The sequence below is a fragment of the Rutidosis leptorrhynchoides genome, chromosome 4 (assembly GCF_046630445.1).
Source record: "Rutidosis leptorrhynchoides isolate AG116_Rl617_1_P2 chromosome 4, CSIRO_AGI_Rlap_v1, whole genome shotgun sequence".
NCBI classification, from domain to species: domain Eukaryota; kingdom Viridiplantae; phylum Streptophyta; class Magnoliopsida; order Asterales; family Asteraceae; genus Rutidosis; species Rutidosis leptorrhynchoides.
In genome coordinates, this window is record NC_092336.1 from 226,458,033 (window position 1) to 226,530,121 (window position 72,089).

The following is a 72,089-nucleotide window of genomic DNA, read 5'->3' on the forward strand; positions in this document are numbered from 1 at the left end:
GGATGATGATAATAATAATTATTATAAAGTATATAACACTAATATTATTTATAGCAATAATACTAATTATACTAATATTATTAATATTAACATTAATACTATTAATAATAATAATATACCTAACATTGACTTTGAAAATGATAATAAATAAAATAGTTTTATTATTAATGGTACTAATAATGTTATTAGTTAACTTTACTGATAATATTAGCAATGATAATATAATCATTTATGTTTATCTACTTTCATATATATATATATATATATATATATATATATATATATATATATATATATATATATATATATATATATATATATATATATATATATATATATATATATATATATATATATATTCATATGTGTATATATTTACATATTTATTTACACACAAATTGTTCGTGAATCGTCGAAAATAGTCAAAGGTTAAATGAATCTTTGTAAACAATTTAAAATTTTTGAAACTCAACATTACAGACGTTGCTTATTGTGTCGAAATCAAATAAGAGTTAAGTTTAAATTTGGTTGGAAATCTCTGGGTCGTCATAGTACCTACCCGTTAAAGAAATTTCATCCCGAAATTTGAGTGAGGTGGTCATGACTAACAATAAAAATGTTTTCATGACGAATATGAGTTGATAAATAGAGTTTTATCATCATTGAGTAATATGGATAAAACAATTCGATTATTCAAAGAGTACGAATGAAGTTATCACAAAAGAGTGAAATGAATAAATGTAGATTAGTCTTGTCTGGTGACGTAGTCACGGTTGAATTTAGAAAATAAGATGCGTCTTAACTTTTGACGTTGTCTTGGTTGAATTCCGAAATTCAAGGGATTTAAAGAAAATCTTCGAAATCTATAAGATTTGATTCTTCGACGAGTAAGAAAATTAAGATCTCTATAATTAAATACGGTGATCTGCCTCGATTACTCTGTCTGATATTCCATTATAAATTAAACTCTTCTGTTCCCTTATTCTCACCATTCCTATACTTTCTCTCTTAGTTCATACATCCAAAAGATTGTGAAAATGCTTAATCCTGTTCTAATCCTTGATATTTTCCTAATTATCATTTCTGTCATCCTTCTTTTCAATCTTCCATCAGAAAAGTCTGTTTACTTTTACTATTACCTTGGGGTGATACTATTCTTAATTCTACCGCGTCTTTATATTGCTATTCGTATTAATATCCACGGTTTGTAATCTCCGTGTTGTTATTGGGCTTTATATTTTCTCTTATATTTTGAAGCTCTTTTGCCTTTTTATTCTTTTCCCGACCTCTAGTAAAGCGAGTAATGGTCCAGAATTCGTAAGTATGGAGTTTCGAATGAACTTGATGTTCTAAACGAGAAAGAACGTAATAGCACGATTTGATTTGTCAAATTACCAGAATCACTGAGAATAGAACTATCAAGAATATATTTTCTTGATATGTTCAGAAGTTAATCAGAATGAAAGAGTTATGTAACATGACACATGATGACGTTATAATCTGTGAATCATCATATTCCATTTAGAAACTCAGCATGACTTACTGTAATATAATCATATTGATCAAGTGTCATTATATTATACTAACTCATGCATCAGTTCCCAACATTACTTCAATAACATTCATATTTTAAGCTCGAAAGTTTACAGAATATAGAAACTAACAGTTTCTATATGATGTAACACTGATAGCACGAAGAGATTAATGATTTCAGATAAGAATAGTTATGAAAATATCTTCAGAAATATGGAGGATATTTATAATGAAAGATACGATGATTTCTTGGAATTTCTAATATCGAAGGATGGTGAAGAAAATTTGTCCTCAAGAGTTTGGAGTCAGAAGCAAGGTATTCGCTAAAGATTTCATCAGAAACAGAATTATCAGGATTCTTAATGTACAAGTTTAGTCCTTGTGATTTGTTCAGAGACTCCTTCGTAGTTTGCTCAATTAGTTTTTCAGTTTCAAACTTTTTCTGAGCTTTGCCAACATACAATTCTTTAACATCAACTTTTGGCTGTTGATGTCATTTACAGTTTTTATTGCTTCATTCAACTTTTCAAAATTCAGAGCATTAATTCGCAGACTGGGTGCTTTTCAAAATTTAAGAATGGAATATCATAGTTCTAAGAGATAAATGTTATATGGATACATATAACTGTTGATGTGGAAATATTGCGAGACTCACAATACAGATTTACTGATTCTCGGTAATTGGTATGGCAATTCTTGTTACAAGATGCGGATGAGTACATGATAGGGTTTTAATGAACAAATATAATGGTTCTTCGGAAAGTCAGAGATCAGTGAAGTTGCTGGTAAGTTTACTGTTAATGTGGTGGAATATAAATGGTTCCCTGGTAACGATGCAAGAGCAAACACATATATCAAGGTTATAATAAGGCTAATCTGAAAGAATGTCGAAGTTGATTTGTTGAAGATGTGACAAAATTGGCTAATTTGGAAAGGAATTGTAAAGTTATTTTGGGTAATAATAACACTAAAGGAATTAACACAGCTACGTGTTAAACGTTTACTCAGTTTTCGAGAGTTTTTCAGGTGCATAACTATATGCATCAATCTTTCTTTCTGTAGATGAAGTGTGGTTGGTTCATCCTCTCGATTGAGGTGTTTTCAAGAATCATGAAAGGTTTGAACGCAGATTGTAATCGTCGAGATACAAATGAGGTTTAAGATGAAATCAAGTGGCAATCTTGAAGAAATGTTTAGTTTCATATGTTATAATCAATATTTTAATTCACTTTAATTATCCAGTATTAATAGTCCACAGTTGATAGTCCACAGTAACAGTCCAATAATTCATATATAGTTTAATATATAATATTCAAATTAATTAATTCGTATCGTGACCCATGTACATGTCTCAGACTCGATCACAACTCAAAGTATATATATTATTGTAGAATCAACCTCAACCCTGTATAGCTAACTCCAGCATTACTGCATATAGAGTGTCTATGGTTATTCCAAATAATATATATATATATATATATATATATATATATATATATATATATATATATATATATATATATATATATATATATATATATATGCGTCGATATGATATGTCAAAACCTTGTATACGTGTCCCGATATTTAAAGGGCGTAAAATAAATAACAGAAATTAAATGACGATAAATAAAATTGGGATAAATAAACTGCGATAAATAAAATGTAATCAGTTAGCTAGGAACAATTAGCTAGGAACAGTTAGCGTGGATTCTTAACAAAATTTCTCATAGTTAATTTGTTTGTTTCTAGCAAATTTTATTTTGTCCAATATTTTCTTCATTATGCCACTTGTCGGATTCTGATAGGTCAAAATCCAAATATGAAATTGAATGAAAATGTTATTCTGTGGTGAACGGATTCGTGCACTGGTGGATGTAAGTAGGATAGTAAATAACTGTTGAATCAGAATTGAAAGAATGTACAGTGTAACTTATTAATGTGAAATCTAAATATTTCTCGGGTATTACCTACCCGTTAAAATATTTTCACCATTAATCGTTTGTACAAAAGAATTTTTAATTACAATCTTTATGAAAATATACATACCTATATATATTTTCTTCAGATGTAATCATGAATTTAATGAGTTAATATAATATTAATCTCATTTGATTTACCGTTAGAACTAGAATACATAATCTCTAAAACATTAGAGATTACATAATCGCCATGAAGAACGAAGATAATTGATGTAGAACGATACGTAGAACGATACGTAGAATGATGATTATACTCGAGGTACAAAATGAGTTGTTGAGGTATGGATTGTTGATGGTACTGGTGCTGTTACTGATGGTACTGTTGGTGTCGGTGATGTTGCTGAAGCTGGTAAATTTTGCACCATGTTTTCCAAATTGATTACTAGAGCGCGAAGTTCGTTGACTTCTTTCATTACTCCAGGATGATTGTCAGTCGGAACAAGCGGATGAATAAGGTTTAGAATTGTGGATAGAATATAAATATGACGAGATACTCTGGATATGAGAGAGAAAATGTTGTCTCGAACAGGTTCACCGGTAAGCGCTTCAGGTTCATCGTCGAGAGGTGAACTCGGTTGGTGGAAGGGATCGCCTTCTTCGCGTCTCCATTGATTAAGTCGACTACGAACCCATCAGATGAATTGGGGATGGATGATTGGTTGATTCATTTAAAGGTGATGGTGGGTTTGTGTGGTGAAGATAGTGGCTCGATGGTTAGACATAAACGGATGAGATTGCAGCTAGCATATACGATGGTGAATGTGGGAATGACATAGTACATAGTTAATCACAATTGTTTGTGTTTGTTGTATTTTCTTTGAGTTTTGTTTTCATTCATCATTTACAGGAATGGTTAGCTGTATAAAAAGATGGAAATCGAATAATATAAGCAGTAGTATGATTTCATTAGTTTTGTTTGGTATAGACAAATTGAACTTTGATTTGTTTGATAGTTTGATTTCTCGACACCATATATTCCCTCAGTATACAATATATATTAGAAAATATAAAGGAGGGAAAATGATAGTTAACAGAATTTGGAGTGGTTCAATGATGGAATCCTTGGTTGTACGAATTTAGAGACACAAACAATATTTAATCCAGCCTGAAAACGATTGTAACCAACTACATACTTTTTCTGTATTTATTTATGCTTTTAATTGTATTTATAGTTTCTTTCATATATTTATAATCTGTATATATCTGTATTCAGTATCTAGATATGTATTTAATTATATATATATATATATATATATATATATATATATATATATATATATATATATATATATATATATATATATATATATATATATATATATATATATATATATATATATATATATATATATATAATTGTTTATATATATTTGTATTTATATCCCTAATTGCATATCTCTTATTGTTATTCAATTATATGTATGGATTATAATTTAATCTTACAAATGTAATATAATAAATATACTCTTTATTATAATAGTAATACAAATATAATTAATAATAATATTACGGATGATGATAATAATAATTATTATAAAGTATATAACACTAATATTATTTATAGCAATAATACTAATTATACTAATATTATTAATATTAACATTAATACTATTAATAATAATAATATACCTAACATTGACTTTGATAATGATAATAAATAAAATAGTTTTATTATTAATGGTACTAATAATGTTATTAGTTAACTTTACTAATAATATTAGCAATGATAATATAATCATTTATGTTTATCTACTTTCATATATATATATATATATATATATATATATATATATATATATATATATATATATATATATATATATATATATATATATATATATATATATATATATGTATATATATATATATATATATATATATATATATGTATATATATATATATATATATATATATATATATATATATTTTCATATGTGTATATATTTACATATTTATTTACACACAAATTGTTCGTGAATCGTCGGAAATAATCAAAGGTTAAATGAATCTTTGTAAACAGTTTAAAATTTTTGAAACTCAACATTACAGACGTTGCTTATTGTGTCGAAATCAAATAAGAGTTAAGTTTAAATTTGGTCGGAAATCTTCGGGTCATCACAATGAGTAATGAAGTTACTGGTAAGTTTACTGTTAATGTGGTGGAACATAAACGGTTCCCCGATAACGATGACGAAAGGGCAAACGTATATATCAAAGTGATAATAAGACTTATTTGAATAAAAGGTCAAAGCTGATTTGCTGGAGCTGTGACAAAATTGGCTACTTTGGAAAGGTATTGTAAAGTTATTTTCGGTAATAACACGCCAATGGATCATAGATTCGTGTTAAACTTCTACTTGGGTTCCAGAAGTTTTTCCCATGTGTATGACTGTGGATAACATGTGGTTGGATCATCATCTCGATTGTTTCTTAATTGAGAGGTTTTAAGAATCATGAAGGGTTTGAACGCAGATTGTAATCGTCAAGATACCAATGAGGTTTAAGATGAGATCAAGTGGCAAACTTGAAGAAATGTTTAGTTTCATATGTTATAATCACTATTTTAATTCATTTTAATTCTCCAATGTTAGTAGTGCACAGGTAGTAGTTCAATAATTCATATATAGTTTAATATTAATATATAATATTCGAATTAATTAATACGTATCGTGACCCATTGTATACATGTCTCAGACTCGATCACAACTCAAAGTATATATATTATTTTAGAATCAACCTCAACCCTGTATAGCTAACTCGAGCATTACTGCATATAGAGTGTCTATGGTTATTCCAAATAATATATATAGATGACGTCGATATGATATGTCAAAACATTGTATACGTGTCCCGATATTTAAAATGCGTAAATAACAGTATTTAAATGACGATAAAAAAAGTGTGTAAAATAAATAACAGAAATTAAATGACGATAAATAAAATTGCGAGAATTAAAATTGCGATAAATAAAATGTAATAAGGAATTAACAGTTAGCTAGGAACAGTTAGCTAGGATTTTGTTAGCGTGGATTCTTAACAAAATTTCTCATAGTTAATTTGTTTGTTTCTAACAAATTTTATTTTTGTCCAATGTTTTCTTCATTATGCCACTTGTTGGATTCTGATAAGTCAAAATCCAAATATGAAATTGAATGAAAATGGTTATTCTGTGGTGAACGGATTCGTATATCTGTGGATGTAAGTAGGATAGTAAATGACCGTTGAATCAGATTCGAAGAATGTACAGTGTAACTTATTAATGTGAAATCTAAATATTCCTCGGGTATTACCTACCCGTTAAAATATTTTCACCATTAACAGTTTGTACAAAAGAATTTTTAATTACAACCTTTATGAAAACATATATACATATATATTTTCTTCAGATGTAATCATGAATTTAATGAGTTAATATGATATTAATCTCATTTGCTTTTTGGTTTGAGCTAGAATAAATAATCTCTAAGACTTTAGAGATTACATAATCGCCGCCTAATAGTTCTCCCATGAAGTTATGAATTAATACTTCATCGTTGATTTTTATTAGTACTCCTTGGTATCTATGGTGCGTACGACGTTGATGTTCGTGGGTCTGATTGTGAAGTTGAGGTTTGCGGTGCGGATGTTGTTGTTGATGGTACTGGTGCTGATGCTGGTGGTACTGTTGCTGCTGGTGATGCTGCTGGTGCTTATAACCTTTGCACCATATTCTCCAAAGCCACTACTCGAGCGCGAAGCTCATTGAGTTCTTCTACTACACCGAGATGATTGGCGGTTCGGACGATCGGATGAATAAGATCTAGAATTTGAGGTAGGATATAATCATGATGAGCTACTCTGGAAATGAGAGAGAAAATTGTATTACGAACAGGTTCACCGGCAAGGGCTTCAGGTTCTTCGTCAAGAGGAAAATGTGGTGGATGGAAGGGATCGCCTTCTTCTTGCCTCCAATGATTAAGTAGACTATGAACTCATCCTCAATTCATACAGAATAGATGATGGCTAATTGGTTGATCCATTCCGGTCACACTGTTTTCGGAGCTCGAGTGGAAATCCATATCGGAATAGCTGTCGAAATCCTCGGAACTCGAACTGGTTGAGGGATCCATCTCGTACGATCAGATGAAAGATTTTCGATATGAAATAGATTATAGGATATAGCTTAGTACCCTGCAATACATGATTTACATATGCATATATAATACTAAAATCCCATGAGTTACGGAGGAATCTACGGAAGCTGTCAGAAAAAGTCTACAGTAACAGATACGCTAAGATATGAATTTTGTCTATACACTATCGATGCACTAAATGCAGTAAGATGTGTCTAGACTTAAGATGATAAGCAGGTAATTTTCGACAAGAAATGATAAGAATTTTTTTTTTGATATGCAGACATGGTTGAAGTCGAGACTCACTAATGCATCCTAACAACTATCAGTTAGACACACTAATGCAAGACCTGGTTTGCTAAGACCACCGCTCTGATACCAACTTTAATGACCTGTTCATATCGATTATAAACGATTCATATCAATTGATTTCATTGCGAGGTATTTGACCTCTAAATGTTACATTTTACAAACATTGCATTCGTTTTTAAAAGACAAACTTTCATCACCTCGAAAATTGACAGCATGCATACCATTTCATAACATATCCAACTATAATTGACTTAATACTAATCTTGATGAACTCAACGACTCGAATGCAACGTCTTTTGAAATATGTCATGAATGACTCCAAGTAATATCTCTAAATGAGCAAATGCACAGCGGAAGATTTCTCTCATACCTGAGAATAAACATGCTTCCAAGTGTCAACCAAAAGGTTGGTGAGTTCATAGGTTTATCATAAGCAATAAAATTCATCATTTTAATAGACCACAAGATTTAAATACAGTACACCTATCTCGTGTACAAAACCATTTTTCATAATGCTTAGCAGAGTAGGTTCGTATCATTTTCTCCCCCGTAGGTTGCCTCGTGATTTTTAATAACCGTACACATATCTCGTGCACAAAACTAATACACATAACCTGTATATAAAAATCATTCTCTCGATACATAACATTCATTTCAATTTTATTGCTCAACATGGTAACCGACCTTAACATATAATGCGCATCAATAATATCCCCAAAACAGAACATCTCATCTGTATAATATGTAAACTTCGAAGTACCAAACACCACGCCCACTAGCTCTTCCGTCTAGTGAACATTCTGGGTGGGGGTGTTAAACCCGGTAGCTACCTTTAGGATTCGCGTGAATTAGGGCCATACCCGTTTCTAATTCTTAGGTTACCAATCAATAATAATTAGGGGAAAAATATTCACAACAATTAGTGGCAATTATCACGTCCAACTAATTCAATAATAATCCACAGAACTTCTGTCTGCATAATAATTCATTCGAGGAATGTTTTACTTGTGTCTATCTCGTCAAACATTTATAAAAGCATTTCATGTATTCTCAGTTCAAAATATATTTCAGAAGAATTTAAATAAGCAGTGATAAAAACAGCGCATGTATTCTCAGTCCCAAAAATATAAAGAGTAAAAGGGAGCAAATGAACTCACAATACGATATTTTGTAGTAAAAATATGCATACGATGGAACTGAACAATGCAGGTTGGCCTCGGATTCACGAACCTATATCATTAATATATATTAACACATACAATTGTAATCAAACAAATTTATATATATATTTATTAGTGATATCATTTTATATTAATAACTTGTATGTTTCATAAATGTATTCATTTTATGTACTTTAAATAAATAAAAATATAGTTATATTATATGTATTAAGTATAATTTTATATAACTAATAGTTACTTGATAAAATAATATTAATGTTAATAATAATAATAATAATAATAATAATAATAATAATAATAATAATAATAATAATAATGATAATAAAAATAATAATTAAATTTAATAAAGATATTGATAGTAATATTAATATTAATAATAATAATAATAAAATGTATTATAATAATAATAATAATAATAATAATAATAATAATAATAATAATAATAATAATAATAATACTTTTACTAAATATGATCATTTTAACACTAATGATAACAACAATAATATCAATAATATTAATAATAACAATAATAATAATAATTGTAATAATAATAATATTAATAAAAGTACTACCTTTAGAAAACAAGCTTCCTAAAAAAAATGCCATAGCTCAAGCTCGAACCCGCGACCTCTCGCTTAACCTCAACACTCCCTAACCACTGCTCTACCATTTCGTTTCTGATTTATTTCGCATATAAATTTGATTTAACCCAGTAATAGAAACGACGGATTTCAAACTCATGGCCCAATGTTTCCTCACAAGCCCAATCCATTAAATCAGATAAGCCCAGTCGATTAATCAGAAAAAGGAAAGAAGAAAAAAATAAAACGTCGGTGGTTATGATTAAAAACAGAAAAAGTTCACATACAAGCATCCTCCTTTTTCTTTCCATCATCATACGATGCCACCATAATCAACACCATACATAATCATTATCAATCTATTCTCATTACCATCTTCATGCTTATATTATCTTGATCACAATCATCATTCCATAACAGTACCACTGTTCGTCTTCTCCATAATTTCGTTTTAATTGCAGATGGTGGGTATCGAGCAAAAACAAAATCAGCAGTAGCAGGAGAAGGTTTAATGGGGATGGTTTGTGAGGGTTTTCGATAGTAATTAGTATAGTAGAAGTTGTAATTGTAGGTACAGCAACATAGCAACAACTTGATGATCTTGTTCGTTGGGCTGAAACAGATTACCAGATAGCAGTGGTAGCGATAATGTGACTGCATAAACAGCGAAATAAAATAGAAATTAATGGGTGTTCTTGGGTGGTTTTTGGCCAAATCAGAAGCCGAAGTAATTAGTAGCGGGTTGAGATGGTGTTGGGTGGTTTAGAGTGGCGAATCATGGCGGTTTGTGTGTGGTGCTCGGATAGGAAACAATTATCTTGTAGCTGTCCTCTTCGATGTGTTGGTTGTTGAAGAAGAATAGAAAAAAAATTAAAGTAGCAGCTCAACAGTAACTTGCAGCTGTAGCAACGGTGATTTATAGTGGGGATGGCAGTTTAATAGAGATGGAGTAGCCTTTTACATTGATTCACGGTGGTGGTTGTTTTGAGTTCTTGACCGTAGACAAAACAGAAACAGTGAGTGAGGGAGAAGATGAGAGAGAGAGAGAGAGAGATGATTATAGGGGGTCTGTGGTGTTGGTTTGGTTATGAATCGAAAAAGATGCAGAAGATCAACAACAAATTATATGGTTTGTTGCAGGAAGATTTCGAGAAGATAGTAGTTGATGATGATTGTGATCAATTATGATTTTATGTGGGTTTTGGATTTAATCGTGTAGTAGTGATGGTAATCATGGTGTTCGATTGATGGTGGTTGTGGGGTGCCGGAGGTGAAGGTGGCGATGGATGGTGTTGCTTGATCGATGAAACAAGAAGAAGAGGATGAAACTCCTCTTTCATTTTGCATATGTAACTCTTATATATATAATATACATGTATAAGTGTTAGTAGATAGAAAAGAAACCAGAAAACAAAAGTAATTGAATTAATCATTCAAATAGTTAGCAGCCTAACTCTTGTTTGATTGTACCGACACTTTTTCTCGGAATGCTAAATCGTGGTCCATTGCTAAACAGTTAATATATAAAAGTGTTCCTAAAAATCTCACATTTTTAAATTAAGTCCATTTATATATTTTGGTCATTAACTGTTTGAAACCTGATCAAAAAGGTTCGTTAATTATTTATTTTCTGTTCCAAATAATATGTACGGAGTACTAAAATTTAAACTAAAAGGTAAAAAAATATTTTTGTCAAACCTATAATCTTCGTAATCGATTTACAGTTCAACGTTTATATTGCATCTTCATAAACTCATATTAGATCTATATGAACACTAGCGAAACGCCAATCGAGTATTACAATCGTTTACTATTTAAGCTCAAAATCATTTATTTTCAATATACAATATGTATATATATAAATACATTTTATTAACAGGTTTTATTACATAAATAAATATATTAATATATATATTTAAATAAATAAATATAATTTTATATATTTACAAGTAATATTTATATACATAATTATATATATATATATATATATATATACATACATATATATATATATATATATATATATATATATATATATATATATATATACATTTTATTAACATGTTTTATTACATAAATAAATATATTAATATATATATTTAAATAAATAAATATAATTTTATATATTTACAAGTAATATTTATATACATAATTATATATATACATATATATATATATATATATATATATATATATATATATATATATATATATATATATATATATATATATATATATATATATATATATATATGTATATATAATTATATATATATAATACATAATTATATATATATATATATATATATATATATATATATATATATATATATATATAATTATGTATATATCTATATATTTATAATAATATCTTTCACTACATCGCATATTATTTTACATATTTATTTTCCAACAAATAAATCATATATTATTTTTATTTACACAAATGAATTAAATCACATAAGTTTCTCTTTCATATATATATATATATATATATATATATATATATATATATATATATATATATATATATATATATATAATATATATGTATTTATTTACAGATAGTGGTTCGTGAATCGTCGAGAATAATCGAAGGTCAATTGAATATATGAAATAGTTCAAAATTTTCGAGTCTCAACATTACAACTTTGCTTATCTTGTCGAAATTATATAAAGAGTAAGTTTAAATTTGGTCGAAAATTTCCGGGTCGTCACAGAGATGTTCATCTCCTGAGATTTCTCGGTCAACGGGTCAAACTTAGTCAAAGCCACGATTTCTCGGATTTTCTTGCTAATTTGTAAGATTTTCTTATAAAATTCTTAATTTCTAAGATTTTCTCGCTCACTTCTCAGAAATTTTTGTGAAATCTCATAAAAATGTATATAAATATAAATATATTTATGTTTTTATGTATATTTTTATTAAAAAAACTATAAAGTCAACGTAAGTCAACGTCCGAGATCTCCCCGAGATTATTCCGAGATGCCGAGATCTCCCTAAAAAAGTTCAAACGAGATCTCCCCGAGATCCGAATTCTACAACCTTGGTTACGCTTCAATAAAATGAATTCGTTAGTAATCTACCCTATGATAGATCGAAGGTCCTGTGCCGCTTAAACTCAAATCTATCTTACCTTTAATCCGTCGTTGTCTAGTCTAGCCAGCGCATAACAAAATGTTAGACTTTTAATCCGTTGTTGTCCCGCCAACCCAACCCATAACAAGAATATTTCATATCTGTATTTTTCTATTGTTTTTTAATTTGGTTATTTTTTAGATTTTGATTGTTATGTGCATATATGAATTTATGTTGTATACATATCAATATATGCACTGTATGTTGTATGTGTTGTAATGTCAGAGTGTTGAAGAAGATGAATGGTGATAAAAAGAGAAAAATTGATTATTTTACTCTCACGTGCTTGGCATATGAGGGACTTAACGTGCATTTGACAGAGTGACTGTCCTTGCAATATATGCAAACCACATGGACCGACCTTGTGCAAAAAAGTTTAGGAAATGACTGTATTTTGGTACAAATTAAAGGGACTGTCCTTGTAATTTTGTCTTTTAATAATGTTTGTGCGACACATGGTTTATTTATTAAAGGATAGATGCAAATATAAGTACAGAAAAATAAAAATGGAAAATTTGCCAATTCCGATTTCCCCCCTCAAAAAAACCCTCCTGAACACAAAATCATCCATCCTTGAACAATTTCTTGTATACCATAATCATAATGTTCAAAAAGATCATTTCTTTCCCCTCAAAATCAAAATTAAAATCAAGAAGAGTTGTACCCACCTCATATTCCACTAACTATCAAGAACCACTTTCTTTATCATCATCAAAAAAATCAAAACTTGAAATCAACCCATTTCCGTTCAAGTGTTCTAATCAAACTTCTACATCTGGGCATCATCTAAAATCGAAAATAAATAGTGGGTTTGATTTAAATTTGAATGGGTTTGTGAGATTAGGGATTAAAAAATTTAGTAGTGAAGCAGGAGCAGCTCGTGAGTGTATTAATTATGATGTGGTTATTGTCGGCGGTGGGCCAGCAGGGTTATCGGCGGCGATAAGGTTGAAGCAACTGTGCCGTGAAAAAGATTTTGATTTATCAGTTTGTGTTGTTGAGAAAGGGGCTGAAGTAGGTATGTTTTGACTTTTGATTTATGTTATTAAAATAGTAAGTTGGTCAGTGATATTGTGCCGAATTTATGATTATTATGTTTTGTACATTTATTTATAATTATATTATTTGGTTTAACTTTTAATTGAGATAAATTTTTATTACTATTTGTGTGTTATTTTTGTGCTTTTAAAATGCTACATATGTTATTGATGTTGAAAAAAATATATAATTGTTGTCTTTTATGATCAAAAGAAGCTTTGTATGCTGAACCATAGGATGCAAATTAGCTCTGTTGCCACATTTTGACTTTTGAGGTTTAAGTCTATATAAAGGTGTAAAGGTCGCTGTCGGGGATTAGATTAATCGGGACTTTATAGGGATAAAGCAGCCAAGTTGGAGAATTTTGACTGTATTTGACTTGCTTTGACCGATTTTGACCCCATAAATTCGACTTTGAATTAATAAACCAACTTTGACCGTTTAAGTTGAAATGTTAACAACTTTGACCTAATATATTGGCCAACTCGGAGAGTAGTCTGACTACTTCAGAATCCCGACTAGTCGGTGGACTTTTACAACCATGGTCTGTTTAACGTTTGTTACTAAGAATTTATAGACTGATATCAACTTTCTCTCATTTCGATTTATTTAATGCTTGAAGTGTATATCCACATGGTTTTAATTTGAAACCTTCAGATATTTCAAACTTCTAAATTTTTTACAGGTGCACATATATTATCGGGAAATGTATTTGAGCCCCGTGCATTGAATGAACTTATTCCAAACTGGAGAGAGGAGGAGGTAGATTCAATTTCTTCTACTTGGTTTGTGTTCAAGTTAAAATGACGAAGCTACCCCTTATGATTGCTACAAAATTTAAATTGTTGTCTATTGATGATATGCTGTTAAATGACTATCTTCATACTGATTTACTTATATAATAATAATAAAAAAAAACGTTTGTGCAGGCGCCAATCAGTGTTGGGGTTACTTCTGATAAGTTCATGTTACTTACTAAAAAACATGCAATCCCACTACCAAATCCTTTCGATAATAGAGGAAACTATGTTATAAGGTAATTGAATACTCTTTTCCAACTCACTGCGGTATATTACCCATTATGACCTAGCTTATTTTTTGCGAAAGTTGTGATGAACCATACATTCTGTGTATTTAGTAGATATTAAGCTGAACACGTATTTCAAACTTGTGGTAACAGATTCTATCATGTTTTACTACTTTACTTTTTTCAGTTTAAACAGTTGTTACGTTCTACGATGGGCCACGTTGTTTATTAGTTTGACATAAAATGTTCGTGTGTTGGTTATATTCAATATAGTCAGTGTACATTAGGTAATTTCATGCATGCTTATACTTACATGCGTATAACACATCACACCGGTTTAGTTTGTCATCTTTCTATCAAGGTTGCAAATCTCGCTACTCGAGGAGTACTTGGTCAGGACTTTTTAGGTACTACTCGGAAACTTGGGGAGAACTGATGGAGTACTTGGATTCTGGCCAAGTTTGACTTTGACCGATTTTGACCGAGTTTTAACCAATTTTGACTTATATTCCCAGTAATCCCGAGCTTTGGCTGAATTTTGGCCGATTTTTCCGAGTAATCCGAAGTTTTCTCCGAGTTTTGACTGAGTCTGACCAAGTTTAACGAAGTACTCGCCTAGTAATTCTGAGCGCTGCAACACTGCTTTCTATACGTCATTATCATCCTGTCTTTCTAAATCAAATGGATGTTGCTGATATGTCTATTTTTTATTAGTTTAAGTCAGTTAGTACGTTGGTTGGGACAAAAGGCTGAAGAATTAGGGGTTGAAATATACCCGGGCTTTGCAGCTAAAGAGGTACCTTGTCTTACCAAGACATTACTTTTCAATGGGCGGTTTGTTCTCGGTTTAATCTTTAAAAGTTGCAAAACCTAAAAGGAAACATAACAGGCCAAATTTTACGATAATTGTTGTCATCACATTAGACATGTTTCTTCAATAAATGATTTGGGCAAAAAGTGTTTTGGCTAACCACACTTAACTGTCATTTGGACGCCCGTGTTGCTATAATGAGCTAGGTAATTCATATTTGAGCAGATTTTGTTCGATGAAAATGAAAATGTTATCGGCATTGCAACTAATGACATGGGAATTGGCAAGGATGGTTCTAAGAAAGATAATTATCAGCCTGGCGTGGAATTAAAAGGTACCATCCATCCATATTTTCTTCTCTCATTATTAATCTTATTTTATTAATTATGATTATTAATATTAATTATTAATTACGGAACAATGTGAAACATACGCTACACTTCTTTTCAGGTCGTATAAATATTTTTGCTGAAGGGTGTCGAGGTTCATTATCAGAGGTTACCTAAAATTGCCTGATGCTATCATATGCTAATTTACTTTGTTATTCTGTAATATTTAATTTAATATAATGTTATGCTTTTATGTACAGAAAATAATAAAAAAATTCGATCTCAGAAAGAAAGGGCAGGGACAACACCAAACTTACGCATTAGGAATAAAAGAGGCGAGTCAACTTAATTTAGAACTATATACCTGTTTTAGCTTTATATCTATATCATATTCCTTTCAGAATGAATCAAGAACAACCTTTTTATATTATAAATATTTTTTTATTTACATACTGTTTCTATTATCTAGGTATGGGAAATCGATGCTAGCAAACATAAACCCGGTGCTGTGGTTCATACTTTCGGTTGGCCATTAGATCACAAAACTTACGGCGGATCCTTTTTATACCATATGCAAGATAGACAAGTAAGCAACTTCAACTTTTTATTATTTTTTTTGTACTTACTCGTTTCCAAGATTTCTGTAGTGTTTTTATTTGGCATAAATGTATGCAGGTTTCGATTGGATTGGTGTGTGCATTGAATTACCACAACCCCTTCTTTAGTCCTTATGAAGAATTTCAGGTAACTCTGAAAACTGCAATTGATTCTTTTACTATTATGTTTTAGTTCTTCAGGTTACTTAACCTTATTATAATTACATAAATCGTATTAGATTGAAATGTAACATTTTTTTTCTGCAGAAACTCAAAAGTCATCCCACCATCAGGCCTCTTCTAGAGAATGGAACGGTTCTTCAATACGGTGCCCGTACTTTAAACGAAGGCGGTTTTCAGGTGCATGTGAATTTAACCTTGTATTGTTGTGAAGTTTACTCTAATTAGGATTGAGTGCATTTATATTTAAAGCTAAAGGACCATTCGGGAATAAAAAAAGTTGTATATTTTATAATGCTAGTTAATTTTTCAGTCTATTCCATATCCAGTGTTCCCTGGGGGAGCAATTGTTGGCTGTTCGGCTGGGTTCTTAAATGTTCCGAAAATAAAGGGTTCGCATACCGCAATGAAGTCAGGTAATACAAAATTTATATCATGCTTGGATTCGAGTTGTCACTCCTGAAACATTTTTTACAACCAGAGATGTCAATTAACTTTTTGATGTGGGTTAAATCAAATTTAATACTAATAGTTAAAAGTAAACAGGTCAAATTTATCTGCCAAAATGCTTAAACATCTATTTATATATTGCATACATCCTGAAAACTGTTTTATCTAAAGATTATAATTAGATTATCACTGTTGCAATTGCATATAAAAATGATTAAAGTAGGACGAAAAGTTTTTTCTAGTGAACCTAACCCAGCTTGATTCACCCGTATACTAACAAATAACATTTGACCTATTGTGAACTGAACGTGTTATATCGCTTCTTAACCTACCTTTCTTTCTAGCCACCTCCATATGCTACATAAACACACAGGGTAAATTTTGAATTGTTGATTTATCCATCCATTTATAATTAATAATAATAATTATATAATATATTCTGTTATAGGAATGTTAGCTGCAGAATCTGCTTTTGGAGTCCTTCACGAGGGCTCAAGTATGAAAACCTACTGGGAGAACTTAAAAACTTCATGGATATGGGAAGAGCTTCGACGTGCACGCAACTATCGTCCAGTTAATTGCTGTTTCTTTTATTATTATTATTTTCTTTCTATAGTTTGTTCTTAAATAAATATAGAATTTATCTAAACATAGCCCCTAAAGGCTATGCTTAAGCTTTTAAGACATGCTTTATTATGTTATAAATTATAAATAACCACTACAATAACTTCCTAAGAACCAATACACTAACTATAATGTACCACCACTTATGCTCAAATTATTTTCTTAAGGGCTATGTATTAAAAAACTCATAAATATATGGTTATGAAAACATATACGTAACTTCCTAAATCACTTTAGCTGAAATTTTATCTGTAGTACGATTTTTTGATTCACATTTTTAAATTTTAGTAAATTCAAAAATCGGGAAAAGTGTCGGTGGTTCAACCCAATCTGACTTGCGCTCAAAATTACTTGTTTTTCAGGCATTTGAGTACGGGCTTTTTCCTGGAATGGCTATAAGTGGTGTTGAACAGTAAGATCTCGTTCCCTTTTTGTTACGTATAAACGTCACTCGTATATTTTCCTTTCCTTTTCTTTTTTTTTTCTAACTCGTCTATTTTCACTTTGGTAGCTATCTGCTAAAAGGAAGAGCTCCATTTACATTGAAGCATGGTAAACCAGACCATGAATCAACACATGTAAGGAGTGTTTTCCCTTCATTCTATACTTTTATTCTAGTTAAATATAAAAAAATATAGTGCCAAAAGCTTAACAAAGCTCTACTATAACTCATTATATCTGATAGTTACAAAACTACTTTGCTCATGTACACAGGAAGCGAGTAAATGTTCACCGATTGAATACCCAAAACCAGATGGGATTGTTAGTTTTGATGTGCCGACGTCCTTGTACAGGTAATAGATGTATTTGCATACATGATTGATTATCTGTCATGTTATATGGGAAGTTATTGCATCGTAAAAATAAGTTAAACTAGTTTTGTATAAGACTGAAATAAGCTTAATGTTTAATCAGAACGTGATGTGTTTTCTTAAGTACCATTTCTTAAATATGTCCTTTTGTTGCTTATCTCATTTTTTTTTTCTTTCTATAAATAAGATGATTTTACAGTGAAAATAGGGAAAATTGCATAAAATAATAATGAACAATCCTCTTGTTTGCCTCTTCCAGATATCAACTACCAAAATTATCAGTAACAAATACCAACTATCAGTTTCTTCATAATCAGTAATATTTTACCTAGAAATTAAGAAAAAATGTGACATGTCAGGCTAAATGTTACTTAAAATATGAAAAAATTGTGAGGTAGTTTCGACTAGTGATAATTTTGTAGATGATTTCTATAACCGATAATCATACCATCATTATTTTCTATTTTGTGCAGTTTACCCTAAAAACAGTTTTGCCAAAACTTTATTTTGTTCGATAATAATGATTACAATTTTCAATTACATTAGCACATAAGTTTGTTAAAACCAAACATAATTTCTAACAGATATTACTTTCGTAGATCCTTTAGCATTTTAATATATCTTCAATTCAAATATCATATTTATCTTTCTTGTCTAAATTTGTCTTGTGTGGTTGTTGAATAGGAGCAATACAAATCATGATCATGACCAACCAGCTCACCTTCGCTTGCGGGACCCTAAGATTCCAGAACTCGTAAATTTACCAAAATACGGTGGTCCAGAATCACGATATTGTCCAGCACGTGTATACGAGTAAGTTACTGCTCGATTTCACTTTTTCACTTTGAATTTCTTTAACATTTTTATTTATTTATTCAGGTACGTTGCGGATGACAATGGTCAATTGAAGCTGCAGATTAATGCCCAAAATTGCTTGCATTGCAAGGTGATCTGTTTTTCTATTTACACCAACAAAAAGAATATTGTGGTATGAGTTGGGTTATATATTTAATATTTGAAAATCGTTTGAAGTTGATTGTTGATTTTCTTACGAGGTGCAGGCTTGTGATATTAAAGATCCGAAGCAGAACATCGAATGGACAGTTCCAGAAGGAGGAGGTGGTCCCGGCTACTCAGTAATGTGAACCAGTTGTGGTCAATATTAGGAGTATGACAAGTGGGAATTCGTGTACAGCTTACTTCGAATAAACTTCGATTGCCAAATAACTAATAAAATCATAAAAAAATGTTACAGATGATTTCCATGTTTGTTCCTAGTTGAGTACTTGCACATGGATAAGTTCAAGTTTGTATTATGTACCACTCTTAAATATATCAAAAGTCCAATCCGATATTTTTCGGTTGTCATAGAAATTCCAAGGATTTAGGGTTTGCAAGTTTGTTCAAATGATAGAAGAAAAGAGAGAAAGCTGATAAAGGAATGAAAAAGAAAATGTCGATTTTACCCTCACGTGATTTAAACATGATAAGATTAATGAGTTAGATAGATGACTATCAGTACGAAGGACTATATATAAGCAAGATTTGCATACCACAATAGGGTGTTCAATATTTGGTTTCAAACCGTTTAAACCGAAAATCAAATCGAAACCAAACCGGAAATAAACTGAATTCTGATTTCAAATCTGAATTCGGTTTTCGGTTTTACTTGTTTGAATTCATTTAAATCGAATTCAAAACCGAATTTGACCAAAAATATATTTAATTATTAATTTATCTAGCCTAGAAATCTATTTAAAACCAAAAAAATTGGAAAACAAAGTCAATTTTATGTTTATTTTGATTAAATTATGATTTTATCAGTTTTTCGGTTAAAAATCGAAACTGGACCGAATTCAAAGTCGGTTCTTGGTTCGGTTTCGGTTTTGGAATTGAATTTAATTTTCAGTTTGTTTTTCGTTTGATTCTAAAATTTTCAAAATCGAGGAAACCGAAAACTGGACCGATGAACACCCCTAGTCGACAAAGACTATGATAGCAAGTAAAAATATCCTAGGGACTAAATCAGAAGTATTGAACAAAATACAGGGACTATTTTAGTAAATTTGTCTAAGAGAAAAAGAAGTTGCAATCTGTTGAAAGTCTGTTAGATGTATTAACAGGCATACTGCAAAAAATTTCACCCAAAAGTTAAATGAGTACTCTTTTTTGGGAGGTAGTACAAAAACAATCCTATTAACTAATCTAACACAATATTAACACCATTAGAAATTAGAAAATAACCCTTAAAAGATGTACCAATTTTTTAACACTTAAAAATGTACCAAATTTTTAACCAAATTTTTGTTGCTGTTGCTGCTGAAATTGTTGTCGTTGATGCTGTTGCTGCTGATTAAATTGTGGTTGTTGAAATAGATGCTGATGCTGGTTCCGGGATTGAATCTGGAGTTGCTGAAACTGTTGAGCCGTTAACATTGTTTGCGTAGCTGCTGCTTGGTTGTTAGGGTGAAACCATTGGTTTAGTCCAAAAGGTGGAGGATAATTCATCACTGGTCCACCATTTGTGAGATTCTGACCTGTAACTACTTTCAGATGTTGTATCTCCTTCTTCAGCCCATCATTTAAAGCTAAGTACAAACAACAACAACAAAGTATACATACATAAGAATGTATATATAATTACTATCATTGTTGTAAAAAACCTGATTGCTCCCGGATTACTCTTTTTTTTTTTTTTTAGAGCAGTCCGTTCTGATTTTACAAAATTCGTTTAATTAATCAGTCAACGTCGATTGATGGGTCAAAAGCGAATTTGGTAATCAAATGTCAGTCAAATTCAAAATTACTCAATATTTTAACATAAATTTAAACTAGAACTTTAGAGTTTTTGAACAAAATAAACAAATTTAGACACTTATTTTAAAGTTTATGTTTATAGTTTTCTTCTATATTTACACATAATTTTAGAAATTTAATATTTAAATGTATAAAGTACAATCTAGTAAATCCCCGATTAATCCCCGACTTGCCGATTACTCTTTCCAAAGTTCCGACCGATTGATTCTCCAATAGCCAATTTTGCAACCTTGCCTAAAATATAGTCAACAACTTACCATCTTGTAAGTTAACCTGTTGCTCCATGCCATGTATACGCAGTTTCAGTTCGTTGTTTTCAGCTGACAAACCATGCGTCTGTCTCTGAAAACGATACAATCAAACGTAAAAAAAAACCTGGAATAACTGAATTAACTAATCGAAAAAAATTAATAATAACAAACTTAGAATACACAAACCTGCAAAAGGTTTAACTGAGCAGACATTGATGTTCCATCTGTTTGCAGCGCATGGACTTTTTTTTCAAGCTCAGCGATGTATCTTATTTTCCGTTCCTTTGATCTTGCAGCCGACTGCCTATTCGCCCATATCCTAATCATATCATAATAATAATAATAAAAAACTTTTAGATCATTCATATACAAACTATCAGCTTTAACTTAAAAAAAAAAGTTTAGTATCATTTTTCGACCTTTTTGCACGCTTTGGATCAACGATAGCAAGTTCAGCAAGCTTTGTAGCAGACAATGACTTTTTATAGTCAGTTAAAGACGCGTCTTCCTGCTTAAATGTATTCTCGCCCATAGACATTGTATGCTGATGTTTAACATGGTGTTCAGGTAACGATGTTGCAGACGTTTTAGATGAATCTTCAACTTGTGGGCCCGGTTTTGCAGATGAAGATTTCAAATTTTCCATGTCAACATACATAGAAAACAAATCTTCTTCAGTTTCTTCAGGACCATCACCCACAATACCAAGATCACTTTCATAATCAAAGCTAATATCATCAGGTAATGTAAATATTTCCGAATGGGCTCGTCTGTGGCCCGTATACTTAGGTGGGGTATCAGGCATTCTGCTTATATCATCATGACTGCACTGACCCGTTTCAGTCGCGGTTCCAAACCCCTTTTCGGGTGACATAATCGAGTCGGATTTCATACTTTCTTTACTGCCAAAAGGTGGCAAGGTATTCATTCCACAAGGGTTATGGGATTGATTATTTTCCATATACAGCAAAATCTTGAAAAGTTCAAACCCTAAAGAAATAAAAAAAAAATCCTAAAAATTTAACATATATACATAATATTATTATTATTATCATTAAAGTTACAAATTATATTGTACAGAATTCACAATTACATAAATTATTTAATTAATTTATTCAATTAGTATAATTATTATAATTATAATAATTCTTATATGGTAATAACAAATTTAAAAACTGAGACCCAGTATGAGATTGAGAGATTAAAGAACATTAATATGATTCAAATAACAAAGCATGTATATTTCAAGAAACCCTACAATAAGATTGAAAAATGAGTGTAATGCATGATGCTTATTTGTATTTGTTATGCATGGATTGATTTCTGTTAACAGCGAATTTCATAATTCATAATCCTTAAATCATAATTCATAATTCAAAATCATCATAAATGAAATACCAAAGGTGCCGAAAATAAATACAACTTACTTTCGTTATAGAGATATAGGAGATATCAGAGGGAGCTTATGAATTTGAGATTTTCATTACGTACATGTAATAAAAATTATTATTACTCCGTACAAAATTTCTTTCATATTTATTTATATTTATAATATTATATTTAAATATATTATATTATTTACTTTAATTTTAGATTTTGTATTGATTTTGATTTGATTTTAATTTTTGATTATGCTATATTCTACTCCGTATGATTTAGCATAAATGGCAGGCTGTAAGAATAAGGGAAGAAATATTGTAAAACTTTAATTTTGAGCTATTTTATGTGAATATAGCCATTTCCATATGTAACAAATTACTAATTATTTTATTTATATTTATATTCGAATTTGCTCTTCGAATTATATTTTCAATATTACAATTTTTGTTATTTTTGTTGTTATTTGACGTATACCAAGGAGTGCTCGCGGGGTTTTGGCATTTATCAAGCATATATTTCGCAAAGGGAAAATATAACTCTTCGATTTTTAAATCGTGAATAAACCAGGTCGATATGAAGATATCGATGAAGTCGTTAAATGTTACGTTCATCATTGACAACGTTTGTCGTTCAATAAAACAAAAAAGGTTTAGAGGTTTCCGCAGCAAAGGGACTATGTGGTGCAATATATTTTTAAACATTATATATGCAGTTAAATAAATATAAACTTATTAGTGTTTGTATATATTTAAAATAAAACATCAAATAATATAAATTTATAATATGTATATTTTTATTTATGTTAATTTATTGTATCATAAAATAGAAAGCAAACGGATAAACTGTTAAAGTTTATTTACTCAGGCTATTCAAAAGTATTTTCACTCAGATATATATAAAGGTGAGCATGGGCGTTTATGTCCTAAAATCGCCCCCATAATCAACACTGTAGTTAATTAACATTTTTAATCATTCGGTTCGATTAATAGCGGTTTGGTTAATTCGATTAATTCGGTTAATGATTAAATATAAAATAGTTAATTTGGTAAACCATTTTTGCAGGCATAAAAATTCATAGTTTTGTGCCTAATATTACCATTATAGGTTAAACTAGATTTAAGAGCTCGTGCGTTGCACGAGGACTCTTCAACAAACAAACTTAAATAGTAAAATGTTATATTAATTAGCGATATGATAAAATATATTATCACAAGATTTATGAGCCTGTGCGTTGCTGAGTATCTCTATGATACATAACAATAAAAAAAACCTTTCATTATTGATATATAATGTGTTGAAAGTACTAAAGTTAAACTTAAACTAAATAAGTAGAAAACATACTTATTCACCAACATTTAGTAGTACACAAATATCATAGAGAAATCAAAAGTAGAAAAAAAATAAAAAAATGTTCACAAAGTTGGTATAATAAAAGACATAACTTGAGTACTTGCTAATGCTAAAAGTCATATACATTTTCTGAAATATATAAGTAGTGGGTCAAAATTGCCACCTTTAATTTTCATATTTACATCAAAGATAAAGTTGAAACTATAAGCTTAAATTAGATCCATTTTCAAATTTTATCTCAAGATAGAGCACAATACTTCAAGTTCGGATAGTTTACTTGTCTTAAATTTAATGTAATTGTCCCATTTGAAAGATCTAACCAAAAGACTTTTAAGGCACGGCTCCAAGTATAAGTTCTTCAAAATCTATGGATCTTATATGATACATGCTGCCATATTCAGAAAATATTGGTTTAGACATGCTTCTAATCATACCACATATTGTATAATATGACAATGGCAACGAAAATAGGGGAAACGTCACAAAGGTCTACAGCTGTTATATGTAGTAGTATAATATGACAAACACTCAGTTATAAAAAAGTTCATGTATCTTGAATATATAGATTTAAGGTAGATACGTTTGCTTAGTTATATAAATTTAAGGTAGATTTGTTTGCCCGACCCATCCAATGTGCCACCACCATATTCGGGTGCAAGACGATGTTGTGGTACTTCATCAAAGCATATCATAGCTTGCCACCAATAGTACCATTAGAATAGCGAGCGCTACTGTTATGATTATTCAATAGTGACGCCAACTTTGAGGGTACAAGCTAAGCACGCATATCAGGTAATTTTGTATATTTGACCCGTTTGAGGTAAAATGTAACACAAATCAATTCACTCATAAGGAGTTGTAATTGACACTTATATAAAAACGAAGAAACTGTAGTGAAATAATGTGAAGCTTAGATTTTGTAGTTTTCACTAACCTTGATCCCCACTTGGGTTTTAGCCAACCAAATTAGGAATTCACACACGAACAGCCACCCCTTCATGACAAAATTAATATACATAAATAGAATCTCTTTAAGACCAGCCAAATCTGCTACCGGAAACCCCTAATGGACAACGAAATTCGTTGAGTTGAATTAAACTTCAAATACCATAGGTCTTATACCAGATGAATATATGATTTTCTAAAAAACATCTACTTAATGCAAGCAAACACAGTGATGTAAATTTAAAAAGCAAGGTTGAAACATGAAAAAGGAAGATGTTTGTTCACCTAGAACACCAATATACTTGGCCTGAAGCCATAAGATCCTTTATCACGTAAAAGTTGTTGCATATCAAATGACTCCAAAGGAACATGAAGCAGCGAGCAACTTCTTAAAAAATTTTAACACCAACATCTAGCAATTTCTGGAAAAACCCTCCATTAGGACATTTTCAAGTAAACAAATGTTATGCATAACCAAATAACAATTCATAACGTTTACATTTCGGTTCAAGAAATCATTAACAATATATTTATCTATTGGTAAAAAGTGGTAATTTCAAACTGATGCCAATCTAATAACCAGATCCATTAACTACGTTTATGAAATCTTTGAATGTTTAAACAGAGGGTGTGTTTGGATGTAGGTTTAATGTCTAAATTGTTCAATATTTTTATAAATAATAAATAATTGAACTTAAATGATTACAAATATTACCCAAACGGGTCATGTCAACATAGGTGAGTTAACATGGATTATGACAACAATTTTAGAAACTGAATATAGCACATTAAAACTGAATATAAAATGTGTAAAACTAAAGTACCGTATGGAGTGCATACTTTTCCTTAAACATATCAACGAAACTCGAGTCACTTATAGCATCTTTAACCGTGTACACGGGATATCCTCCGTCATGATTATGTTGCTGAATATCAAATCATCAAGTTAATGCAAAATTAAAGGAGACATTTAAAAGATACAGTAGAATGCTCTGTCGGATCGAAACCACAGGTCGAGACCAAAGAAGTATAAACGTTTGAGAAACACGCCAAATAAACTACTAAAGAAGTATTATGCAAGCAAATTAGTATAAATGAGATTAATAATCTAACATATACAACAAATACTCTTTATCAAAGGAAGTATAATGTATGCTTATATGAACAAAAGAAGTATAAATGTATAATGTCTGCTTATATCTTCTACGATTGAAAAAAAAGAAGTATATGATGAATGCAGTATAAATGTTTAATGTATAATGTCTGCTTATATCTTTTTATATCTTCTACGATTGTACAAAAGAAGTATAATGTATGTTAAAATCTTCTACGATTAAAATTTTCTAGTATAAATGTATAATGTCTACTTATATGTACAAAAGAAGTAAACATACATTAAGCAAACTGAAACAAAATAAGTAAAAACCAAATACACATGATCAAATTAACTTACTGAATGAGATCAATAATCTAACAAATACTCTTTATGAAACTATAAATGTGTATAAAGATTGATAAACTTACAAATTGCGCAATTGAACAAAATAACATGAGAAAATAACAAATACTAAGCATATAAACCTTAAATCAAGCAGAGAACATTACCTTTCGAGAACTGTAAATTACATGGAGAAACCACAACCGATCGCAGCAAGCAAAATTTGAGCGATCACTGAAAAAATGGCGCAATTAAACAAAAAAATATCAAGAAAATAACAGAGAGAAATCGTATAAACCCTAAATCGTACAAAGAACAATACCGTTCGAGATGATAGGCTATTGAGGCGAGTGTAGACATGCGATTGAAAATGAAATTTTAATTTGGTAGGAGCGATTGAATAACAACGAATGGTAAAAGATATCAAAAATTCCCAATTTCTATGATGCTGATGAAAGGGTTAATAAACCCTAATTTGTCATGTCAAATAAGGACAAACTAAATCGAAGCTGAATTTAAGCCCTAATAACTGCTTTGATCGATGAATAGGGAACATGTACTTCCCTATTTGGAATTGGAGATGTATTGATGTAGAACAACTCATTCAGTTTATTTGGTTCGATTTAGCGATTTGATGGTTGGGAATTGCACGACTATGTGAAGAGGTTTTTTTGTTAAACCTAATTTAGAACAGGAGGAAGAATAGTAGGACATGTGTCAATTTTCAGTATTTTGTAATTTTAATCTACTTTTAATCACAAAATTAGGAGGCTTAAGTAAGAATTAGAAGAATTACCGATTTATGTATGTAGATGATATAACACGTCAATAGAAAATTAGGTCAATTGAATAAATCCCGTGATGTCGTAGTATGACACAATCTCTACCGGTGTGCTCAAAGTGGATGTGAACAACAATAGAGTTTTATTAATTACCAAAATATCAAAAACTCTTATGATGGTTTAGAATAAATACACTAGAATTAATAATATATTTGTAGTCATGATTTCTTCGAGCGTTTTTTCGCCAAAATAATACAGTAACATTCATCACAAAATATCTTTTTTAAATGTTCATATTTTCATGCAATCTTGATGTTTGAAAAAAAAAATCAAAAAAGTTACTTCTCCCTAAAAAAGTGTTTTCCTCTTGATGATGACTATAAGTAACTTTTTTTCATTTTTTTTTCAAAAATCAAGATCACATGAAAATATAAACATTTAAAAAAGACACTTTGTGATGATATATATATATATATATATATATATATATATATATATATATATATATATATATATATATATATATATATATATATATATATATATATATATAGGATCAATGTGAAAATAACCAACTAGGGGGAAGCGGGGGGAAGAATTTTTTTTTTCGTTTTTTTCGAATTGTTTTTCAGGCATCAAGATCACACGAAAATATGAACATTTAAAAAAGACACTTCATGATGAATGTTATTATTTAGGCGGAAAAACGATCGACAAAAATAACATTAAAGATAATATTGATCGTGAAGAATGTTAATCTTCGAACGTTTTTTTTTCCATATTTTGTGAAGTACTTTTTGTCAAAATTTAGCCCAATTTAGAGTTTAGGGTTTAGTATTTTGGGTTTAGTCCCTAAACCCTAAACCCTAAACTCTAAACCGTTCGTGTTAAAATCTCAATCTAAATCATAAATCTAAACCCTAAACCCTAAATTTCTAAACCCTAATATCTAAACCATAATTTTCAAACCCTCAAAATACGCTCGAAAAACACGCTTATTGTTATATATTATTTCTTCGAGCGTTTTCCCGCTAAAATAAAAACATTTATCACAAAGTGTCTTTTTTAAATGTTCATATTTTTCATCCAATCTATAATGTTAGTGAACAAAGTTTTTTCAAAAAAAAAAAAAAATTGCTTCCTCCCGCTTCTCCCCAATTGGTTACTTCTCCATTGATCCTACCACTATACATCATACAACAACTATATATTGAATTATATAACTTTTAATCTAAACATTTCTTATTAATTTATATTTATTTCTGGGTTAAAAATGTGCAGGGACTAAAGTTGATATTTTTTGATACTTGAAGTTTGGTGGCGAAAGTTGAAAAAATGATTCTTGTGTGCATAAGGCAACTTTTAACTTCAGGGACCTGGATGCAACTAACTTATATTATATAATTATTTTTCTTTTTCTTTTTTATTTAATCCATTACATCCGTATCCGTGATTTTCTCTCTCATTCGTTTGTTCTAGAGTTTTGATCTTCATTGTAAGTTACTGTGAGTAATTTAACAAGTTCAAATCTATTGAACTTGTTTGTGAGGCTTTACTGTGTGACTCAACTGCTCTGGTTCATAATTTTTTGATTGTGAATCTTTGTTTAGTGCAATCTTGGCTTCGCATGATTGGAAGATTTAATCTGTGTATAAGGTGTACATAAACTCGTCGAATTCGCTGCTATTTATAGGACTTGGCCATGTACAGTGATCCATGCGATCGCATGGATTTAAAGCCTCCAGGCCATGCGATCTCATGGCCGCCTTCCACTGGTCACCATGCATTAAAAACGTGGGCTGCTCGTATTTTTTAATATATATATATATATATATATATATATATATATATATATATATATATATATATATATATATATATATATTATATTCTTGTGCATCGTTGACTTATAATTTTAGGTCCGTTGACTTACGCGTTGATGCTCGGTTTACGTCTCGGTTCCGGATTTTCGAACGTCCTTTCGTACGCTTTGAAATCTTGTACTTTGCGTTTCGCGACTTGTACTTTTGTAATCTTTAGACGTTTCTCATCAATAATTTGAACCACTTGGATTGTACTTTGTACTTTTTAGCGTTTTGGTCGTTTGCGTCTTCAAATCGTCGAATCTGTCTTTTGTCTTCACCTTTTATTATTTAAACGAATATCACTTGGAAATAGAACAATTGTAGCTAAAAGCTTGTCATTTTTGAAGGATAATGCTATGAAATATGTGTTCGTTTTTAGCATTATCATGTACATTCCTATTAGGAGTCAAATTTTAACTACTGATCCTGTTCCAAATGTCAAAACTACTTTTTCAATTATATCTATGGATGAATCACATAGGTTACACTCATCTAATAATGTTGTAAAGAACCAATCTTATGCTTTTGTGAGTAAAACCAGTAATAATAACACTAACAACTGGAATAAAAAGAAGTACAAGAATCATCCCCTTAAGTGCACAAACTGTAACGTGTTAGGTCACAGTGTTGATACATGTTATGAAATCATAGGATATCCTTCAGTCTATATTAAAAAAACCATTTAATCAAGGATCACCTAGATTTGAGAATATAATTGTATGTCTAACAAAACCAATAATGATAAACAAGATTCATCGGTACAACTAACAAGTGATCAAATTATGAAGTTGTTAAGCTTGGTCAATGACAAGTCTGGTTCAAGTCACTTGGATACAAATTCTTTAGGTAACTTTCAAAATAATAATGTGTTTTTAATCAAAACTTTGATAAGTTTTATTCATAAAACTGTTTTCAAAACATAAATTCTGTTTCAAAGGGTTGGATCATTGATTCAAGGGTAAATCAACATATGGTTTATTCATCACATAATTTGTGTGATCTTATAAATGTCTCTTATTTAAATCTTACTGTAAATCATCTAAATGGTACTAATGCTAAAATACTGCAAATGGGCAATTTAAAATTGTCTAATGATATCAAACTGTTTGAAATTCTAGTTATACTTCAATACCGTGTTAGGTTATTGTCTGTTATCAAGCTAATAAGAGATAGTAATCTGATTGTGAGTTTTGATGTTAAAAAATGTTACATACAGGATTTAGTTCAAATTAGGTTGATGGGGACTGTAGTGAGTAATAGCGATCTATATATTTATTCAAAATATATTGTGCATATCTTTTGTAACTAACTATTGTACCTATTTTTAGATTAGATCTGATATCCTTCAATCAAGGATATTTGTTAGCAAATATAGCGTACAGAATTGTATTTATATCGATCGATTACATTGAATAAAATCATCGAGAATTATATTCTTTCACGGTATCAGGCTTTTCTCTCTAAACCTAATATCTTTTCTTCTTCAAATCATCGATCCTACCTTCTGCAATGTCCGATTCATCAAAATTCCATCCAGCTCTTGCTGTGACTAACATAAAAAACCTTATTCCCATCACTCTAGAGATGGATACAGCCCAATACTCGTCATGGGTTGAGTTGTTTAAAATCCATTGCACTGCTTTTGATCTCCTGGTGTGATGACCCGGGAATTTCTGACCAAATTTAAACTTAAACTTTATATGATTTCGATACGATAAGCAAAGCCTGTCAAACCGAGTCTTAAAATTTTTGAACTGTACTCATGTTATCATTAACCTCTGACTATTTTTGACGATTTACGAACAATTATTTGTAAATAAATATGTACAGGTGTATACATATATAAATGTAAATAAATATAATAATTGGAAATAATAAAATTTAATCATTTGGATTAAGAATTGTTATTATTAAGCATTGACAGTAAGAATTATTATTTGTTATTATTATTATTATTATTGTTCTTATACAAAATCGTATAATTAATAGGATGTAATGTTAATACCCAATATAATAAATTTAATTATGAGTTAAACTATAATTATTATAATAATAGTATTAATATTACTTTCAATATAACATAATTATTAATATTATTATGAAAACGGAATACAAGTAATTTGTTATATCTTGTATATCATTAGTAATATTAGATATCATTATTAAGAATTATCAGTACTATTATAATTTAATATTATTATTAAGAATCTAATACCTTTTATTAACATTTTTGCTATTTTTATCATCATCATTATTAAGACTTATTGTATAAAAATTGATACATATGAGTTGTTACATATTACATAATTAATAATATATAAACATATTGAAATTTACTTACAAGATAAAGTATAATTGTTATTACTATTTTCATTATTAACGTAAATACCAGTAATATTAAAATTATTAATTTAATACATAGATATGAGATCGGATATGTGTGATTTGTTATATCAGCACCTTTATTATTGTATCATTATTAATAATAACAATAACATTATTATTGGTATTAATATTATTATCATTAGGATTGGTAATATAAAAATTATTAAAGTTACTATAATTATGATTACTATTAAAAACTTACATATTTTTATCAAAAGTATAATTTCTATCATTATTATTTTGTTACCATTACTATTATTTTTATGGATATCATTATTATTATAAATACTACTTATTAATGTTACTTATAAAATTTATGAATTCATTGACTAAAAACTAGGTAATTTTATCTAAAGATTTTTATTATTAAAATTAACATATTATTATGTTTAATGTATTTATAAATTATTAATATCAAATAGGAATTATAAAGATAAATATATATACGCGTATGTTAATATCAAAAGCAGTTGTTATCTGTTTATATCTTACTATTCTGCTCGTGATATCAATATCAAACCTCAACCCTACAAGTAACCGATTCATTAGTGTATTGAGTGAATGATTTGTTTAAAAAAAAAAAAAAAAACTCTCATCTATTTTAATAGATAGGACGAGACAGAAGTAGAAGCAAAAACAGGTTATTATATTTTTCTTTTTCTTCTTTTCTATACGCGGTTCTTTTTTTTTAATGATCCAATTTTGTTAAATTTCCAAAATTGTGTAAATGTGGTCTTGATAGGAATCATCCACTCAATCTGTCTGTATATTTTCAAGTCTCAATTTGCGACAACGGATTCAAATTCATGAAGTCAAGGTTTTTGAAACAAAAGTCAAAGTTTGTGTTCATAGTGAAATTCGTAAATAATTTGATGTTTTGAATTAAATTGAACATACAGAGTGTTTCTATGATAGATTTACAATCTTTTTCGTCTTACAAACTTTAGCTAAAACGACCTTGAATTTAATGTTGATTTTATGATTTTTTTTTTATACCCAGCGTCGAACAACAGAGGGTTGTTCCTTTGTTTTTTTTTTTGATTTCTTTCTAAAAAAAAAACGATTTGTCACAGTATAGGTGTATATGGATTAGATAGTAAATCCTAAACTGGAAGTGTAAATTCGTGGTTGTGGTTTTATTTTGATTTGGATTCATGTATAGAGAAGAAGAAGAAGCTGAGCACAATATAAACCGGGTTTAAATTAAACAGATTCTGGATAATAACAGATGAAACGAATCAGATGGGTGGTCATGGGTGTAAAGGGGTTTGCGAGAGGTCGTGGGTTCGAGTCCCGTCGTGAACTTTCTTTTTAGTGGAAGATTTAAAAGGGTATATCTTTTTATTTCCATTTCTATTATCATTATCATAATTATTATTATTATTATTATTATTAATATTATTATTATTATCATTATTATCATTAGTAGTAAAATTGTCATATTCATAGTTATTATTATTAGTATGACTACCAATAGAAATTTTTATATAAAAATACATTATAAGAATATTAATATCACATATCACTATGATTTTATTATTAACAAGATAGTAACTAAGCTATATATAATATATATCAATTAATAGATACATATATATTTTATCATATATAAACCCTAATATAAATTATTATTATTAATATGTTATAATGAAAGATAAACACTAGTTAAATAATATATATAAATTAAATATATCTATATCTATATAACAAATAATTTAACAAGTATATTATTAAAAAAATAATAAATATATCTATTCGATTACGATTATGTGTGTTAATATATATACAAATGATATAGGTTCGTGAATCCGAGGTCAACCCTGCATTGTTAAATGTCGTCATATGTATTTTTACTACAAAATACATTAGGTGAGTTTCATTTGCCTTTTTACTCTTTATATTTTTGGGCTGAGAATACATGCGTAATTTTTATAAATGTTTTACGGAATAGACACAAGTAATCGAAACTACATTCTATGGTTGGATTATCGAATCGAATATCACCCTTTATAGTCTGGTAATCTAAGAATTAGGGAACAGACACCCTAATTGACGCGAACTCTAAAGATAGATCTATCGGACCCAACAAGCCCCATCCAAAGTACCGGATGCTTTAGTACTTCGAAATTTATATCATGTCCGAAGGAGGATCCCGGAATGATGGGGATATTCTTGTATGCATATTGTGAATGTCGATTACCAGGTGTTCAATCCATATGAATGATATTTTTGTCTCTATGCATGGGACGTATGTTTACGAGAAATGGAAATATGAAATTTTGTGGTCTATTAAATTTATGAAATGATCATTTATGTTAAACTAATGAAATCACTAACTTTTTGGTTGACACTTGAAAGCATGTTTATTCTCAGGTATGAAAGAAGTCTTCCGCTGTGCAATTGCTCATTTTAAAGATATTACTTGGAGTCGTTCATGATATATTTTAAAAGACGTTGCATTCGAGTCGTTGAGTTCATCAAGATTATTATTAAGTCAATTATAGTTAAATATATTATAAAATGGTATGCACGCTGTCAACTTTCGATGTAATGAAAGATTGTCTTTTCAAAAACGAATGCAATGTTTGTAAAATGTATCATATAGAGGTCAAGTACCTCGCGATGTAATCAACTGTTGTGAATCGTTTATAATCGATATGGACTTTGTCTGGATGAATTAGGACGGGTCTTCACAGTTGGTATCAGAGCGGTGGTCGTAGCGAACCAGGTCTTGCATTAGTGTGTCTAACTAGTAGTCGTTAGGATGCATTAGTGAGTCTGGACTTCGACCTGGTCTGCATGTCAAAAATTTTTGCTTATCATTTTTTTTTTGTCGGAAATCATCTGCTTATCATCCTTAGGAAATTACCTGATCATTATTCTTAGTCTAGACACGTTTTATTGTATTGACTGCATGAATAGTGTATAGACAAAATTCATATCTTAGCGTATCTGACAATTCATATCTTAGCGTATCTGTTACTGTAGACCTTGCCTGATATCTCTCGTAAATTTCTCTGTAATTTAAGGGATCCTGGTATTATATATATCTATGCATACTATGCATTGAGAATACATCCAACTATCAATTGTTGTCACTAAACTTTTCATACCAAAAATATTTTATGTGATCGCGTAAGATGGCCTCTACGAATCGACCATGTTCCTCTGACTCCGAAGACAGCGTGATAGGAGCACACCAACCAATCAACTACCGTGATTACTGGAGAAAATGGGGGTGGGTTCGTGACATACTCACCCTATAGAGAAGGGAAGAAGGTACTCCATATCATGAACCGAATCTACCACCTAACCTTGGAGTACTTGACCTGCTCACCGGCGAACCTGTTCGCAACACCGTTTATACCCTTTTTGCCAGAATTTTTCGTCTTGAGACTACCATTAACGGAACTAGAGAAGATATCCGATCTCTACCTCCCACTGATAACCAACCAGGGTTAGTAGAAGAAGTTAAAGAACTCCGAGCTCGAGTGTTAACTTTAGAGAGCACGATACACAATTTGCAAGCACCAGCAGTATCACCAACACCAGTAACATCACCAGACTCAGCACCAACGGCACCAGTACCACCAACAACCCAAGTTTCAACATCACACACCTCAACATCTCATTCCGTACCTCAAGTATAATCATCGTTCTCCGTATCTTTCTACATCAATTATCTTCGTCCTTCATGGCAATTAAGTAATCTCTAATGTTTTAGAGATTATGTATTCTAGTTCTAACGATAAATCAAATGAGATTAATATCATATTAACTCATTAAATCCATGATTATATCTGAAGAAAATATATATGTATATATATTTTTATAAAGATTGTAATTAAAAATTCTTTTGTACAAACTGTTAATGGTGAAAATATTTTAACGGGTAGGTAATACCCGAGGAATATTTAGAACTCACATTAATAAGTTATACTGTACATTCTTCGAACCTGAATCAACAGTCATTTACCATCCTACCTACATCAACAGATATACGAATCTGTTCACCATGGAATAATCATTTTCATTCAATTTCATATTGGATTTTGACCTATCAGAATCCAACAAGTGGCATAATGAAGAAAAACATTAGACAAAATAAAATTTGTTAGAAACAGACGAATTAACTATGAGAAGAACTTTGTTAAGAATCCACGCTAATTGTTCCTAGCTAACTGGTTACATTTTATTTATCGCAATTTATTTATCGCAATTTTAATTCTCGCAATTTATTTATCGTCATTTAATTTCTGTATTTATTTTACGCACTTTAAATGTCGGGACACGTATACAAGGTTTTGACATATCATATCGACGCATCTATATATATCATTTGGAATCACCATAGACACTCTATATGCAGTAATGATCGAGTTCTCTATATAGGGTTAAGGTTAATTCTACAATAATATATATAGTTTGAGTTGTGATCGAGTCTGAGACGTATACGGGTCACGACACGTATTAATTAATTCGAATATTATATATTAAACTATATATGAATTATTGGACTATCAACTGTGGACTATCGACTGTGGACTAATAACATTGGACAATTAAAATGAATTAAAATATTGATTATAACATATGAAACTAAACAATTCTTCAAGTTGCCACTTGATTTCGTCTTAAACATCATTTTTATCTTCACGATTACATTCTGTGTTAAAACCTTTCATGATTCTTGAAAACACCTCAGTCGAGAGGATGAACCAACCGCACTTCATTTACGGGAGAAAAGATTGATGCATATAGTTACGCACCTGAAAACACTCAGAACCTGAGTAAACGTTTAACACGTAGCTGTGCTAATTCCTTTAGCGTTATTATTACCGAAAATAACTTTGCATCTGCTGTTCGAGATAGCCAGTTTTGTCACAGCTTCAGCAAGACAACTTCAACTTTTCATACGAAACAACCTTATTATAACATTGATATATACGCGTGCTCTTTTATTGTTACCAGGGAACCTTTCATATTCCACCATATTACCATCAGCGTTTAATCATCTAGAAACACAATTTTCCTGAAACCACCTCGGATTAATAACCGATGATTCAGATATCATAGCATTAAATGCAGAGGAAACGGAAAAATGGTAGATGGTCTAAACGACCAAAAGTTTGATGATAAAGAAAGGAGTGTTAGGAACGCTCGATAGAAAATTGGGTATTGAAAAACAGATTGAGCTACCCATGAAGGAGACCAAAGACAAATACAAGGACCAAACCCTATATTCAAATAATTCAGGTAATTCTGGATCCGTTGAAATCTTTAGAGAATATCTTGCTCTGAAGTCATGTTAAAATCTTGCGGAAAATCTTTCTCCATCAACCATCGAACTTAGAAATTCCAAAATATCATCATCAATATCTTCGATATTTCTGAGGATATTTTCATAAATATTCTCGTCCGAAATTATATACCTCCTTGTGCTTCCTGTGTATCATTATATTGGAAACATTCAATAGAAAATTTAGTACCGAAAAGCAGATTATGCAAAACTAGGAAGAAAGCCGTGGACAAATCACAAAGAATAAGTTTGACTTCAAAGAATCCAAATGATTCAATGTCTGCTAAAGTCTTTAGTGAATATCTTGCTCCTTACTCTAAACCCTTGCAGATAATAGTTTCTATCATCCTCTGATCTTAGATATTCCGAGATATTATCGTACCTTTCATTATAAATATCCTCCATATTTCTGGAGATATTTTTATAACTATTCTTATCTGAAATCATTAATCTCTTCGTGCTATCAGTGTTACATCATATAGAAACTGTTAGTTTCTATATTCTGTAAACTTTAGAGCTTAAAATACGAATGTTATTGAAGTAATGTTGGGAACTGATGCATGAGTTAGTATAATATAATGACACTTGATCAACGTAATTATATTACAGTAAGTCATGCTGAGTTCTAATGAAATGTGATGATTCACAAACTCTAACGTCATCATGTGCCATGTTACACGACTCTTGTATTCTATTTAAACTTCTAGAATATCAAGAAAATATTTCTTGATGATTCGGTCTTTTCCAGGGTATTCTGGTAATTTAATAAATCAAAATCGTGACATTACCATTCCCTTCTTAGAACATTAACAACGTTCATTTTGAAACTTATATATGCGAATTCTGGACCATACGAGAGATGCCTAATCTCAAGAAGAAGAAACGGAGGGACAAAGCACCAAAATAGAAAGGGGGTATAAATCGCAGCAAATAAGAGAGCGCATTAACTGTGGATGACAATAATTATAGGAGACAGAAGCAGGGACATTGAAATATAAGGGAAGATATAAAACCCAATAACAACACAGAAGTTACAAACTGTGGAGATTAATACGAATAGCAATATGAAGACACGGTATAATTAAGAATAGTATCCCCCCAAGGCAATAGTAAAAGTAAACAGATTTTCTGGTAGAAGATTTAAAAGAAGGATGACAGATACATAGATAGGAAAATATCAAGAATCAGAACTGGATGGAGCATTTTCACAACATTTTAGAAGTAGGAATAGAGGAAGAAAGTATAGGAATGGGGAAAGTAATGGAACAGAAGAAGTTCATTTATAGTGAAAATACCAGACAAAGAAATCAAGGCAGATTTCCGCATTAATTATAGAGATCTTAATTTCCTTACTCGCCGGAGAATCAAATCTTTTAGATTTCGAAGATTTTCTTTAAATCCCTTGAATTTCGGAATTCAATCATTACCACGTCAAAAGCTAAGACGAATCTTTGATTCCTAATTTCACTATTTAGTGATAGCTTCATTCATACTATTCGAATAATCGAATTATTTTATCCTTATTACTCAATGGTAATAAAACTCTAATTATCAGCTTTTATGAGTCATGAAAACATATTTATTGTTAGCCATGACCACCTCACTCAAATTTCGGGACGAAATTTCTTTAACGGGTAGGTACTGTGACGACCCGAGAATTTCCGACCAAATTTAAACTTAAACTTTATATGATTTCGACACGATAAGCAAAGCCTGTCAGACCGAGTCTTAAAATTTTTGAACTGTACTCATGTTATCATTAACCTATGACTATTTCCGACGATTCACGAACAATTATTTGTAAATAAATATGTACAGGTGTATACATATATAAATGTAAATAAATATAATAATTGGAAATAATAAAATTTAATCATTTGGATTAAGAATTGTTATTATTAAGCATTGACAGTAAGAATTATTATTTGTTATTATTATTATTATTGTTCTTATACAAAATCGTATAATTAATAGGATGTAATGTTAATACCCAATATAATAAATTTAATTATGAGTTAAACTATAATTATTATAATAATAGTATTAATATTACTTTCAATATAACATAATTATTAATATTATTATGAAAACGGAATACAAGTAATTTGTTATATCTTGTATATCATTAGTAATATTAGATATCATTATTAAGAATTATCAGTACTATTATAATTTAATATTATTATTAAGAATCTAATACCTTTTACTAACATTTTTGCTATTTTTATCATCATCATTATTAAGACTTATTGTATAAAAATTGATACATATGAGTTGTTACATATTACATAATTAATAATATATAAACATATTGAAATTTACTTACAAGATAATGTATAATTGTTATTACTATTTTCATTATTAACGTAAATACTAGTAATATTAAAATTATTAATTTAATACATAGATATGAGATCGGATATGTGTGATTTGTTATATCAGCACCTTTATTATTGTATCATTATTAATAATAACAATAACATTATTATTGGTATTAATATTATTATCATTAGGATTGGTAATATAAAAATTATTAATGTTACTATAATTATGATTACTATTAAAAACTTACATATTTTTATCAAAAGTATAATTTCTATCATTATTATTTTGTTACCATTACTATTATTTTTATGGAAATCATTATTATTATAAATACTACTTATTAATGTTACTTATAAAATTTATGAATTCATTGACTAAAAACTAGGTAATTTTATCTAAAGATTTTTATTATTAAAATTAACATATTATTATGTTTAATGTATTTATAAATTATTAATATCAAATAGGAATTATAAAGATAAATATATATACGCGTATGTTAATATCAAAATCAGTTGTTATCTGTTTCTATCTTACTATTCTGCTCGTGATATCAATATCAAACCTCAACCCTACAAGTAACCGATTCATTAGTGTATTGAGTAAATGATTTGTTTTTTTAAAAAAAAAACTCTCATCTGTTTTAATAGATAGGACGAGACAGAAGTAGAAGCAAAAACAGGTTATTATATTTTTCTTTTTCTTCTTTTCTATACGCGGTTCTTTTTTTTAATGATCCAATTTTGTTAAATTTCCAAAATTGTGTAAATGTGGTCTTGATAGGAATCATCCACTCAATCTGTCTGTATATTTTCAAGTCTCAATTCGCGACAACGGATTCAAATTCATGAAGTCATGGTTTTTGAAACAAAAGTCAAAGTTTGTGTTCATAGTGAAATTCGTAAATAATTTGATGTTTTGGATTAAATTGAACATACAGAGTGTTTCTATGATAGATTTACAATCTTTTTCGTGTTACAAACTTTAGCTAAAACGATCTTGAATTTAGTGTTGATTTTATGATTTTTTTGATACCCAGCGTCGAACAACAGAGGGTTGTTCCTTTGTTTTTTTTTTGTTTTCTTTCTAATAAAAAAAAACCAATTTGTCACAGTATAGGTGTATATTGATTAGATAATAAATCCTAAACTGGAAGTGTAAATTCGTGGTTGTGGTTTTATTTTGATTTGGATTCGTGTATAGAGAAGAAGAAGAAGCTGAGCACAATATAAACTGGGTTTAAATTAAACAGATTCTGGATAATAACAGATGAAACGAATCAGATGGGTGGTCATAGGTGTTAAGGGGTTTGCGAGAGGTCGTGGGTTCGAGTCCCGTCGTGAACTTTCTTTTTAGTGGAAGATTTAAAAGGGTATATCTTTTTATTTCCATTTCTATTATCATTATCATAATTATTATTATTATTATTATTAATATTATTATTATTATCATTATTATCATTAGTAGTAAAATTGTCATATTCATAGTTATTATTATTAGTATTACTACCAATAGAAATTTTTATATAAAAATACATTATAAGAATATTAATATCACATATCACTATGATTTTATTATTAACAAGATAGTAACTAAGCTATATATAATATATATCAATTAATTGATACATATATATTTTATCATATATAAACCCTAATATAAATTATTATTATTAATATGTTATAATGAAAGATAAACACTAGTTAAATAATATATATAAATTAAATATATCTATATCTATATAACAAATAATTTAACAAGTATATTATTAAAAAAATAATAAATATATCTATTCGATTACGATTATGTGTGTTAATATATATACAAATGATATAGGTTCGTGAATTCGAGGCTAACCCTGCATTGTTAAATGTCGTCATATGTATTTTTACTACAAAATACATTAGGTGAGTTTCATTTGCCTTTTTACCCTTTATATTTTTGGGCTGAGAATACATGCGTAATTTTTATAAATGTTTTACGGAATAGACACAAGTAATAGAAACTACATTCTATGGTTGGATTATCGAATCGAATATCACCCTTTATAGTCTGGTAATCTAAGAATTAGGGAACAGACACCCTAATTGACGCGAACTCTAAAGATAGATCTATCGGGCCCAACAAGCCCCATCCAAAGTACCGGATGCTTTAGTACTTCGAAATTTATATCATGTCCGAAGGAAGATCCCGGAATGATGGGGATATTCTTGTATGCATATTGTGAATGTCGGTTACCAGGTGTTCAATCCATATGAATGATATTTTTGTCTCTATGCATGAGACGTATGTTTACGAGAAATGGAAATATGAAATCTTGTGGTCTATTAAATTTATGAAATGATCATTTATGTTAAACTAATGAACTCACCAACCTTTTGGTTGACACTTGAAAGCATGTTTATTCTCAGGTATGAAAGAAGTCTTCCGCTGTGCAATTGCTCATTTTAAAGATATTACTTGGAGTCGTTCATGATATATTTCAAAAGACGTTGCATTCGAGTCGTTGAGTTCATCAAGATTATTATTAAGTCAATTATAGTTAAATATATTATAAAATGGTATGCACGCTGTCAACTTTCGATGTAATGAAAGATTGTCTTTTCAAAAACGAATGCAATGTTTGTAAAATGTATCATATAGAGGTCAAGTACCTCGCGATGTAATCAACTGTTGTGAATCGTTTATAATCGATATGGACTTTGTTCGGATGGATTAGGACGGGTCTTTGAAATGTCCCGTTCTTATTGATTAAAAACGTTCCATATTAATTGATTTCGTTGCGAGGTTTTGACCTCTATATGAGACGTTTTTCAAAGACTGCATTCATTTTTAAAACAAACCATAACCTTTATTTCATAAATAAAGGTTTAAAAAAACTTTACGTAGATTATCAAATAATGATAATCTAAAATATCCTGTTTACACACGACCATTACATAATGGTTTACAATACAAATATGTTACATCGAAATCAGTTTCTTGAATGCAGTTTTTACACAATATCATACAAACATGGACTCCAAATCTTGTCCTTATTTTAGTATGCGACAGCGGAAGCTCTTAGTATTCACCTGAGAATAAACATGCTTTAAACGTCAACAAAAATGTTGGTGAGTTATAGGTTTAACCTATATATATCAAATCGTAACAATAGACCACAAGATTTTATATTTCAATACACATCCCATACATAGAGATAAAAATCATTCATATGGTGAACACCTGGTAACCGACATTAACAAGATGCATATATAAGAATATCCCCATCATTCCGGGACACCCTTCGGATATGATATAAAATTCGAAGTACTAAAGTATCCGGTACTTTGGATGGGGTTTGTTAGGCCCAATAGATCTATCTTTAGGATTCGCGTCAATTAGGGTGTCTGTTCCCTAATTCTTAGATTACCAGACTTAATAAAAAGGGGCATATTCGATTTCGATAATTCAACCATAGAATGTAGTTTCACGTACTTGTGTCTATTTTGTAAATCATTTATAAAACCTGCATGTATTCTCATCCCAAAAATATTAGATTTTAAAAGTGGGACTATAACTCACTTTCACAGATTTTTACTTCGTCGGGAAGTAAGACTTGGCCACTGGTTGATTCACAAACCTATAACAATATATACATATGTATCAAAGTATGTTCAAAATATATTTACAAAACTTTTAATACATTTTGATATTTTAAGTTTATTAAATCAGCTGTCCTCGTTAGTAACCTACAACTAGTTGTCCACAGTTAGATGTACAGAAATAAAGCGATAAATTTTATCTTGAATCAATCCACGACCCAGTGTATACGTATCTCAGTATTGATCGCAACTCAAAGTATATATATTTTGGAATCAACCTCAACCCTGTATAGCTAACTCCAACATTCACATATAGAGTGTCTATGGTTGTTCCGAAATATATATAGATGTGTCGACATGATAGGTCGAAACATTGTATACGTGTCTATGGTATCTCAAGATTACATAATATACAATACAAGTTGATTAAGTTATGGTTGGAATAGATTTGTTACCAATTTTCACGTAGCTAAAATGAGTAGTTTTTACCAATTTTGTTTTGCTCGCCATTTATTCGTTTCTAATCCGTTTTGAGTGATTTAAGCGGCCACAGTTTCGTATTGAACTTGAATTTATGAATCTAAACAGAAAAGGTATAGGTTTATAGTCGGAAATACAAGTTACAAGTCATTTTTGAAAGAGGTAGTCATTTCCGTCGAAAGAACGACATCTTGATGACTGTTTTGAAAAATATACTTTCACTTTGAGTTTAACCATGATTTTTGGATATGGTTTCATGTTCATAAGAAAAATCATTTTCCCAGAAGTATAGCTTTTAAATCAAAGTTTTTCATAGTTTTAATTATCCAAACCAAAACAGCCCCAGGTTGTAACTACGACGACGTAAATCCGGTTTTATGGTGTTTATCGTGTTTCCGGGTTTTAAATCATTAAGTTAGCATATCATATAGATATAGATCATGTGTATAGTTGATTTTAAAAGTGTAGTTAGAAGGATTAACTTTATTTGCGAACAAGTTTAGAATTAACTAAACTATGTTATAGTGATTACTAGTTTACCACTTCGAATATGATAGCTTTTTATGTATGAATCGAATGATGTTATGAACATCATTACTACCTTAAGTTCCTTGGATAAACCTACTAGAAAAGAGAAAAATGGATCTAGCTTCAACAGATCCTTGGATGGCTCGAAGTTCTTGAAGCAGAATCATGACACGAAAACAAGTTCAAGTAAGATCATCACTTGAAATAAGATTGTTATAGTTATAGAAATTGAACCAAAGTTTGAATATTATTATTACCTTGTATTAGAATGATAACCTACTGTAAGAAACAAAGATTTCTTGAGGTTGGATGATCACCTTACAAGATTGGAAGTGCGCTAGCAAACTTGAAAGTATTCTTGATTTTATGAAACTAGAACTTTTGGAATTTATGAAGAACACTTAGAACTTGAAGATAGAACTTGAGAGAGATCAATTAGATGAATAAAATTGAAGAATGAAAGTGTTTGTAGGTGTTTTTGGTCGTTGGTGTATGGATTAGATATAAAGGATATGTAATTTTGTTTTCATGTAAATAAGTCATGAATGATTACTCATATTTTTGTAATTTTATGAGATATTTCATGCTAGTTGCCAAATGATGGTTCCCACATGTGTTAGGTGACTCACATGGGCTGCTAAGAGCTGATCATTGGAGTGTATATACCAATAGTACATACATCTAAAAGCTGTGTATTGTACGAGTACGAATACGGATGCATACGAGTAGAATTGTTGATGAAACTGAACGAGGATGTAATTGTAAGAATTTTTGTTAAGTAGAAGTATTTTGATAAGTGTCTTGAAGTCTTTCATAAGTGTATGAATACATATTAAAACACTACATGTATATACATTTTAACTGAGTCGTTAAGTCATCGTTAGCCGTTACATGTAAGTGTTGTTTTGAAACCTTTAGGTTAACGATCTTGTTAAATGTTGTTAACCCAATGTTTATAATATCAAATGAGATTTTAAATTATTATATTATCATGATATTATTATGTACAAATATCACTTAATATGATATATATACATTAAATGTCGTTACAACGATAATCGTTACATATATGTCTCGTTTCAAAATCATTAAGTTAGTAGTCTTGTTTTTATATATGTAGTTCATTATTAATATACTTAATGATATGTTTACTTATCATAATATCATGTTAACTATATATATAACCATATATATGTCATCATATAGTTTTTACAAGTTTTAACGTTCGTGAATCACCGGTCAACTTGGGTGGTCAATTGTCTATATGAAACCTATTTCAATTAATCAAGTCTTAACAAGTTTGATTGCTTAATATGTTGGAAACACTTAATCATGTAAATAACAATTTCATTTAATATATATATAAACATGGAAAAGTTCGGGTCACTACAGTACTTACCAGTTAAATAAATTTCGTCCCGAAATTTTAAGCAGTTGGAGGTGTTGACGTATCTTCTGGAAATAAATGCGGGTATTTCTTCTTCATCTAATTTTCTCATTCCCATGTGAACTCGGGTCCTCTACGAGCATTCCATCGAACCTTAACAATTGGTATCTTGTTTTGCTTAAGTGTTTTTACCTCGCGATCCATTATTTCGACGGGTTCTTCGATGAATTGAAGTTTTTCGTTGATTTGGATTTCATCTAATGGAATAGTGAGATCTTCTTTAGTAAAACATTTCTTCAAATTCGAGATGTGGAAAGTTTTATGTACAGCCGCGAGTTGTTGAGGTAACTCAAGTCGGTAAGCTACTGTTCTGACACGATCAATAATCTTGAATGGTCCGATATACCTTTGATTTAATTTTCCTCGTTTATCAAATCGAACAACACCTTTCCAAGGTGCAACTTTAAGCATGACCATCTCTCCAATTTCAAATTCTATATCTTTTCTTTTAATGTCAGCGTAGCTTTTTTGTCGACTTTGGGTAGTTTTCAACCGTTGTTGAATTTGGATGATCTTCTCGGTAGTTTCTTGTATTATCTCCGGACCCGTAATCTATCTATCCCCCACTTCACTCCAACAAATTAGAGACCTGCACTTTCTACCATAAAGTGCTTCAAACGGCACCATCTCAATGCTTGAATGGTAGCTGTTGTTGTAGGAAAATTCTGCTAATGGTAGATGTCGATCCCAACTGTTTCCGAAATCAATAACACATGCTCGTAGCATGTCTTCAAGCATTTGTATCGTCCTTTCACTCTGCCCATCAGTTTGTGGATGATATGCAGTACTCATGTCTAAACGACTTCTTAATGCTTGCTGTAATGTCTGCCAGAATCTTGAAATAAATCTGCCATCCCTATCAGAGATAATAGAGATTGGTATTCCATGTCTGGAGACGAATTCCTTCAAATACAGTCGTGCTAACTTCTCCATCTTGTCATCTTCTCTTATTGGCAGGAAGTGTGCTGACTTGGTGAGACGATCAACTATTACCCAAATAGTATCATAACCACTTGCAGTCCTTGGCAATTTAGTAATGAAATCCATGGTAATGTTTTCCCATTTCGATTCCGGGATTTCAGGTTGTTGTAGTAGACCTGATGGTTTCTGATATTCAGCTTTGACCTTAGAACACGTCAAACATTCTCCTACATATTTTGCAATATCGGCTTTCATACCTGGCCACCAAAAATGTTTCTTAAGATCCTTGTACATCTTCCCCGTTCCAGGATGTATTGAGTATCTGGTTTTATGAGCTTCTCTAAGTACCATTTCTCTCATATCTCCAAATTTTGGTACCCAAATTCTTTCAGCCCTATACCGGGTTTCGTCTTCCCGAATATTAAGATGCTTCTCCGATCCTTTGGGTATTTCATCCTTTAAATTTCCCTCTTTTAAAACTCCTTGTTGCGCCTCCTTTATTTGAGTAGTAAGGTTAGTGTAAATCATTATATTCATAGATTTTACTCGAATGGGTTCTCTGTCCTTTCTGCTCAAGGCGTCGGCTACCACATTTGCCTTCCCCGGGTGGTAATGAATCTCAAAGTCGTAATCATTCAACAATTCAATCCACCTACGCTGCCTCATATTCAGTTGTTTCTGATTAAATATGTGTTGAAGACTTTTGTGGTCAGTATATATAATACTTTTGACCCCATATAAGTAGTGCCTCCAAGTCTTTAATGCAAAAACAACCGCGCCTAATTCCAAATCATGCATCGTATAATTTTGCTCGTGAATCTTCAATTGTCTAGACGCATAAGCAATCACCTTCGTCCGTTGAATTAATACACAACCGAGACCTTACTTTGATGCGTCACAATAAATCACAAAATCATCATTCCCTTCAGGCAATGACAATATAGGTGCCGTAGTTAGCTTTTTCTTCAATAATTAAAACGCCTTCTCTTGTTCATCCTTCCATTTAAATTTCTTCCCTTTATGCGTTAATGCAGTCAAGGGTTTTGCTATTTTGGAGAAATCTTGGATGAATCTTCTGTAGTAACCAGCCAATCCTAAAAATTGACGTATATGCTTCGGAGTTTTTGGGGTTTCCCACTTTTCAACGGTTTCGATCTTTGCCGGGTCTACCTGGATACCTTCTTTGTTCACTATGTGACCGAGGAATTGAACTTCTTCCAACCAAAATGCACACTTTGAAAACTTAGCGTACAGTTTTTCTTTCCTCGATACTTCTAGCACTTTTCTCAAATGTTCTTCGTGCTCTTGATCATTCTTTGAGTAAATAAGTATGTCATCGATGAAAACAATGACAAACTTGTCAAGATATGGCCCACACACTCGGTTCATAAGGTCCATGAACACAGCTGGTGAGTTAGTCAATCCAAACGGCATAACCATAAACTCGTAATGAGCATAACGCGTCCTAAAAGCAGTTTTTGGAATATCATCCTCCTTTACTCGCATTTGATGATATCCAGAACGTAAATTGATCTTCGAATAAACCGACGAGCCTTTTAGTTGATCAAATAAGTCGTCAATTCTCGGCAGTGGATAACGGTTTTTGATGGTAAGTTTGTTCAACTCTCTGTAGTCAATACACAACCTGAATGTACCATCCTTCTTCTTGACAAACAAAACAGGAGCTCCCCATGGTGATGTGCTTGGTTGAATGAAACCACGTTCTAATAGTTCTTGCAGTTGGCTTTGCAGTTCTTTCATCTCGCTGGGTGCGAGTCTATAAGTAGCACGAGCTATTGGTGCAGCTCCTGGTACAAGATCTATTTGAAATTCAACAGATCGATGTGGAGGTAGTCCCGGTAATTCTTTCGGAAATACATCGGGAAATTCTTTTGCGACGGGAACATCATTGATGCTCTTTTCTTCATTTTGTACTTTCTAGACGTGTGCTAGAACAGCATAGCAACCTTTTCTTATTAGTTTTTGTGCCTTCAAGTTACTAATAAGATGTAGCTTCGTGTTGCCCTTTTCTCCGTACACCATTAAGGGTTTTCCTTTTTCTCGTATAATGCGAATTTCATTTTTGTAACAAACGATCTCTGCTTTCACTTCTTTCAACCAGTCCATACCGATTATCACATCAAAACTCCCTAACTCTACTGGTATCAAGTCAATCTTAAATGTTTCGCTAACCAGTTTAATTTCTCGATTATGACATATATTATCTGCTGAAATTAATTTACCATTTGCTAATTCGAGTAAAAATTTACTATCCAAAGGCGTCAATGGACGACTTAATTTAGCACAAAAATCTCTACTCATATAGCTTCTATCCGCACCCGAATCAAATAAAATGTAAGCAGATTTATTGTAAAAAAGAAACGTACCCGTAACAAGCTCCGGGTCTTCCTGTGCCTCTGCCGCATTAATATTGAAAACTCTTCCGCGGCCTTGTCCATTCGTGTTCTCCTAGTTCGGGCAATTTCTAATAATGTGGCCCGGTTTTCCACATTTATAACAAACTACATTGGCATAACTTGCTCCAACACTACTTGCTCCGCCATTACTCGTTCCGACACCATTTGTTCCTTTTGTTCTGTTAACCCCTGGTCCGTAGACCTCACACTTCACCGTGCTATGACCATTTCTTTTACACTTGTTGCAAAATTTGGTGCAGAACCCCGAGTGATACTTTTCACACCTTTGGCATAGCTGCTTCTGATTGTTGTTGTTGTTGCGGTTGTTATTGTTGTTGGGATGATTGTTGTAGTAGTTGTTGTTGTTGTTGTTGATGTTGTTGTTGTTGTTGTTGTTGTTGTTGTTGTTGTTGTTGTTGTTGTTGTTGTTGTTGTTGTTGTTGTTGTTGTTGTTGTTGGGCCGTTTGTTATAGTTGCGATTGATGTTGCGATTGTTGGGATAGTTGTTACGATTATTGTTGTAATTGATGTTGTTGTTGTATTGGTGATTCTTATCACCGTTTTCCTCCCACTTTCTTTTGACTTGCTTCACATTGGCCTCTTCAGCAGTCTGTTCTTTAATTCTTTCTTCAATCTGGTTCACTAGTTTGTGAGCCATTCTACATGCCTGTTGTATGGAGGCGGGCTCGTGTGAACTTATATCTTCTTGGATTCTTTCCGGTAATCCTTTCACAAAAGCGTCGATCTTCTCTTCCTCATCTTCGAACGGTCCCGGACACAATAGGCACAATTCTGTGAATCGTCTTTCGTACGTGGTAATATCAAATCCTTGGGTTCGTAACCCTCTAAGTTCTGTCTTGAGCTTATTGACCTCGGTTCTGGGACGGTACTTCTCGTTCATCAAGTGCTTGAATGCTGACCACGGTAGTGCGTAAGCATCATCTTGTCCCACTTGCTCTAGATAGGTATTCCACCATGTTAACGCAGAACCTGTGAAGATATGCGTAGCGTACTTCACTGTGTCCTCTTCAGTACACTTACTTATGGCAGACACCAATTCGACCTTCTCGGTCCACCGTTTCAATCCGATCGGTCCTTCGGTTCCATCAAATTTCAAAGGTTTGCAGGCAGTGAATTCTTTGTAGGTGCATCCTACACGAATTCCTGTACTGCTAGATCCAAGGTTATTGTTGGTATGTAGCGTAGCCTGTACTGCGGCTATGTTTGAAGCAAGAAAGGCACGAAATTCCTCTTCGCTCATATTCAAGGTGTGTCGAGTAGTCGGTGCCATTTCCTTCAAAATAGTCAAATGAACGAGTTAATCATATAGAATATCAAGAGTAGTCAATACTATTTCGTAGCGTAATATGAACTTATTTATAAAAGCTCTTTCTTCATATTAGCGTTTTATACTCTTTAATTCGGGTAGTACCTACCCGTTAAGTTCATACTTAGTAGCTAACATACCATTTCAACTGCTACAATTCTATATGAAAAACTAATCACAAAAAAAAAAAAATCATATTCAAACCTTTATACAATAACTTGCAAACTTACAATACCGCTTTTTTTTACATATAGCATGAAATATAGCACATAAAACTTTGATACAAAGTAGTTGCGAAGATAATTCTAGTTAATAATTAAGGCGTTCAGCAAAGGCAATAAAGACACGTAATTCATACGTCCAGAAACAAGTCATGCATTCTGGTTTTACTAATACCACTTCCCATCCTTGGTTTTGTGGAACATAACCATTGTGACCGATAGTAAGACAATGTGTTGTAACGTCGTCAAAAGGATGAAGGTTACGTAATGACCAACAGTCTCGTAATAACCTAAAAACCTCATTTCTTACCCCGATTACCGACTACGTCACTTGTGGGAACGTTTTGTTTAATAGTTGTAGCCCGATGTTCTTGTTCTCACTTTGGTGAGAAGCGAACATTACTAACCTGTAAGCATAACATGCTTCTTTATGTTGCATGTTAGCCGCTTTTTCCAAATCACGAAGTCCTATATTCGGATATATTGAGTCAAAATAATTTCTTAACCCGTTGCGTAAAATAGCATTTGGGTTCCCCGCAATATATGCGTCAAAGTAAACACATCGTAACTTATGGATTTCCCAATGTGATATCCCCCATCTTTCGAATGAAAGCCTTTTATAAATCAAGGCATTCTTAGAACGTTCTTCGAATGTCTTACAAACTGATCTCGCCTTAAATAGTTGTGCCGAGGAATTCTGACCGACTCTAGACAAGATTTCATCAATCATGTCTCCGGGTAGGTCTCTTAAAATATTAGGTTGTCTATCCATTTTGTGTTTTTATACTGTAAAATAGACAAGATTAGATTCATAAAAAAAATACTTATTAATACAAGCAATTTTTACATATATCATAAAGCATAAGCACACTATATTACATATATTACACCACACGAATACAATTATCTTATTTCGACTCGCTCGTTTCTTCTTCTTCGGTTTTGGTTCGTTTTGCCAAGTTTCTAGGGATATATGATGTTCCCCTAATACGAGCCGTCGTTTTCCACATTGGTTTAGAAAAACCTGGTGGTTTAGAGGTTCCGGGGTTATTGTCACAACTTAAGAAATACGGGTGTTGATGATACATATAAAGTTCATCGGGTTTGGAATCAAATTTCTCTATTTTTATGCCCTTTCCCTTATTGTTCTCTTTTGCCTTATTAAATTGTGTTGGGGTAATTTCTATAACATCATCGGAATCCTTGTCGGGATCCGATTCATCGGAGAATTGGTAATCCTCCCAATACTTTGCTTCCTTGGCGGAAACACCATTGACCATAATTAACTTTGGTCGGTTGGTTGAGGATTTCTTCTACTTAACCGTTTTATTACTTCCCCCACTGGTTCTATTTTTTCTTCCGGGTCCGATTCTTCTTCCGGTTCCGATTCTTCTTTCGGTTCCGACTCTTCTTCCGGTTCCTCTTGGGGAACTTGTGAATCAGTCCACGAATCATTCCAATTTACATTTGACTCTTCATTATTATTAGGTGAGTCAATGGGACTTGTTCTAGAGGTAGACATCTATCACATAATATCAAACGCGTTGAGAGATTAATATATCACATAATATTCACATGTTAAAAATATATAGTTTCCAACAAAATTTGTTAAGCAATCATATTTCAAGTAAACACGGTCGAAGTCCAGACTCACTAATGCATCCTAACAAACTCGATAAGACACACTAATAAAAAATTCTGGTTCTCTAAGACCAACGCTCGGATACCAACTGAAATGTCCCGTTCTTATTGATTAAAAACGTTCCATATTAATTGATTTCGTTGCGAGGTTTTGACCTCTATATGAGACGTTTTTCAAAGACTGCATTCTTTTTTAAAACATACCATAACCTTTATTTCATAAATAAAGGTTTAAAAAAACTTTACGTAGATTATCAAATAATGATAATCTAAAATATCCTGTTTACACACGACCATTACATAATGGTTTACAATACAAATATGTTACATCGAAATCAGTTTCTTGAATGCAGTTTTTACACAATATCATACAAACATGGACTTCAAATCTTGTCCTTATTTTAGTATGCAACAGCGGAAGCTCTTAGTATTCACCTGAGAATAAACATGCTTTAAACGTCAACAAAAATGTTAGTGAGTTATAGGTTTAACCTATATATATCAATCGTAACAATAGACCACAAGATTTTATATTTCAATACACATCCCATACATAGAGATAAAAATCATTCATATGGTAAACACCTGGTAACTGACATTAACAAGATGCATATATAAGAATATCCCCATCATTCCGGGACACCCTTCGGATATGATATAAAATTCGAAGTACTAAAGCATCCGGTACTTTGGATGGGGTTTGTTAGGCCCAATAGATCTATCTTTAGGATTCGCGTCAATTAGGGTGTCTGTTCCTTAATTCTTAGATTACCAGACTTAATAAAAAGGGGCATATTCGATTTCGATAATTCAACCATAGAATGTAGTTTCACGTACTTGTGTCTATTTTGTAAATCATTTATAAAACCTGCATTTATTCTCATCCCAAAAATATTAGATTTTAAAAGTGGGACTATAACTCACTTTCACAGATTTTTACTTCGTCGGGAAGTAAGACTTGGCCACTGGTTGATTCACAAACCTATAACAATATATACATATATATCAAAGTATGTTCAAAATATATTTACAAAACTTTTAATACATTTTGATATTTTAAGTTTATTAAGTCAGCTGTCCTCGTTAGTAAGCTACAACAAGTTGTCCACAGTTAGATGTACAGAAATAAATCGATAAATATTATCTTGAATCAATCCATGACCCAGTGTATACGTATCTCAGTATTGATCACAACTCAAACTATATATATTTTGGAATCAACCTCAACCCTGTATAGCTAACTCCAAAATTCACATATAGAGTGTCTATGGTTGTTCCGAAATATATATAGATGTATCGACATGATAGGTCGAAACATTGTATACGTGTCTATGGTATCTCAAGATTACATAATATACAATACAAGTTGATTAAGTTATGGTTGGAATAGATTTGTTACCAATTTTCACGTAGCTAAAATGAGTAGTTTTTACCAATTTTGTTTTGCTCGACATTTATTCGTTTCTAATCCGTTTTGAGTGATTTAAGCGGCCACGGTTTTGTATTGAACTTGACTTTATGAAACTAAATAGAAAAGGTATAGGTTTATAGTCGGAAATACAAGTTACAAGTTGTTTTTGAAAGAGGTAGTCATTTCCGTCGAAAGAACAACATCTTGATGACTGTTTTGAAAAACATACTTTCACTTTGAGTTTAACCATGATTTTTGGATATGGTTTCATGTTCATAAGAAAAATCATTTTCCCAAAAGTATAGCTTTTAAATCAAAGTTTTTCATAGTTTTAATTATCCAAACCAAAACAGCCCCCGGTTGTAACTACGACGGCGTAAATCCGGTTTTATGGTGTTTATCGTGTTTCCGGGTTTTAAATCATTAAGATAGCATATAATATAGATATAGATCATGTGTATAGTTGATTTTAAAATTGTAGTTAGAAGGATTAACTTTATTTGCGAACAAGTTTAGAATTAACTAAAGTATGTTCTAGTGATTACTAGTTTACCACTTCGAATATGATAGCTTTTTATGTATGAATCGAATGATGTTATGAACATCATTACTACCTTAAGTTCCTTGGATAAACCTACTATAAAAGAGAAAAATGGATCTAGATTCAACGGATCCTTGGATGGCTCGAAGTTCTTGAAGCAGAATCATGACACGAAAACAAGTTCAAGTAAGATCATCACTTGAAATAAGATTGTTATAGTTATAGAAATTGAACCAAAGTTTGAATATGATTATTACCTTGTATTAGAATGATAACCTTCTATAAGAAACAAAGATTTTGTGAGGTTGGATGATCACCTTACAAGATTGGAAGTGAGCTAGCAAACTTGAAAGTATTCTTGATTTTATGAAACTAGAACTTTTGGAATTTATGAAGAACACTTAGAACTTGAAGATAGAACTTGAGAGAGATCAATTAGATGAAGAAAATTGAAGAATGAAAGTGTTTGTAGGTGTTTTTGGTCGTTGGTGTATGGATTAGATATAAAGGATATGTAATTTTGTTTTCATGTAAATAAGTCATGAATGATTACTCATATTTTTGTAATTTTATGAGATATTTCATGCTAGTTGCCAAATGATGGTTCCCACATGTGTTAGGTGACTCACATGGACTGCTAAGAGCTGATCATTGGAGTGTATATACCAATAGTACATACATCTAAAAGCTGTGTATTGTACGAGTACGAATACGGATGCATACGAGTAGAATTGTTGATGAAACTGAACGAGGATGTAATTGTAAGAATTTTTGTTAAGTAGAAGTATTTTGATAAGTGTCTTGAAGTCTTTCAAAAGTGTATGAATACATATTAAAACACTACATGTATATACATTTTAACTGAGTCGTTAAATCATCGTTAGCCGTTACATGTAAGTGTTGTTTTGAAACCTTTAGGTTAACGATCTTGTTAAATGTTGTTAACCCAATGTTTATAATATCAAATGAGATTTTAAATTATTATATTATCATGATATTATGATGTACAAATATCTCTTAATATGATATATATACATTAAATGTCGTTACAACGATAATCGTTACATATATGTCTCGTTTCAAAATCATTAAGTTAGTAGTCTTGTTTTTACATATGTAGTTCATTATTAATATACTTAATGATATGTTTACTTATCATAATATCATGTTAACTATATATATAACCATATATATGTCATCATATAGTTTTTACAAGTTTTAACGTTCGTGAATCACCGGTCAACTTGGGTGGTCAATTGTCTATATGAAACCTATTTCAATTAATCAAGTCTTAACAAGTTTGATTGCTTAATATGTTGGAAACACTTAATCATGTAAATAACAATTTCATTTAATATATATATAAACATGGAAAAGTTCGGGTCACTACAGTCTTCACACCTGGATCATATTGTTCCTAAACAATCTGCTCCTTCTGTTTCTTCTGGCTCTACTACTGACGACACCACTTCACCGGTTCAACATGCATACTTAGACGCTATAGTCAAGCAATGGATATATTCAACTATATCCATTGATCTTCTTCACACAATCCTCACTCCTAATCTGACAGCACAACAGGCGTGGGATCGTATACGTGATATTTTTCAAGATAATCGTAATACTCGTGCGGTGTATCTTCAACACAAATTTACCAACACTAGGCTAGATGATTTTCCCAATATTACTGCTTATTGTCAACAACTAAAAGTGTTAGTCGACCAAGTGTCTAATGTCGGACCTGAGATTGGAGACGATCGTCTCGTGCTGCAACTTATTTCCGGTCTTAATGACAACTATGATACTATTGGTTCTCATCTTGCTCACACTAGCCCCTTACCAAAGTTTTATGAAGCTCTCTCGACTCTTATTTTAGAAGAGTCAAGGAAAAGAAACAAGCAGAAACAGCAGCTTCAAACTCATCTACTGCTTTACTTGCCTCATCAGCACCTGCATCAAAACCACCGGCTACATCCACCAATAACCGAGGCAATTTCCAGGCTTCTGGTTACTATCTGGGGCGAGGTAATGGTCGAGGTAATTCCCTGGGCCGTAGCCGTGGAAGGGGACGTTTTCAATATCAAGGTTATTATTCTCCATCGACACCTGCTCAAGCACCATGGCCTAATTCACAGCAAAATCAATTGACCTGGCAACAACCTTTTTGGGCTTCGGCCCCATGCCCATACCCCACTGCACCTTGGCCCAACTCTCAGCCCAATGGACCAACTCAAGCTGGTATACTAGGGCCTCAACCACAGGCATATGCTCCGTCTAACTATGCTGCTTCTGTGACATCCAATACTCCTACTGACATAGACCAAGCAATGCGCACTATGAGCCTTAATCCTCCGGACAACAACTAGTACATGGACACGGGAGCAACGTCACATATGACAGATAATCAAGGTAATCTTTTGTCTTATTCTCAATCTAATTGTCCTCGATTTATCTTAGTTGGTAATGGCAACAGGGTACCAGTAAATGATTCAGGACACACTCTCCTGCCCTCACCCACTCGGTCTTTTATTTTACCTAACATTCTTCATGCACCTTCTCTTATCAAAAATTTAATTTCTGTTCGTCGCATTACTACTGATAATAAAATTTCTATTGACTTTGACCCATTTGGTCTTACTGTGAAGGAATATCCGAAAGGGACACCAATCATACGGTGTAATAGTAAGGGCAATCTCTATCCATTCCACTCTTCCATGTTCAAGTTGTTCAAGCCATCCTCATCACCTCCATCTGTTTTTACTGCTTTATCTTCAGATGTTTGGCATCATCGCTTAAGACATCCCGGCGCCAATGTCTTACAATCTCTTAGAAATAAAAGAATTATTAATTGTAATTCTTCTAGTAATAAAATGTTATGTCAATCATGTGTATTTGGCAAGAAAATAAAGTTACCTTTTTATCCATCTACTTCTTTAACTTATTCTCCTTTTGAAATTATTCATAGTGATTTGTGGACATCCCCCGTCCTAAGTACAAATGGACATCGATATTATATGCTTTTGTTAGATGAATATAGCAACTTCTTGTGGACGTTTCCAATGGGTCACAAATCCCAAGTATTCACCATTTTTCAACAATTTCACACATACATTTCTACACAATTTAATATATCTATCAAAAGCATACAATGTGATAAAGGAACGGAGTATAACAATAATAATTTTCACAACTTTTGTGCCTCATCCTGGATGACTTTTCGATTCTCGTGTCCTTACACCTCCTCACAAAACGAGAAAGCTGAACGCAAAATCCGTGCCATTAACAATATCATGCGCACCATCCTTTCACATTCACAAGTTCCCCCATCATTTTGGCATCACGCTCTTGAACTCGCCACATATATTCTCAACATTCTACCTTCAAATATTCTAAACCAAAAATCACCAACTCACATTCTGTATAACTGCTCACCTTCCTATCAACACCTACGCACTTTCGGATGCTTATGTTTTCCTCTCAATCCATCAACAAAAATTAACAAGCTTCAATCCCGATCCTCTCCTTGCGTTTTCTTGGGATACCCGCAAAATCATCGTGGGTACAAATGTTATAACCTCTCTACCAAACAAATTATTATTTCTCGACACGTAATTTTTGATGAAACAAAATTTCCTTTCGTAAATAACACAACTTCTCCCATTACTCAGTATCATTTTCTACATGAAGGCATACACCCAATTTATCTTCATTCCAACGGGCCACCTTCTAATGAGCCCAACTCACCTCCTCCATCTACACCCATCACTCAGCCCCCTACCAATCCCAACACAGATTCAATGGAGTCTAATCCATCTCTCGGTCAGCCCACTTTAATTCCCACCAGTCCATTAACTAATGACAACACCTATTCTGATCCAATAATTATTGACAACACATCTTCTGATCATTCTCAATCTAATTCGCCACCTTCTGTGTCTAATATATCTCATGTCCCTCAACATACCATTCAAACTCGCAGCAAATCGGGAATATTTAAACCAAAAATTCCTTTCAATCTTTCCACCAGTACAACCATATCTCCCATTCCGTCAAATCCTAAAACTGCCTTAGCCAACCCTAATTGGAACCAAGCCATGGCCGATAAATATCGGGCATTGATTGATAATAAAACATGGATACTTGTACCTCGTCTTTCTAATATGCAGGTTATTCGTTCAATGTGGATTTTTCAACACAAAACTAATTCGGATGGAATGTTTGAACGGTACAAAGCACGTCTTGTAGTTGATGGTAGCTCTCAACAACCTGTTATCGATTGTCACGAGACATTCAGTCCCGTTGTTAAACCTGCAACGATACACACAGTTCTAAGCATTTTCGTTTCAAAATCATGGCTTATACACCAACTTGACGTCAAGAATGCTTTTTTACATGGACATCTTAAGGAAACTGTGTATATGCATCAACCATACGGTTTTAGAGATCGTCAACATCCGAACCATGTGTGTCTTTTAAAAAGGTCCTTATACGGATTAAAGCAAGCTCCGAGAGCATGGTACCAAAGGTTTGCAGACTTTGCCACGACTATTGGTTTTACGCATAGTACAAGTGACCATTCTCTTTTTATCTATAACAAGGGAAATGAAATTTCTTATCTTCTTCTATATGTGGACGAAATAGTTCTAACCACATCATCAGATTCATTGCGTCACTCACTTTTGAAGTTGTAGGTACACGAATTTGCAATGAAAGATCTTGGCCCCTTGCACTCTTTTCTCGGCATATCTGTTACTCGACATACATCAGGACTATTTTTCGAGCAACAAGCATATGCCAAATATATTATCAATCATGCTGGTATGCATTCGTGTCAACCTGTCACCACTCCTGTCGATTGAAAGAACCCGTTCATACCAATTATAAATGATTCACAATAGTTGATTTCTTTGCGAGGTATTTGACCTCTATATGATACATTTTACAAACATTGCATTCGTTTTTAAAAGACAAACTTTCATTATATCAAAAGTTGACGGCATGCATACGATTTCATAATATATCCAACTATAATTGACTTAATAATAATCTTGATGAACTCAACGACTCGAATGCAACGTCTTTTGAAATATGTCATGAATGACTCCAAGTAATATCTTTAAAATGAGCAAACGCACAGTGGAAGATTTCTTTAATACCTGAGAATAAACATGCTTTCAAGTGTCAACCAATAGGTTGGCGAGTTCATTAGTTTATCATAATCAATCATTTCCAATAATATAATAGACCATAATATCCTCATTTTTCATAAATATCATTACACTCGCAAGTGTATAAAATTCATTAGTATGATGAACACCTAGTAACCGACATTAACATAATGCATATAGAATATCCCCCGCATACTCGCTAGTATGCCATAATATTGGAAATCGCAATAACAAATTTAAATCGAAGTACTAAAGCATTCCAAATTCCAGAATGGGGTTTGTTAGGCCCATAGATCTATCTTTAGGATTCGCGTCAATTAGGGGCTATTTCCCTAATACTTAGGTTACCAGACTTGAATGGGCGATATTTGTAGTGACCCGAACTTTTCCATGTATATATATATATATATATATATATATTAAATGAAATTGTTATTTACATGATTAAATGTTTCCAACATGTTAAGCAATCAAACTTGTTAAGACTTGATTAATTGAAATAGGTTTCATATAGACAATTGACCACCCAAGTTGACCGGTGATTCACGAACGTTAAAAACTTGTAAAAACTATATGATGACATATATATAGATATATATATATATATATATATATAGTTAACATGATATTATGATAAGTAAACATATCATTAAGTATATTAACAATGAACTACATATGCAAAAGCAAGACTACTAACTTAATGATTTTGAAACGAGACATATATGTAACGATTATCGTTGTAACGACATTTAATGTATATATATCATATTAAGAGATATTCATACATCATATTATCATGATAATATAATAATTTAAAATCTTATTTGATATTATAAACATTGGGTTGACAACATTTAACAAGATCGTTAACCTAAAGGTTTCAAAACAACACTTACATGTAACGACTAACGATGACTTAACGACTCAGTTAAAATGTATATACGTGTAGTATTTTAATATGTATTCATACACTTTTGAAAGACTTCAAGACACTTATCAAAATACTTCTACTTAACAAAAATGCTTACAATTACATCCTCGTTCAGTTTCATCAACAATTCTACTCGTATGTACCCGTATTCTTACTCGTACAATACACAGCTTTTAGATGTATGTACTATTGGTATATATACTCCAATGATCAGCTCTTAGTAGCCCATGTAAGTCATCTAACACATGTGGGAACCATCATTTGGCAACTAGCATGAAATATCTCATAAAATTACAAAAATATGAGTAATCATTCATGACTTATTTACATGAAAACAAAATTACATATCCTTTATATCTAATCCATACACCAACGACTAAAAACACCTACAAACACTTACATTCTTCAATTTTCTTCATCTAATTGATCTCTCTCAAGTTCTATCTTCAAGTTCTAAGTGTTCTTCATAAATTATACAAGTTCTAGTTTCATAAAATCAAGAATACTTCCAAGTTTGCTATCTTACTTCCAATCTTGTAGAGTGATCATCCAACCTCAAGAAATCTTTCTTATTTATAGTAAGATATCTTTCTAATACAAGGTAATACTCATATTCAAACTTTGATTCAATTTCTATAACTATAACAATCTTATTTCGAGTGGAAATCTTACTTGAACTTGTTTTTCGTGTCATGATTCTGCTTCAAGAACTTTCAAGCCATCCAAGGATCCTTTGAAGCTAGATCCATTTTTCTCATTTCCAGTAGCTTTATCTAGAAAACTTGAGGTAGTAATGATGTTCATAACATCATTCGATTCATACATATAAAGCTATCTTATTCGAAGGTTTAAACTTGTAATCACTAGAACATAGTTTAGTTAATTCTAAACTTGTTCGCAAACAAAAGTTAATCCTTCTAACTTGACTTTTAAAATCAATTAAACACATGTTCTATATCTATATGATATGCTAACTTAATGATTTAAAACCTGGAAACACGAAGAACACTGTAAAACCATACATACGCCGTAGTAGTAACACCGCGGGCTGTTTTGGGTTAGTTAATTAAAAACTATGATAAACTTTGATTTAAAAGTGGTTCTTCTGGAAAAATTATTTTTCTTATGAACATGAAACTATATCCAAAAATCATGGTTAAACTCAAAGTGGAAGTTTGTTTTCTAAAATGGTCATCTAGACGTCGTTCTTTCGACTGAAATGACTACCTTTACAAAAATGACTTGTAACTTATATTTCCGACTATAAACCTATACTTATTCTGTTTATATTCATAAAATAGAGTTCAATATGAAACCATAGCAATTTGATTCACTCAAAACGGATTTAAAATGAAGAAGTTATGGGTAAAACAAGATTGGATAATTTTTCTTGTTGTAGCAACGTGAAAATTGATAACAAATCTATATTAATCATATCCTAGCTAACTTATATTGTATTATACATGTATTCTAATATATTATATAATCTTGGGATACCATAGACACGTATACAAATGTTTTGACATATCATATCGACCCATGTGTATATATTATTTGGAACAACCATAGACACTCTATATGCAGTAATGTGGGAGTTAGCTATACAGGGTTGAGGTTGATTCCAAAAATATATATACTTTGAGTTGTGATCTAGCCTGAGACGTATATACACTGGGTCGTGGATTGATTCAAGATAATATATATCAATTTTTTTCTGTACATCTAACTTTGGACAACTAGTTGTAGGTTACTAACGAGGACAGCTGACTTAATAAACTCAAAACATCAAAATGTATTAAAAGTGTTGTAAATATATTTTGAACATACTTTGATATATATGTACATATTTGTTATAGGTTCGTGAATCGACCAGTGGCCAAGTCTTACTTCCCGACGAAGTAAAAATCTGTGAAAGTGAGTTATAGTCCCACTTTTAAAATCTAATATTTTTGGGATGAGAATAAATGCAGGTTTTATAAATGATTTACAAAATAGACACAAGTACGTGAAACTACATTCTATGGTTGAATTATTGAAATCGAATATGCCCCTTTTTATTAAGTCTGGTAATCTAAGAATTAGGGAACAGACACCCTAATTGACGCGAATCCTAAAGATAGATCTATTGGGCCTAACAAACCCCATCCAAAGTACCGAATGCTTTAGTACTTCGAATTTTATATCATATCCGAAGGGTGTCCCGGAATGATGGGGATATTCTTATATATGCATCTTGTTAATGTCGGTTACCAGGTGTTCACCATATGAATGATTTTTATCTCTATGTATGGGATGTGTATTGAAATATAAAATCTTGTGGTCTATTGTTACGATTTGATATATATAGGTTAAACCTATAACTCACCAACATTTTTGTTGACGTTTAAAGCATGTTTATTCTCAGGTGAATACTAAGAGCTTCCGCTGTTGCATACTAAAATAAGGACAAGATTTGGAGTCCATGTTTGTATGATATTGTGTAAAAACTGCATTCAAGAAACTGATTTCGATGTAACATATTTGTATTGTAAACCATTATGTAATGGTCGTGTGTAAATAGGATATTTTAGATTATCATTATTTGATAATCTACGTAAAGTTTTTTTAAACCTTTATTTATGAAATAAAGGTTATGGTATGTTTTAAAAATGAATGCAGTTTTTGAAAAACGTCTCATATAGAGGTTAAAACCTCGCAACGAAATCAATTAATATGGAACGTTTTTAAACAATAAGAATGGGACATTTCAGTTGGTATCCGAGCGTTGGTCTTAGAGAACCAGAATTTTGCATTAGTGTGTCTTATCGAGTTTGTTAGGATGCATTAGTGAGTCTGGACCTCGACCGTGTTTACTTGAAAAATGATTGCTTAACAAATTTTGTTGGAAACTATATATTTTTAACATGTGAATATTATGTGATATATTAATCTCTTAACGTGTTTGATATTATGTGATAGATGTCTACCTCTAATACAAGTCCCATTGACTCACCTAATAATAATGAAGAGTCAAATGTAATTTGGAATGATTCGTGGACTGATTCACAAGTTCCCGAAGAGGAACCGGAAGAAGAATCGGAACCGGAAGAAGAATAAGAACCGGAGGAGGAGGAACCAGAAGAAGAAATAGAACCGGTGGGGGAAATAATAAAACGGTTAAGTAAAAGAAAATCCTCAACCAATCGACCAAGGTTAATTATGGTCAACGGTGTTTCCGCCAAGGAAGCAAAATATTGGGAGGATTACTAATTCTCCGATGAATCGGATCCCGACGAGGATTACGATGATGTTATAGAAATTACCCCAACTGAATTTAAAAAGGCAAAAGAGAACAATAAGGGAAAGGGCATAAAAATAGAGAAATCTGATTCCAACCCCGATGAACTTTATATGTATCGTCAACACCCGTATTTCTTAAGTTGTAACAATAACCCGGGAACCTCTAAACCACCAGGTTTTTCTAGACCAATGTGGAAAATGACGGCTCGTATTAGGGGAACATCATATATCCCTAAAAACTTAGCAAAAAGAACCAAGTTCGAAAAAGAAGATACTAGTGAGTCGGAATAAGATAGTTGTATTTGTGCGGTGTAATATATGTAATATAGTGTGCTTATGCTTTACGATATATGTAAAAATTGCTTGTATTAATAAGTATCTTTTATGAATCTAACTCTTGTCTATTTTACAGTATAAAAACACAAAATGGATAGACAACCCAATATTTTAGAAGACTTACCCGGAGACATGATTGATGAAATCTTGTCTAGAGTCGGTCAGAATTCCTCGGCACAACTATTTATGGCAAAATCAGTTTGTAAGACATTCGAAGAACGTTCCAAGAATGCCTTGGTTTATAAAAGGATTTCGTTTGAAAGATGGGGGATATCACATTGGGAAACCCATAAGTTACGATGTGTTTACTTTGACGCATATATTGCGGGGAACCCAAATGCTATTTTACACAACGGGTTAAGAAATTATTTTGACTCAATGTATCCGAATATAGGACTTCATGATTTAGAAAAAGCGGCTAACATGCAACATAAAGAAGCATGTTATGCTTTCGGGTTAGTAATGTTCGCTTCTCACCAAAGTGAGAACAAGAACATCGGGCTACAACTATTAAACAAAACGTTCCCACAAGTGACGGAGTCGGTAATTGGGGTAAGAAATGAGGTTTTTAGAATGTTAAGGGACTGTTGGATATTACGTAACCCTCGTCCCTTTGAGGACGTTACAACACGCTGTCTTATCAATGGCCATAACGGTTATGTTCCACAAGACCAAGGATGGGAAGTAGTCCTAGTGAAACCAGAATGCATGACTTGTTTCTGGACGTATGAATTACGTGTCTTTATTGCCTTTACTGAACGACTTGTGTACTAGCTAGAATTATCTTCACAACTATCTTGTATCAAAGTTATTGTGTGCTATATTTCATGCTGTATGTAAAATAAGCGGTATTGTAAGTTTGTAAAATATTGTGTAAAAGTTTGAACACGAAATATTATTATAATCAGTTTTCCATATAGAATTGTAGTAGTTGAATTGTATATTAGCTACTAAGTATGAACTTAACGGGTAGGTACTACCCGAATTTAAACTTATAAAACGCTAATATGAAGAAAAAGCTTTTATAAATGAGTTTATATTATGCTACGAGATACTATTGACTACTCTTAATATTCTGTATGATTAACTTGTTTCATTTGACTATTTGAAGGAAATGGCACCGACTACTCGACAAACCTTGAATATGAGCGAAGAGGAATTTCGTGCCTTTCTTGCTTCAAACATAGTCGCAGTACAGGCTGCGCTACATACCAATAATAACCTTGGATCTAGCAGTACAGGAAATCGTGTAGGATGCACCTACAAAGAATTCACTGCCTGCAAACCTTTGGAATTTGATGGAACCGAAGGACCGATCGGATTGAAACGGTGGACTGAGAAGGTCGAATCAGTGTTTGCCATAAGTAAGTGTACTGAAGAGGACAAAGTAAAGTACGCTACGCATACCTTCACAGGTTCTGCGTTAACATGGTGGAATACCTATCTAGAGCAAGTGGGACAAGATGATGCTTACGCACTACCGTGGTCAGCATTCAAGCACTTGATGAACGAGAAGTACCGTCCCAGAACCGAGGTCAATAAGCTCAAGACAGAACTTAGAAGGTTACGAACCCAAGGATTTGATATTACCACGTACGAAAGACGATTCACAGAATTGTGCCTATTGTGTCCGGGAGCGTTCGAAGATGAGGAAGAGAAGATCGACGCATTTGTGAAAGGATTACCGGAAAGAATCCAAGAAGATATAAGTTCACATGAGCCCACCTCCATACAACAGGCATGTAGAATGGCTCACAAACTAGTGAACCAGATTGAAGAAAGAATTAAAGAACAGACTGCTGAAGAGGCCAATGTGAAGCAAGTCAAAAGAAAGTGGGAGGAAAACGGTGATAAGAATCACCAATACAACAACAACAACAATTACAACAATAATCGAAACAACTATCCCAACAATCGCAATATGAATCGCAACTACAACAAACGGCCCAACAACAACAACAACAACAACAACAACAACAACAACAACAACAACAACAACAACAGCAACTACAACAATCATCCCAACAACAATAATAACCGCAACAACAACAACAGTCAGAAGCAGCTATGCCAAAGGTGTGAAAAGTATCACTCGGGGTTCTGCACCAAATTTTGCAACAAGTGTAAAAGAAATGGTCATAGCGCGGTGAAGTGTGAGGTCTACGGAGCAGGGGTTAACAGAACGAAAGGAACAAATGGTGTCGGAACGAGTAATGGCAGAGCAAGTAGTGTCGGAGAAAGTTATGCCAATGTAGTTTGTTATAAATGTGGAAAACCGGGCCACATTATTAGAAATTGCCCGAACCAGGAGAACACGAATGGACAAGGCCGTGGAAGAGTTTTCAATATTAATGCGGCAGAGGCACAGGAAGACCCGGAGCTTGTTACGGGTACGTTTCTTATTGACAATAAATCTGCTTACGTTTTATTTGATTCGGGTGCGGATAGAAGCTATATGAGTAGAGATTTTTGTGCTAAATTAAGTTGTCCATTGACGCCTTTGGATAGTAAATTTTTACTCGAATTAGCAAATGGTAAATTAATTTCAGTAGATAATATATGTCGGAATCGAGAAATTAAACTGGTTAGCGAAACATTTAAGATTGAATTGATACCAGTAGAGTTAGGGAGTTTTGATGTGATAATCGGTATGGACTGGTTGAAAGAAGTGAAAGCAGAGATCGTTTGTTACAAAAATGCAATTCGCATTATACGAGAAAAAGGAAAACCCTTAATGGTGTACGGAGAAAAGGGCAACACGAAGCTACATCTTATTAGTAATTTGAAGGCACAAAAACTAATAAGAAAAGGTTGCTATGCTGTTCTAGCACACGTCGAGAAAGTACAAACTGAAGAAAAGAGCATCAATGATGTTCCCGTCGCAAAAGAATTTCCCGATGTATTTCCGAAAGAATTACCGGGATTACCCCCACATCGATCCGTTGAATTTCAAATAGATCTTGTACCAGGAGCTGCACCAATAGCTCGTGCTCTTTACAGACTCGCACCCAGTGAGATGAAAGAACTGCAAAGCCAATTACAAGAACTTTTAGAGCGTGGTTTCATTCGACCAAGCACATCACCGTGGGGAGCTCCTGTTTTGTTTGTCAAGAAGAAAGATGGTACATTCAGGTTGTGTATCGACTACCGAGAGTTGAACAAACTTACCATCAAGAACCGCTACCCACTACCGAGAATCGATGACTTATTTGATCAACTACAAGGCTCGTCTGTTTATTCAAAGATTGACTTATGTTCCGGGTATCATCAAATGCGGGTGAAAGAAGATGATATTCCAAAGACTGCTTTCAGAACACGTTACGGTCATTACGAGTTTATGGTCATGCCGTTTGGTTTAACTAATGCACCAGCTGTGTTCATGGACCTTATGAACTATACCTTGACAAGTTTGTCATTGTTTTCATTGATGACATACTTATTTACTCAAAGAATGACCAAGAACACGGTGAACATTTGAGAAAGGTGTTAGAAGTATTGAGGAAGGAAGAATTGTACGCTAAATTTTCAAAGTGTGCATTTTGGTTGGAAGAAGTTCAATTCCTCGGTCACATAGTGAACAAAGAAGGTATTAAGGTGGATCTGGCAAAGATAGAAACTGTTGAAAAGTGGAAAACTCCGAAACACATACGCCAGTTTTTAGGACTAGCTGGTTACTACAGAAGATTCATCCAAGACTTTTCCAGAATAGCAAAACCCTTGACTGCATTAACGCATAAAGGGAAGAAATTTGAATGGAAGGATGAACAAGAGAAAGCGTTTCAGTTATTGAAGAAAAAGCTAACTACGGCACCTATATTGTCATTGCCTGAAGGGAATGATGATTTTGTGATTTATTGTGATGCATCAAAGCAAGGTCTCGGTTGTGTATTAATGCAATGAACGAAGGTGATTGCTTATGCGTCTAGACAATTGAAGATTCACGAACAAAATTATACGACGCATGATTTGGAATTAGGCGCGGTTATTTTTGCATTAAAGACTTGGAGGCACTACTTATATGGGGTCAAAAGTATTATATATACCGACCACAAAAGTCTTCAACACTTATTTAATCAGAAACAACTGAATATGAGGCAGCGTAGGTGGATTGAATTGTTGAATGATTACGACTTTGAGATTCGTTACCACCCGAGGAAGGCAAATGTGGTAGCCGACGCCTTGAGCAGGAAGGACAGAGAACCCATTCGAGTAAAATCTATGAATATAATGATTCACAATAACCTTACTACTCAAATAAAGGAGGAGCAACAATGAGTTTTAAAAGAGGGAAATTTAAAGGATGAAATACCCAAAGGATCGGAGAAGCATCTTAATATTAGGGAAGACAGAACCCGGTATAGGGCTGAAAGGATTTGGGTACCAAAATTTGAAGATATGAGAGAAATGGTACTTAGAGAAGCTCATAAAACCAGATACTCAATACATCCTGGAACGGGGAAGATGTACAAGGATCTCAAGAAACATTTTTGGTGGCCGGGTATGAAAGCCGATGTTGCTAAATATGTAGGAGAATATTTGACGTGTTCTAAGGTCAAAACTGAGCATCAGAAACCATCAGGTCTACTTCAACAACCCGAAATCCTGGAATGGAAATGGGAAAACATTACCATGGATTTCATCACTAAATTGCCAAGGACTGCCGTGTGGTTATGATACTATTTGGGTAATAGTTGATCGTCTCACTAAATCAGCACACTTCCTGCCAATAAGAGAAGATGACAAGATGGAGAAGTTAGCACGACTGTATTTGAAGGAAGTTGTCTCCAGACATGGAATACCAATCTCTATTATCTCTGATAGGGATGACAGATTTATTTCAAGATTCTGGCAGACATTACAGCAAGCATTAGGAACTCGTCTAGACATGAGTACTGCCTATCATCCACAAACTGATGGGCAGAGTGAAAGGACGATACAAACGCTTGAAGACATGCTACGAGCATATGTTATTGATTTCGGAAACAGTTGGGATCAACATCTACCGTTAGCAGAATTTTCCTACAACAACAGCTATCATTCAAGTATTGAGATGGTGCCATTTGAAGCACTTTATGGTAGAAAGTGCAGGTCTCCAATTTGTTGGAGTGAAGTGGGGGATAGACAGATTACGGGTCCGGAGATAATACAAGAAACTACGGAGAAGATCATCCAAATTCAACAACGGTTGAAAATCGCCCAAAGTCGACAAAAGAGCTACGCCAACGTTAAAAGAAAAGATATAGAATTTGAAATTGGAGAGATGGTCATGCTTAAGTGTTAGGACCCCGAAGTTGTATAGTGTTAATGTGAAAATAAGCTTAAATGAAGGTTCCTTAGAAGAGGGCTATATAAGGAACCTAAGTAGTCTGAATTAGATAGCCATTGCATTGTAACTGAGTTCTAGAAACTGTGGAATGTAATTGTACCGATTCTCTCTAATACCGAGTCTCATTCCTATCTACCGAATCTCTCTTTATCTTATCATTTCTCTCAATCTCAACATGATCTGACCTATCATTTGGTATCAGAGCTTCCAGGAAGTGATTCTACATCACTATATCGATCCAGAGATTGAAGATTACAGAATCTGATTACTCTTGGTATTTTAAATCACATTCGGTATCATCGAATTTGATAATCTGACGTTCAGATTCTTGTGATAAGTTCAGCAAAGGTGCATTAGGTATTTTAGAAAGAGTTTCGATCATCATTACAGCTTTTTAACTTCAATTATGGAGAATCAAGTTGATTTTTAGAGTTTGTGGCTAAAACTCTCGGTATTGCTTAATTCAAGCTTGATTCTGGATTTTTGTGAAGATTTAAGGATTCAGTTATGTTCGTGAGGTGTTAAATCACATTTCTGACGGTTCAATTTCTTCAATTCATTAAGTTTTGAAGATTAGATCAACACTCGGTATCGTAACTGTTATACCAAGTCTGCTTCATTACTTAAATTCATCTTAAGTGTTGCAGATTGTGGTGTGATTGTGATTCTATCACATTCGGTTTGATCATACGCAGCTAATTGGTGTGGTTTGAGAAAGGATTCTGTCATATTTCTAAGTTTTAAACTTAGACTCGGTATTGTCAACTGCTACAGTTGACATTCGGTATCCTATACTTTCGGTATCTTTGATATTTTGTGTGATACTAACGTGTTTCCTTGTGCAGCAAGGTTACAGAATCAAATTCAAAAGGATTGAATTGAGATTGAACTTCAAATTCTTACAGAATCTGACTACCAAATCATATACAGAATCTAAGTTTCTGTATCACTTAATTCATTGTTTTAAGTGGTTACAGGCTACAATTCTTGTGGTTACCGAATCTATACTGAATCTGGGTGTGTCTCTTGTATTTCTGATCAGTTTCTTTTACAGAATCTGATATACAGAATCTTTACCGAATTTGCTACTTTACCGAATCTGCTACAGTACCGAATCTGTTACAGAATCTGAAATTCTGATCAGATTGTTGTGATTTTTTATCTGAGATTTGTGTAATACAGAATCTTTACCGAATCTACCTCATTTTCAAGATGTCTACTCAAGATACTTTGATCATTGGATCAGATTCCCGTCCTCCAGTGTTGTTTGATGGCAAGTACACTCAGTGGCTTCACCGTATCACTCAGTACATAGACTATAAGGGTGAGAAAGCAAAGTACATTTGGGCTTCTCTGAGAGATGGTCCAGTTGTTGATTATCATCCGGATACTGGTATGCCAATTCCAGTCTATGAACTTTCTGGTGATAAGCGTGAGAGAGCTCAGGGTGACATAGAGGCAAAGAATATTGTTATGCAAGCTATCCCGTATGAATTGTTTGAAAATGTTGATAGCAACACAATAGCAAAAGATATATGGGATGAGATCAAACGACAGCAAGAAGGTTATGACATGTCAGATGTTACTAAATTGAATAAGGCTCTGGGATTCTATGAAGATTTCAAGCAGGAAACTGATGAACCACTCAAGGATACCTATCGTCGTTTCAATGGTGTTCTCAATGAGTTGAAAAGGTGCAAGATCATAAAAGTAAATGCTGAAGTCAACATGAAGTTTCTCAAAAAGCTTAATGCTGATTGGCTTCCTTATGAAACCATTGTTCGATCTACTAAAGAGATTGACAAGTTGACTATTCATGAGCTTGTTGGAGTTCTTATGCATTACCAACCTGAAGTGTCTAAACTTCAAGAAGGAAGGAAAGAGTCTTCTCCGGGCGATCCACTTGCCCTAATTGCTAAAAAGAAGAGCAAATCGTTGACGTCTTCCAAAGGCTTGTCCAAGAAAGTGCTTGTTGAAGAATCAACTGATTCAGAAGATTTGAATCTTTCTGATGTTGATGATTCTCACCTTGAATTAGTCAAGATGGCAGCCATGTTCACAAAAGCCTTGAACAAACACAAGTTTAAAGGCAAATCAAGCAATCAATGCAAAAACTCATCATCTTCCTCGTACTACAAGAAAGCTGATCAATCTAAACAACAACGTACTGATAATTCCAAAAAGGAAGATTCAATTTGTTTCAATTGTGGCAAAGCTGGTCATTACTCTCGTGAGTGCAAGATGCCTAAGAAGAAGGACGCAGCTTACTACAAGAAGAAAATGTTGATGGCTAAGATTGTGGAAACTGGGGGAGAGCTAAAACCGGTTGATGATACTTGGTTTAACTGGACTGACGATTCAGATTCAGAAGTGGAACATGCAAATGTTTGCAAGGTGACAAAGCTCATCAAAGCTAAGGAAGCAATGGAGAATTCTGACTCAACATCCGATGATGATGAGGTACAATCATCTGAAATCTCACCTGATTTTATCAAAATGAAAAATGACTTGATGAAGAATCTGGTCTCAATGTCAAAAGAAGTCAAAGGCTTAAAATCTGAAAATAAGGTTTTAAAAGATAAAATCAAAATGAATGAGACCAGACCTTCCTCATCCAAATTGCAAACGGATGTGCAACAATTGACACTCCAACTCAACTCTACGGAAACTGAGTTGGAAGATCTGAAAAAGACAATTCATCCAATTAAAGTTGAAAGAACTGATTATCGTTTAAAATCGGAACGACTTGCAGAAAAAGTTCAATTTTTAGAAAAAAATCTTTCTGATTTGAAAAACCAACATGAACCCACACTTTCAAAACTAAACAAGAAAATCGTTCAATTGGAAAACACCATAATTGAAAAGAACACTGAAATTTCTTTATTGTCAAAAGAATCTTTTCAAATGGAAGCACAACTTGCTCGATATGAGAAAAAAACTCTATCGAACAGAGCAATCCAAAGCTATCATGGATATGGAACTTTCA

General features: G+C 32.2%; 2 protein-coding genes across 2 annotated transcripts; one reads left to right on the forward strand and one right to left on the reverse strand.

Moving 5' to 3' along the window:
* Positions 1–13,360: 13,360 nt before the first annotated feature.
* On the forward strand, positions 13,361–20,055 carry LOC139843345 (electron transfer flavoprotein-ubiquinone oxidoreductase, mitochondrial). The gene is made up of 18 exons (XM_071833423.1): positions 13,361–13,859; positions 14,565–14,641; positions 14,809–14,915; positions 15,621–15,702; positions 15,943–16,051; positions 16,168–16,214; positions 16,307–16,381; positions 16,516–16,632; positions 16,722–16,790; positions 16,910–17,002; positions 17,136–17,238; positions 17,721–17,845; positions 18,259–18,308; positions 18,408–18,474; positions 18,611–18,690; positions 19,393–19,521; positions 19,588–19,654; positions 19,770–20,055. The coding sequence occupies exons 1-18, from the start codon at positions 13,445–13,447 to the stop codon at positions 19,851–19,853; spliced, it is 1,896 nt and encodes a 631-aa protein (XP_071689524.1). The 5' UTR covers positions 13,361–13,444; the 3' UTR covers positions 19,854–20,055.
* Positions 20,056–21,000: 945 nt separating this feature from the next.
* On the reverse strand, positions 21,001–22,737 carry LOC139841443 (probable transcription factor PosF21). The gene is made up of 4 exons (XM_071831661.1): positions 22,196–22,737; positions 21,963–22,095; positions 21,783–21,867; positions 21,001–21,296 (listed from the first exon to the last, which is right to left on the reverse strand). The coding sequence occupies exons 1-4, from the start codon at positions 22,735–22,737 to the stop codon at positions 21,001–21,003; spliced, it is 1,056 nt and encodes a 351-aa protein (XP_071687762.1).
* Between the last annotated feature and the right edge of the window lie 49,352 nt (positions 22,738–72,089).

Bases quoted from the DNA above. Each gene is read 5' to 3' on its own strand.
- LOC139843345 (XM_071833423.1), top strand. From the start codon at position 13,445: ATGTTCAAAAAGATCATTTCTTTCCCCTCAAAATCAAAATTAAAATCA. The intron at 18,309-18,407 runs GTAAGATCTCGT...TCACTTTGGTAG, and splicing joins GCTATAAGTGGTGTTGAACA to CTATCTGCTAAAAGGAAGAG. The intron at 19,655-19,769 runs GTGATCTGTTTT...TACGAGGTGCAG, and splicing joins AAAATTGCTTGCATTGCAAG to GCTTGTGATATTAAAGATCC.
- LOC139841443 (XM_071831661.1), bottom strand. From the start codon at position 22,737: ATGGAAAATAATCAATCCCATAACCCTTGTGGAATGAATACCTTGCCA. The intron at 21,868-21,962 runs GTTTGTGTATTC...TATCGTTTTCAG, and splicing joins CTCAGTTAAACCTTTTGCAG to AGACAGACGCATGGTTTGTC. The intron at 21,297-21,782 runs GTAAGTTGTTGA...GTTTGTACTTAG, and splicing joins ACAGGTTAACTTACAAGATG to CTTTAAATGATGGGCTGAAG.